Source organism: Panthera uncia (genome assembly GCF_023721935.1).
Source record: "Panthera uncia isolate 11264 chromosome B2 unlocalized genomic scaffold, Puncia_PCG_1.0 HiC_scaffold_24, whole genome shotgun sequence".
In the NCBI taxonomy this organism is placed as follows: Eukaryota; Metazoa; Chordata; class Mammalia; order Carnivora; family Felidae; genus Panthera; species Panthera uncia.
Genome location: NW_026057580.1, coordinates 17063070 through 17135158, shown reverse-complemented (window position 1 = coordinate 17135158; position 72089 = coordinate 17063070).

Genomic DNA, 72089 nt, shown 5'->3' with positions numbered 1-72089 from the left:
TCTTTCAGCTTCCTCTTTCTCCATAACTTTATCTTCTAGTTCACCTATTCTCTCCTCTGCCTCTTCAAGCCGAGCCATCGTGGATTCCATTTTGTTTTGCATTTCGTTTAAAGCGTTTTTCAACTCCTCGTCACTGTTCCTTAGTCCCTCGATCTTTGTGGCAAGAGATTCTCTGCTGTCCTGTATACTGTTTTCAAGCCCAGCGATTAATTTTATGACTATTATTCTAAATTCACTTTCTGTTATATTATTTAAATCCTTTTTGATCAGTTCATTCGCTGTTGTTATTTCCTGGAGATTCTTCTGAGGGGAATTCTTCCGTTTGGTCATTTTGGAGAGTCCCTTGCGTGGTGAGGACCTGCAGGGCACTTCCCCTGTGCTGTGGTGTATAACTGGAGTTGGTGGGCGGGGCCGCAGTCCGACCCGATGTCTGCCCCCAGCCCACCGCTGGGGCCACAGTCAGACTGGTATGTGCCTTCTCTTCCCCTCTCCTAGGGGCGGGATTCACTGTGGGATGGCGTGGCCCGTCTGGGCTACTTGCACACTGCCAGGCTTGTGTTGCTGGGGATCTGGGGTATTAGCTGGGGTGGGTAGGCAAGGTGCACGGGGGGTGGAGGGGCAGGCTTAGCTCGCTTCTCCTTAGGTGATCCACTCCAGGAGGAGCCCTGTGGCAGCGGGAGGGAGTCAGATCCGCTGCCGGAGGTTTGGCTCCGCAGAAGCACAGAGTTGGGTGTTTGCGCGGAGCGAGCAAGTTGCCTGGCGGGAACTGGTTCCCTTTGGGATTTTGGCTGGGGGATGGGCGGGGGAGATGGCGCTGGCGCCTTTGTTCCCCGCCAAGCTGAGCTCTGCCGTCCGGGGGCTCAGCAGCTCTCCCTCCCTTTGTCCTCCAGCCTTCCCGCTTTCCGAGCAGAGCTGTTAACTTATGACCTCCCAGACGCTAAGTCGCGCTTGCTGTCGGAACACAGTCTGTCTGGCCCCTCCGCTTTTGCCAGCCAGACTCGGGGGCTCTGCTTGGCCGGCGAGCCGCCCCTCCGCCCCGGCTCCCTCCCGCCAGTCCGTGGAGCGCGCACAGCCTCGCCGCCCTTCCTACCCTCTTCCGTGGGCCTCTAGTCTGCGCTTGACTCCGGAGACTCCCTTCTGCTAATCCTCTGGCGGTTTTCTAGGTTCTTTAGGCAGGTGTAGGTGGAATCTAAGTGATCGGCAGGACGCGTTGTGAGCCCCGCGTCCTCCTATGCCGCCATCTTCCGGAACCTCCCCTCTTCCTTTCTTTTTTAAATGAACTCAGATTACAAGAATTCTGAAAATGGAAGAAAACAAATCGTCATTTATATATGGAACATAAGCTATAGCTATTAATTAATGTGCCTAGGAATTTATTTAATAAAGCCATTTATCCAACATTATGAGGTTTATACAGTATTCTTGATTCAAAACATGAATTTCCATAATATGAACATATTTGCGTTCTAAGTTCTTGCTAACTTGTTTGAAATTATTTTTCAATATTTTAATATGCTAATTTTAACTTGTACCCTAGGAATGGTTAATTAACCCATGATGTTCTCTAATTTAGAATACAAAATCTGGGGTAGTGTGTTAGATGCTGTTCAAAGTTCAAAGATTCACAAGTGGCTCTTAACCAAAATTTCCAATCATGATTATCTCTTTTAGGCACCAGTAGGTTCATTAATTAGCATAATGGATGAAGAAGTAGTTTTGTTGGCTGAAAAATATTGTACACATAACCTCAATCCTAATAAATAAGGTGTCAGAATCTAGGGGATTCTATATAGTAGCTTATATAGGTTGGAATGGTTCCCTAGGCTTAGGATTCTGACTGGTCCTCTATTCAGCATCCTACAGAGGATTCTTACATGACTGAGTTCTGATGTAAGAGTGTTGCTACTTTAGCCTCTATTATATCTTTCATGCAAGGGGCCTATCCCCATGCCTGGAATGAGAGGTTATTAACATTGCAGTGAATTTGCAGAACAGGTTGTAAGACTATTATACTGTTTAAATTAAAACCCTGTATTCACATGATAATTTGTGATTTTTTCCACTTGTCATAGGTGAATGTCATATTAGAACATCTACATATCTCTTATTACTGGAGGTGATAAATATTTTGATGGGGACTTAATAATATGAAAAACCAAGTTCAATTTTATCAGTTTGCAACATCAAAAGCCCTATCCTGAAATACAGAGAATGCAAATAGATAAGTTACATAAAACACATGGTTTAGTATAAAACATACATTCAAAAGTAAAGGGAAGCCAATATTTTTAATTATTTGAGATTGTTTAAATACCATCATGTACATCTGGTGCCTTTTCCTATTTGAATGTATCCATCGTAAACATGAAAATATATCAAGCTCAGGATGCAGCTAAAGAAAACAAGTTCTGGGTACCGCGGAGGAGCAATGACATCCATAACAGTTTTCTGCCTTGAGTTGTATGTTAAAAAGTTAATATTTTCTAGAACAAGAAGGAATACTTATTTTCTAAGAAAGAGAGATTTTTAAAAATCCTTTCAAAATTCTTTGCTGTCTCTGTACTTGTGCCAGTATACCAGAGAGAGAATAACTGTATATTCCATTCCAGGCACCTGATATCAAGAGAGGAAGATATTCTAACCACATTGCAAATCTCCAGTGACTATGACTTTCCTCTGAGAAAATTGCTTAGTTTTTAGGAGTGAAGTGGTTACTTAAAGCTTCTCTTCTATTCCTCTGCCTACCCTACACGCTTTTAACCATAATTTAACCTCTACCTACTAATAATCTAAATACCTGGAAGATTCCCTTAAGGCATTCATTTTGAGAAATGGGGGAAATACTTGGACAAGAATATTTCCTACAAGTTGACAGGGGACAAGTTTTCTTAAAAAGATAAAAATGCCAAAGTATTATAAAAATAGCCCAAATAATCTATCCCATCCTAATGGGAATAGCCATATTCTTGTGTTATGGAACTAGACAACTGTAATTGAACAAGAGTATAAATGAGTGACTGTTTTTCTCCCGTGCCAGGAATATTTTTGGAGGTATGAATTCTATCAGTAACTTTTCCACTAAGATGGGGCATTTCAAATTTCCCGTTACTACATTTTATTTATTTATTTATTTATTTTTTAATTTTTAATTTTTTTAAATTTATATCCAAATTAGTTAGCATATAGTGAAATAATGATTTCAGGGGTAGATTCCTTAGTTCCCCTTACCCATTTAGCCCACCCCCCCCCCACAACCCCTCCAGTAACCCTCAGTTTGTTCTCCATATTTATGAGTCTCTTCTATTTTGTCCCCCTCCCTGTTTTTATATTATTTTTGTTTCCCTTCCCTTATGTTCATCTGTTTTGTCTCTTAAAGTCCTCACATGAGTGAAGTCATATGATTTTTGTCTTTCTCTGACTGACTAATTTCACTTAGCATAATACCCTCCAGTTCCATCCACATAGTTGCAAATGGCAATATTTCATTCTTTTTGATTGCTGAGTAATACTCCATTGTGTGTGTGTGTGTGTGTGTGTATAGATAGATAGATAGATAGATATCATATCTTTATCCATTCATCAATCGATGGACATTTGGGCTGTTTCCATACTTTGGCTATTGTTGATAGTGCTGCTATAAACACGGGGGTGCATGTGTCCCTCCGAAACAGCACACCTGTATTCCGTGGATAAATGTCTAGTAGTGCAATTGCTGGGTCGTAGGGTAGTTCTATTTTTAGTTTTTTGAGGAACCTCCATACAGTTTTTCAGAGTGGCTGCACCAGCTTGCATTTCCACCAACAATGCAAAAGAGATCCTCTTTCTCTGCATCCTCGCCAACATCTGTTGTTGCCTGAGTTGTTAATGTTAGCCATTCTGACAGGTGTAAGGTGGGATCTCATTGTTTTCAAGATCCATAACGGATGGTAATTATTACATCAACTGTCTCTATCCAGCCCATGTTGATTTTGCCAGCAATTTCAGGATAGATTTGGGGTAGGAGGGTGACTCTAAAGGACAAGGCTCGAGTGTGTGTACGTGTGTGTTTGTATTTGAGAAATGAGGACAGTTGTTTTTGCAATGAACATTTAACATATGTGATTTTTTTATTCCAATATAAAATTATGTTTTAGCTACGTTTACAAATAGAAGCTTTTTTACAGTTATATTGCATTTTAGCAGAAGCTTGCTTTCATGTTAACTCTCGACTTAATATAAAATATATGGTTGATTCATAAAGGGTATTAATAATGTACCTAGCTCATATTGCTTTACCCCTAAGAGTGGCTGTTATAGGTATTGACAGATGTCTCCCTATCTTTCCTCATTAGAAAAATTGTAACAGTTTATCTTATCTTTAGACTAGGTACATCTATCTCACTTTATTTTGCCCCCCTTTTTTTTCCCTGGAAATTATTAAATAGAAATTTATTATTTATTTATTTGTTTATTTATTTATTAATTATTATTATTAAATAGAAATTTCCCTGGAAATTATTAAATAGAAAGCCATTACTACTGTATAAATAAGTTTTATAAATAGATAAGTAGAGAATATTAAGCTGGATGTTCAGAGCATAGAGCTCTACATTCATTCTCTTCTCTCTGTTTTGATGAATATTGAAATAAGAATCATTTCTTATATAAATTACAACATAATAGATGAATAGTCTGTTAAGAGAGTATATTTTAGATGCATAAATACACTACGTTATCTGCATCATATAGAAATCATCTATGACTTATTACTATATCTTACTTTTAAGTGCATTTTGTAGGACCTACACACTGTAATCCCATCTGATTTAGTCAGAAGAACCATGCGTATAAGCATATCCATTTAGAATTGTTATATAGTGTTGTGAAATGCCCTATGATTTGCTGCCGGTCCTTGAAATGTATCAAGAATATAGATGCTATAGCTCTTGAACATATAAATGAATAAAAGATGCTACAATCTGAGATAAAACATTTATTTTCTTTACCTCTAGATTATTAAATAATATATCTGCTCGAATGAAATTCACTTGAGCAATAGCATCATAAATTATACAATACTGGCCACGTACATGATAATTACTCGTATCGATCATATAAGTCTTATGGATTTTGAGAGGCCCAGAGCTAATATTTAGAAGAATTAAGCATCCACCTGACACAGATGGCAAAAGGCCATTGTTAAAAGTCTAGTTAAAGATATTGAAATACCCTTCAAGTCTTCCTTGTGTCAGAGAGGTTTTAAGAAGGAAATCACTTTTAGAATCATGGTCCAATTTGGTGGTTGAATAATATGTATAGTAAATTAGGGCAGCTGAGCCAAAGTTTACATTTAAAATCATGAAAAATTTGAAAACTTTGCTTTAGTTATGAAATAAAGAGAATAGGAATCTATGGAGAGTCATTCATTTCTTCAGTATGTTGTTCCTCACTAAGTTGGGACGTACAAACAGGTTTTCACTTTTTCTCATGCAGAGAAAAGCTGAGTTAACATAAAGAGTTAGATTGTTCAATCAGACTCAGAGATCTTATCCAGTATTAGACTTTACTAATAACTTAAATCATTTAAATAACCAAAAACATAGGCAATGGAAGGCATTTAGGCTTATCAAATCATCAGCCTGTAAACCTTAAATATGTACAATTTTTATCAGCCTCAAAAAGCTGGAAAATTGTATGCAAAGTATACATGTGGAAATTGTATTATATGTAATACATGGATACATTTTAATATATTTGGTATGATGTAGAATGATGTATCAAAAAAAAGATTTGCCTTAATAGCATGATGGCCAGGGAAATATTGTCTTGATTATGTGTCATATTGCAATCTTTCTGTTAAGTCTTATAAATTCCCCCTTTCTTTTTAGGAAAAAACAAATCCAATAACTAATCTTTGAGACTAAGACTGCTAAATATTTGTCATACTAAAAAATTACCTTTTTCATATACCTTCTAGTAAAGGAGATGTTAATGATGGCCATGAACTAATGTAGAAATTAGTACACGTGCCTCACAAAAAGTTTAACTCACAATCTCAGAAGTTTGCCTACCACAGCTTTCTGCTTTTGGAAGAGCCTACCAGTGTAATTCAGAAAGTAATTAAATCAGAAAAAGTAATCTTGTAGTTAATGTAGTCACAGATACCGCTTTGATAATTAAACTGCAGGGGGGATTAAAATTGGGGATTTTCCCATTATAGTTTTATAGAATGCAAAATAAGATATGTTGCATCTAATTTTAAAATTACTCATGAGAAAGATGATTTCATTGGTCCAAGAAAAAATTAATTCTCTTATGTGGGCAATGATCAAAAATAAGTATATGAGGGTGTTTAGTACCACATCATACATGTCATTATACTTACATTGGCTATGTGATTACATTGCACTTTTTTAGAATAATTGTTAGGTAAATATTTTGACACATCTTTCATTGAAAAATTGCTATTGTCTTGAAAATGGGTCTCTGAAAAGAATGTGTATTCAGTAACCCCATTTCTGAATGCACAGCCATGACCTCTTTAGAAATGTATCATTAATTTTGTGCATCAACAAAATTAATCAACACGGCATATGTATTTTAGGGAAGGAATATAGGGAAACATAGATATAATAGAAATAGAAAATCATCTTGGTAGATTCTTCTGGTAGATCTTGTACTATTCATTCTATCTTGCTTATGAAAAGAACCATTTTTATTCAGAATTTATGACAAAACAGGTTAAAACAAACATTACTTTTCCCACTTACCCTATCCAAACAAAGTAAAGATTCCAGTGCTGGGATTCCTTCTCTGATAGAGGGGCCTCTAGGATCTCCTTAATCTGTCCTCCTTCCTCCAGCAATAAGACAGGAGCTAATGATGAGCAAGTACTTTGTGACTATGAGATGATCATGGGGATGGCAGCGCTATACTAAGGGTGGTGGAACAGAAAGACAAAAGGAGTGTAGGACATTGAGGACATTGGGAAGCTACTCATTAGTGCTGGTCATTCTTTGGATTTCACATTATCATATAAAAAGAAATCCTTATTTGGTCAAGATATTGTAAATAAATTCCAGTTGATACCGTGGATCACTGGTGCTATCTGATAAACCCATCAAATACAAAAATATAACAAACTAGAATGACTCATCTTTGAGATGTTGTGGATTCTGAATACATTGGTTATAAATAACTCTGAATATGTTATTTGTATATAAACAGAAATGTTGTCTATGCATTAAAGAACAGCTCCTCCAACAAAATGCTAAAAGTTCTAGAAATGCACGTATATGGGTGTATTCAAATTACTGCGAAAACATAGTAACAAATACATGGGAGTTAACTATAAATATTCGTCTTTGAAGAGCTCTACTTCATATATGGTCATATATGCCTGACTATCTTTTATTTATTTTTTATTTTTTATTTTTTTAATATATGAAAATTATTGTCAAATTGGTTTCCATACAACACCCAGTGCTCATCCCAAAAGATGCCCTCTTCAATACCCATCACCTCCCCTCCCCTCCCTCCCTCCCACCCCCCCATCAGCCCTCAGTTTGTTCTATCTTCGTTTTACAGATAGTATAGATCTCAACCACTGTTTTAGGAAGTCTGATTTATGATAAGGTAGTTGGCAAACCCTCCCTACGTGCAGAGCTCCAGCATCTAAAATGGGGTTTTTCAGTACTCTCCATGTTTGGAAGCATGTGGTGCTACAGGATAAATTTTCCAGTGAATAAATTGTTGTATGATGTTACATAAAATGTCACTGCCTCCTGGAGATGCCTGAGGCATATTTGCAACAGAATCAAAAAGATGAAGGGGCATTTTGATAAGGATTTTTAAATGATTCGTGACTGACTTCTTTTCCATCCTTTTCCTCAAAAACAGCATCTTCAGGTAATTCTTTTCGTGTACCTAAGGCACACCTAAGCCACCATCTGGATCTCAGCTGCTCTGAGAATCTGTTCTGTCATTAACGATGTAAATGCTTGAGTAGTCATGTTCAGAGAATGTTGGCTGTATGCAATGGCAGCTCAGGGCAGGATGCCAGACAGACCAAATAATCAAATGAGTTTTTTGTAGTTTCCATATATCAGACAGTTGGAAGTGAACTGGTTTCACTTGTACGTGCAAAAATTCTCTTTAGTGTTATTTAAACGCACCTTTGTTAAATGGTGGGAAGTTTGCCAATGAAGTCTACGTTTGAGTGAATAAACCAGACGCTAGATTGACATTTATAGAAAGGCATAGTTATATTCGAGCCACTGAAGCAACTTTATCAAAATTACAATTAATAGATTCATCTAAAATCATCGGTACCTAGGATGGTAGTAGCAGTCATGCGATTCGAAATTTAATTGATGTATATAGTAAGTGGTGCATGAAAACAATAAGCTTCTTAGAGGATATTTGGGAGACGTTCAATCTCTGGGGGCTTTGCAGTAGCAAAAACATTACTTTAACATTTTATCATCCACTGCCAGGTGCTTACCTTAAATGCCATCCATATACTTCCTTCTAAGGAATTTCCCAGGGTTTGTCTCTGGTAGCAATATGTCCAGTCAAATAATTAGTTCCATCAGATGCTCTTACGATCCCGGGGGTAGGTCATCCAATTCTTTTTTTTTTTTTTAATTTTTTTTAACGTTTATTTATTTTTGAGACAGAGGGAGACAGAGCATGAATGGGGGAGGGTCAGAGAGAGGGAGACACAGAATCTGAAACAGGCTCCAGGCTCTGAGCTGTCAGCACAGAGCCCGTCGCGGGACTCGAACTCACGGACAGCGAGATCATGACCTGAGCCCAAGTTGGCAGCTCAACCGACTGAGCCACCCAGGCGCCCCAATCCAATTCTTTCAATTCTTGCCAAATGAGATATAGGTGGACAGATATAAAGGAAATCTTTCTGACTCAGGGCCTGCTACTCCCTTTTTTCCTTCTACATGCTTTTTCCTTTGTGGATAAGTGGCTCTGGTTGGAAGGAACATCCTCTTACTGTAAGGAGAGAAGCATGAAGAGAACATGATAAGTATTTGAAGTATAAAAAAGAACATTGTTGCGGTGCCTGTGTGGCTCAGTCCCTTGAGCGTCTGACTCAATTTCTGCTCAGGTCATGATCCCAGGGTTGTGGGATTAAGCCTTGCATTTGGCTCTGTGCTGAGTGTGGTGCCTGCTTAAGATTATCTCTTTTTTTCCTTCTGCCCCTCTCCTGCTCTCTCTCTCTAGCTCTCTCTCTCTCTCTCTTCTTTCTCTCTGTATCCCCCCACCTCTGCTTATGTGCTCTCTCTTCAAAATAAAAAATTAGTCTTTGGCAACAGCACTGAATAGATGTACAAGATATTTACTTCTGATTAGTGAGAAGAAAGAAAACTTATTGTATTTATTTAAGCTCTTGAAATTTATTTCCATACTTGCCATTGAACATACTATCTGATAGCACTATATTGTAACTGTTAATATTTTGTCATTGTATACTTGAGGGCAATATCTTATATTATTCATATTCAGATGTCCAGTACTCAGTGCTTTTCGGGTCGCACTGTAAATAGATAAATAGAAACGGATTGTTGAATGAGTAACCAAACAGATTTTTCGTACACCTTGGGAGCTGAAATCCTCAATACATGGGTATGTTTATCTTCATAGAAAATAAATCTAGATCCAAAAGTTTCTATCCTCACTCAACTAAGGAATTTAAGCAATTAGGACCATTTTTTTCTTTAGGTCAATTCTCTATAAACCTATTAAAATATTTTGAAATCTGATTGACAATGAGGATTGGGAAAACCTCGGTTCATATTCAGGAGCAATTTTTTTGTTAATAAGAAGACACAAAATAAACAATCCCATTGCTCTGCTATTGCTAGAATTTTCAATAATTTTACGTCATCATTTCTTGCTTGGTCTAGGTAAATTAATATCTGGGTGTATATCTGGGGTCAATATGTTACTTCATTAGTATAACACACACTCTCTCTCTTTCTCTTTCTCTCTTTCCTTCACCCTCTCCCTCTTCCTCCCTGTTTTCCTGGCACAATGACTATGAAGGTGCCCTCTCTCAACTTTCAAATGGACTTCAGTTTGTAACAATGATCAATACAATTGTATGTTTCTGACAATATTACTGATTGAATCAGCACAAAGTTGGAAAGACAAACTGTGTCTTCCAAACCCACAACACAAGGAATACAATCAATGTATTTAACATATTTAAAGAGGTGATATGTTAACATGAATGTCAGAAAATAAAACTAATGGAGTGCATACAACACTTTCTAATAAAAGGTATCTAGTCTGGAGGGATGTGAGCAATTCTATCAATACTATAAGATCCTATCTGATTCTTATTGGTATTGATACCCATAATACTTCAAATCTAAACTGCCTTTGATTGTACAATTAAGAAATAAACTTTTATACTCATTGACACAGTATTTTAGGTGTATTTAGACCTAGGGTTTTTTTGTTTTTTTTTTTAATTTTTTTTTCAACGTTTTTTATTTATTTTTGGGACAGAGAGAGAGCATGAACGGGGGAGGGGCAGAGAGAGAGGGAGACACAGAATCGGAAACAGGCTCCAGGCTCCGAGCCATCAGCCCAGAGCCCGACGCGGGGCTCGAACTCACGGACCGCGAGATCGTGACCTGGCTGAAGTCGGACGCTTAACCGACTGTGCCACCCAGGCGCCCCTGAATCACTTTTTAAATAAGAGCCTTTGGTTTTTATACTTGTTTTTTAATCATCTAAAGTGTTTCACTATTGTCTCCTGAGTATAATCTTGAAAATTTTAGTCTGGTATTTCTTAAGGGGCTGCCCTAATATTTTCACTGGGTTCTCTTCTAGTTTACTAACATCCATCCTATAAGTTTTGCTGCTGTTGCTTTTTTTGGTCATATCACAATTTGTCAGAGAGTGAAAATTACACAATGACTGTCACTTTGCAAGCAACAATGATAAAACAACAGAAGTTGTAAGATACTTAAGTAAACTGCAATATAGTGCTGAAGAAACTTTCAAAATTCAGAATAAAACAGACAAGATGGAAAATACTAAATAGATAGCCAGAGACATAAAAGATAAAATGAAATAGAATAATATATTGTATTTATAATCACAGCATTAAAGACAAAAATAGTAGGGAAGGAGAATTGTGTATAAAATGAAATAGAATAATATATTGTATATATAATCACAGCATTAAAAGACAAAAATAGTAGAGAAGGAGAATTGTGTATTTAGCTAATTATTTTTTATGATAATGTAATCATATCCATCAGTCACCTGATGAATGGACAAAAAGACGTGTATGTATATGTGTATATATATATATATATATATATATACACACATATACACACACACACACACACACACATACAGTGGAATATTACTTATCCATAAAAATGAATGAAATCTTTCCATTTCTTTTTTTTTTAATTTTTTTTAATGTTTATTTATTTTTGAGACAGAGAGAGACAGAGCACGAATGGGGGAGGGGCAGAGAGAGAGGGAGACACAGAATCGGAAGCAGGCTCCAGGCTCTGAGCCATCAGCCCAGAGCCTGACGCGGGGCTCGAACTCATGAACCATGAGATTGTGACCTGAGCCGAAGTCGGACGCTCAACCGACTGAGCCACCCAGGCGCCCCAATCTTTCCATTTCTAATGACAGGGATAGAGTTAGTATTATGCTAAGTGAAATAAGTCAGAGAAAGACAAATACTATGAATGTAAGAAACAAAGTAGATGAGCATAGGGGAAAATACAGAGAAGCAAACCAGAAAACAGGCTTTCAACTATAGAGATCAAACTGAGGGTTACTGGAGGGCAGGTGGGCGGGTGGGGATGGGTTAAATAAGTGATGGAGATTAAGGAGGGCATTTGCTGTGATGAATGCTGGGTGTTGTATGTAACTGATGAATTGCTAAAGTCTACACCCGATGCTGATAATACACTGTATACTAACTAACTGGAACTTAAATAAAAAATTGACAAAGAAACAAAAAGGTATAATGTAAAAATAAAGATGTTTATAATACAAACTGAGAGAATTATCTTCAAAAAAGAAAATTCTAATCTTGAAGTACTTTCAAGAAAAAGGAAAAAATCCCCAAATCAGGGCCTAGGTTACAATATATGGTGAGTAAAGAAATTGGTAAATATTTGAGCTAAATTTAATCTAACACTGTCTATATAAAACCATGATTATCAATAATGTGTATGTTAAGTGTTAAGGATAAGGCTAAGATGTATATGTAAATATGTTACATTTGCATGGTAAGAGTTTGTCTTAAACATTAAAAGAAATAGAATTCAAAACAATTGAAATACAAAAAAGAAAAACCGGGAAAGAATTATAAACTTAAAAATGTTTAAAAATGCATGATATGTGAGACAGTACAATAATAAGATGGTAGAAACAGTCCAGATATAGCAATAGTAAAAATAAATATAAATGTAAACTCACCAGGTAGAAGATATTTTCCAACTGGATTTTTAACACTAATCATCACCACCACCAACAAAATAACTTGGGATAATATGTAATGGCACCCTGGAGTAAATGGAAGAGGAAATTTATAGCCATGTCACTGACCAAATATCACACATCATTTGTGTGCTCTGAGGAACCAATGGGGTCAAAAGTCTCAGCACAGCAGTGACCCATCCATATTACCCTGGGAAGCTTTGGTGTGCTCACCTGACTGGTTGGAGATCATCCAACAGCCATGGAAGAAAACAGGAATTCATTGTATATGACATCACTGTTTGATTTTAACACTATTTAAAAAACCTATTTTAGGGGTGCCTGGGTGGCTCAGTTAGTTTGACTTCTGACTTCAGCTCAGGTCATGTTCTCATGTTTTGTGAGTTCACGCCCCACGTTGGGCTCTATGCTGACAGCTCAGAGCGTGGAGCCTGCCTCAAAAATCTATGTATCCCTCTCTCTCTGCCCCTCTCCTTTTGCATTCTCTCTCTCTCTCTCTCTCTCTCTCTCTCTCTCTCTCTCAAAAATAAATAAACATTAAATTAAAAAAAATATTTTGAAGCATTTCATAGGGCCTTACAGTTGGAAGGGTTTGTTGCCATCATCTCTTCCTCTAATTTTAAAAATGAAGAAATTGAGAACCTATGTCCAGCTAGATAATTTTCTTTCCTACTTTCAATGAACTCATAAAAGGTGTGCAGATAATGAATCAAAAATCAAGCACATTCTTTTGTTATCAGACTCAAATCCAAAAAGAAATATAAGGGTGCTAGAGTATATTTTCCCTAAATTATTATGCAAAAGAATTTCAGAAGGGGGTGAGGAAAGGAAGGGGAATGCATACCTAGCTACTTAGAATAATAGAATAATCTCTGAATTATGCCTAGGTGAGGGAAGATGAGGAAGGTAATTAATGAATTCTTTCTTCAAGCTAATGGTATTTACTAAGAAAGAATATGGTGGTATTGTGTTTGATGCAATCAACACAACAAGCCAGTGAAGTAAGTTTGGTTGTTACCATTCCAAAGATTGGGAAACTGAGGCTCAGCTAGGTTAGGTTGATTGTTCATTATTTAGCCATTTATACATTATTTATTTAATACATGCTGAGGATGTAATTCCAACAACAGTTTTCTGACTCAAAGCTGGTGCTGACACCCCAGATGGCACTCCTGCCCAACTCTGCTTACTTTATAACTTTGGGGTTTACTTGACTCCAGTTGTAAGAAAATGCTGTTAGTCTACAGTGCTTGTTAATAGCTAGATTTGGACAGTCTTAATTTTGTGAGATGTGGAAATGTCCTGACATAGAAGATATGCATTTAGGGAATAAAAACGTATCAGAAAAGGGTCTTTCAGGAAAGATGACACACTCAAATGGAGTATCTAATTATAAATAAAGGTTTTAGTAGACTTAAACATTTTTTTTAAAGGGATGAAGAAGCACCTCTGATATAGCAGAAGAGGAGTTAACACCTCCATGACCAACTAGGTAAAGGGACCATATTCCAGAAAGAATTCTATAAGAAAATCATCTAACAGGAGTTCTGACTTTTGATAAGGGAGTATAACCACTATCAACCCATGTCCTACTAAGAGAGGAGCTTGAGGAATTAATACTCTGACCCTACTCTTCTCTTCACCTTTGACTTCTGCCAGAAGCCTCTCAATGGCTGAAGCTAAAATGAATCAGAAGGCAAGGCGGCAGACTATAATGTAGTCCATACTTATCAGCTTCTTGAGTAGAGACCAAGATGGACACATATTAGATGCAACAAGAATCTAAACATTAGCTGAAGGTCAGAAAGAGTTTTCACTGTAATTTGTAATTAGGCCAGGTTTCTTCATCAGGCTCACAACTGTGCTCTTACCTATCACTACTTACTACCCTTAGTGGTTTTAGAAAGGACTGAGGAGAAATTTTTCAGTCCAGGAGAATATTTCTGCAGGAAGAATGTTTTCTTTTAAATGTTCTGTAAATTTAGGACAAAACTCAAATTTATGAATTAATTCCACTCATAAGGCAAACATTAATGCTTAATTTACATAATGAAATATCTGCAAAGTTTAAATCTGTACTACCTAATCATTTTTTTTTCTTTTCTGAGGAAAATAATTAAAAATTAGAAGAGATCTGAGAAGAGGCTGGAGTCTAGTTTATTTGAAGAAGAAAAATGTCTTTTCCTTTCTAAGATACTGAAACATATTATGCATGAAAATAGAAACCATATGATACTTTTTGTCCAATATTTTCTTTTCTGTTATCCTGACCCTGACTGATATCATGATGAAATAACTTACACCTTTAGTAAGTGAATTATTTTCTATGTCTCTTTACGTCTCTTTAGAATTAAAGTATAATTGAGGGAGGGGGAAGAAAATAGAAACTGGACTCAAGAACTTCACCTTCCTTTAAAATTAAAACTTAGGGTACTCAAGCTAGGTTAAATTTTGTCTCACCAGCCTGGTGATTTTACAAAGTTTGAATCTAAATTCCCTGAGACATTCTACGCATTCTTTAGTTTGTCACAGACTTTTCTACTTCTTATTTTCTTGTATCTTGGATTGAACATTTTTTCAAATTTGCCGCTATAAGAATTCTACAAAACATTGAAGGAAGAGTTAATATCTATTCTCAAACTGTTCCAAAAATAGAAATGGAAGAAAAACATCCATACTTATTCTGAGGCCAGCATCACCTTGATTCCAAAACCAGAAAAAAGACATCACTAAAAAGGAAAATTACAGGCCAATATCCCTGATGAACATGGATGCAAAAATTCTCAACGAAATACTAGCAGATCACATCCAACAGTACATTAAAAGATTAATTCACCACAATCAAGTGGGATTTATTCATGAGTTGCAAGGGTAATTTGATATTCACAAATAAATAAAAATGTGATATGCCACTTGAATAAAGGAAATGATAAGAATATGTTCCTGTCAATAGATGCAGAAAAAGCATTTGATAAAGTACAGCATCCATTCTTGATAAAAACCCTCAACAAAGTAGGCTTTCTGTGTGAAAAACCTGAAAGACTCCACCCCAAAACTGCTAGAACTGATACATGAATTCAGCAAAGTCGCAGGATAAAAAAAAATCAAATCAGTTGAATTTCTATACACCAATAATGAAGCAGCAGAAAGAGAAATCAAGGAATCGATACCATTTACATTTGCACCAAAAACCAAGATACCTAGGAATAAACTTAACCAAAGAGGTAAAAGATATTTATGCTGAAAACTATAGAACATTTATGAAAGAGATGGAAGAGGACACAAAGAAATGGAAGCATTCCATGCTCACTAATTGGAACAGCAAATACGGTTAAAATGTCTACACTATCCAAAGCAATCCACACATTCAGTGCAATCCGTACCAAAATAACACCAGCATTTTTCAAAAAGCTAGGACAAACAATCCTAAAATTTATATGGAACAACAAAAGACACAGAATAGTCAAAGCAATCTTGAGGAAAAAGCTGGAAGCATCACAATTCTGGACTTCAAGCTATATTACAAAGCTGTAGTCATCAAGACAGTATGGTGCTGGCACAAACACAGTCACGTAGATCAATGGAACAGAATACAAAACCCAGAAATGGTCTCACAACTATATGATCTTCAACAAAGAATGAGAGAATAACCAATGGAAGAAAGACAGTCTCTTCAACAAATGGTGTTGCAACATGCAGAAGAGTGGAACTGAACCACTTTCTTACACCAAACACAAAAATAAATTCAAAATGGATGAAAGACCTAAATGTGATTTAGGAAATCCTCAAAATCCTAGAAGAGAACACAGGCAGCAGCCTCTTTAACCTCAGCTGTAGCAACTTCTTACTAGATGTGTCTCTGGAGGCAAGGGAAACAAAAGTAGACATGAACTATTGGGATTTCAAGATAAAATCTTCTGCACAACAAAGGAAACAGTCAACAAAACTTGAAGACAACCTTTGGAATGGGGAAATATATTTTCAAATGACATATCCGATAAAAGGTTAGTATCCACAATCTATAAAGAACTTATCAAACTCAACACCCCAAAAATACATAATCCATTTAAGAAGTGGGAAGAGGACATGAATGGACACTTTTCCAAACAAGACATGTAGATGCCTAAAAGTCCCATGAAAAGATGTTCAACATCACTCAGCATCAGGGAAATACAAATCAAAACCACAATGAGATACCACTTCACATCTGTCAGATAGGCTAAAATTAACAACACAAGAAACGAGTGTTGGCAAGGATGTGGATAAAGGGGAACACTTTTACACTATTGATGGGAATGCAAACAGGTATAGCTACTCTGGAAAACAGTATTGAGTTTCCTCAAAAGACTAAAAGTAGAAATTCCCTATGACCCAACAATTGCCCTACCAGGTATTTACCCAAAAGGTACAAAAATACTTATTTGAAGGGGTATGTGCACCCTGATGTTTATAGCAACATTATCAACAATAGACAAATTATGCAAAGATCCCAAATGTCCATTGACTTATGAATGGATAAAAATGATGTGGAATATATACACAATGGAATATTATCCATCAAAAAAGAATGAAATCTTTGCATTTGCAAGGACATGGATGGAGCTAGAGTGTATTATGCTAAGTGAAATAAGTCAGAGAAAGACAAATACCATATGACTTCACTCATATGTGGAATTTAAGAAACAGATGAACAAAGGGGAAGGGAAAAAGAAGAGGGAGGCACACTATAAGAGACTCTTAAATATAAAACACAAACTGAGGGTTGCTGGAGGGGTGATGGGTGATGGGCATTAGGGAGGGTACTTGTGATGAGCACTGGGTGTTACATGAAAGTGATGAAATACTAAATTCTACTCCTGAAACTAATATGCTGCACGTTAACTATTTGATGTTTTCAAATAAAACATTTTTATGTTACATAAAAATAAAAACAAATTTGCCCTATAAGTTTTGAGTCTATATTTTGTGCCATAAACATACTTCTCATTTTAAGGGTTCTCTGATAAAATTTTAAAAGATTTCTAATAGTATCTAAATCTACTAAGGAGAAATAGACACATATCTCATAGGTCCTACCTCTTACAACCAAGTAACCATGGACATCACACATTAACAAGTATTGGATGATTTGAAAAGACAGAAAGTCAGACAGTTCAGGACCTTAAGGCTTGAAGCCTGAGATGGTAGTAAGTTCACTGGTTTTCTTATTGCTCCCATATAACCTAGACAAGTCAATGTGGAACCTCCAGCTTGAAATTGCCAATGGACACTAGAAAAAAAGTCTCAAAGACCCCAAGAAAAACCTGTCCCCTCCGTCAAAGGATCAGGAGAATAATGGCCCAAAACCAAAAAGTCTTGTTGGCAATATCCCCCCATTCCAGCCAAACACAGTGCAGTGGAAAAATTGCACCCCACCATCATAGTTTCAACATGCCTGAGTAGGAACTTTAACTTCTTTCTTATCCTTCTTCCCCACAAGAACATATGCATATGCCTTTGCTAATTTATTCATTTATCTCTCTGATGAAGGTTTTTCAGTTAATAGAAGTTTTACATTAAAAAAATCATTTAGGCCACTTGGAGTTACCATATCTTATGTATTTTTACTCCCTAGGAGGAAAGAACAGTGAAGAACCACTTCAAACTATAGTTATGGGTCTCAATCTAGTCTAATATCTTATTTACTAAACCCTAATTCAATTTAATTCCAAAAGTTGTCGTCTTCCTCAGCACAAACTCTTCTGACTTGTTCTTTCAGTTTCCTCTCTGTAACTGCTATTTATTTCAAGATTTTACTTTGTCTTTTATGTACTTTATTTTTAATCCTTTTAATTATGTTTTTCTAGATTTGAGTATGGTTTTGTGCATGATTTGACAGAGTTTAGCTCTTACAGCTAACTTATTACTCTTTATTTTTGTTTGATTTACCATTTCAGGAAAATAGTATAATTTGTCCTAATATTAATTTGCATACCAATTAAAATACACCAGTAGAACACTGGCAGGTATGGACACTTGAGTCTCTGAGGGTAGAATACTATGCTTAACTCCCACTGCTCCCAAGTGAATGTCACCAATTCCCAGGGGACAGATCTTCTACCAAGGAAGAAACAGCTGGAGGACCCTTGCTACTCAACATTGGCCAGTGTCCCTATGTTTTGATTTACATTGCTCCTTTTAATATGCATTAGGTCCATTTGAGGGTCCTCTATTTTTTTCCTTTTTAAATGCTTTATAAGAAAAATTATTACCTACTGACAATATTTTCTTGAAAAAACTGGTTATTGATTGTTGATGATAATATCAAGCATTTGAGGATTACTTTGTGAATATTTTTCCATATGACTTTTTCTCAGTTTACAATCTGATTCTGGATGGAACTGGAAGGTATTATCCTGAGTGAAATAAGTCAGTCAGAGAAATACAGATACCATATGTTTTCATTCATAGGTGGATCTTGAGAAATTTAACAGAAGACCATGGGGGAGGGGAAGGGGAAAAAAAGTTACAGAGAAGGGGGGAAGGCAAACCATAAGAGACTCTTGGATACTGAGAACAAACTAAGGGTTGATGGGGGTTGGGGGAGAGAGGAAAGTGGGTGATGGGCATGGAGGAGGGCATTTGTTGGGATGAGCACTGGGTGTTGTATGTAAACCAATTTATTAATAAATTATATTAAAAAAATACATGTACTGAGAGAGTATATGGTCCAAGGATTGTTTGAAGTGTTTATGGGTCAGGAAACCCTAAAAATCATGATCTTTGGCTGCTAGATTCACTGGAAGAGAAGGTTAGCCCATATAAATTAGAGAATGATACATGATTATAGTTATTAAGTTTATAAAACTAATATATTTGAGAGATAATATGAGTGATCCTGATATAGAGGGCACTTGTGATGAGCAGTAGCTGTTGTCTGTAAGTGATGAATCACTAAATCTTACTTGTGAAACTAAAATTATACTGTATGTTAACTAACTGGAATTTAAATAAAAACTTTTGGAAGAAAACAAAGTGGAAAAATTGCATTAGTCCATAGAAAGGAGGCTGATTTTCTTTCTTGGGTGGCATTAGTGGAAGAGGCATGATGGAAGAAATAGAAGCTGGCATCCACATATACTAATTCTGACCCTAACTTTTTTGAGGTTTTACAACAGCTTTGAGTTTCTAACTCAGAGGCTTGGACTTTAGGCTTTTACATTTAGGCTTGAACTATGCTATCTGTTCCTAATTCTTAGTCCTGGGCTCCAAGGTACCTCTTTGTGCTTAATTATCTTGAAGGTATTTCCTACAATTCCAAAGGGTGATGGATCTTTCCACATAATGTACTTCATTCACTCATTTGACACACGTTAATTGACCACTTAGAAAATGTTAGACATTGTGATACACAATTGGGTATATAATGAGGCCTTTGGGTAGGTCATAATCTAGCAGAGAAATTTATAATCTAATTCTCTCAACATTTAAATTCTGGCTTCCTTAATTATTAGAAAAGGAATATTCTCACCATCTTTTCTGACATTTTCTCCTGTATGAAAGAGATAATCTGATATGGAGATTAAGGAAAAGCCAATATGTGGAGGCCATGGAAAATTGACTATGTTTATTTATAAGGGGATGGTCATGGGCCAGAAATACACTGGAAGGAAAATTAACAAGAGACTGTCATGAAATTCAGAAGGTTGGTACTCTCTTTTGAAAAACAAAATGTGCAATTACAGTTTTGGATGATAAAATACGTTAGGATAAATTAGTAGCGCTGATTTTAAATGTTTTACTTTTGGGTTGCCTCAGTGGCTCAGTAGGTTAAGCACCCGACTTTGGCTCAGGTCATGATCTCGTAGTTTGTGGGTTTGAGCTCCCCATCTAGCTCTGTGCTGATAGCTCAGAGCCTGGAGCCTGCTTCAGATTCTGTGTCTCCTTCTCTGTCTGCCCCTCCCCCAATCACGCTCTAACTCCATCTCTCTTTCTCAAAAAATGAATAAACATTAAAAAAAATTAAATGCTTTACTTTTAACATTACACTTTAAATAACTAAATTATTTTATTGAGTATTTGCAGGTACATAAAAATTCAAATTAATTTTAAATGAAAATGCTGTTACATTTTAAATTTTTTAAAGTATGTTAAAATCCAGGTTATAGGCCAAATATTCAGCTAAGGTTGAAGAATTATTACTAGCTCTATGAAACATAAAAGGATAAGTGATATTTTTCTCAAGTTTTTTGTTTCAGTGCTAGTTTGTGAACTGTGCAGAAGAAGATTTGGGGGTTCAAAAAACAGTTTTTAGGACTGTTTGTAACTGCTAGCAACACTACTAACAATTGACCTCCAGACATCTCTGTACAGGAGTTCAGGAAGTGATGACCAGGGGACAATGGAATACAGCCCTCTCTGTGTCCCTGGAAAGAAAGCTGTTCTGTGGAACACAATGACCCTGAATTCACTCACCATGAGTTTCCAGTCTGTTAATTTGCTGTACGGAAAATGCTTCTGAGTTAGATTAATGGATATTTTTATATCAGGAATTTGGAACAGATGGCCATGCTGTGAAACTGCTTACACTCAGCCCTACAGACACAGGTTAGACTTGTTGAAGCAACCAGGCTCATCAAGGTGTGAGGAAAGTTATACATAATTCAACTGTTTACAGACCAGAGAGCTTCAGTTCCAAAGCAAAGTTGTAATTTCCCAACCATTGATATGTTATATAAAATTATATGCAATATGTCAGGTAGTATAATATCCATTATGGTACATTAAATGGGGTCAGAAGAAGTAATACTTCTGGAAAACACTGGTTTCGACAAAGTTTAACAGACTGTTCCATTGCAGGACTACTCAGAACATTTGTTCTCATGATTGGCTCTGTGTCTCATAGGAAGAAGCACATCACCAGTCTTTCTCAACAATTGGTAAGCTCAGAATGCTTTTATTTATTTATTTTTTTCAAATGTTTATTTAAGTGCACTCAGAATGCTTTTGAATACATATAATTGATCTTCCACAAATAATCATTTGGAAAACATTGATTCAGATTAATAAGGAGAACATATTTTCTTCATGTATCAGATCAATCCTAAATAGCAATTAATTGTGAGATTAAGTGTGAGATATAGACTGATCTTATAAATTAACACATTTCTTCTTTTGAAGATAAATGGGGAGGCAGGTAAATTCACTTATGAAACATCACAATTAACATATTTTGTGTACATGCCTTCATAGAGTAGGTATTAGCAAATAAAATCTTGAAAAAATGTTGTAACACTAATAATATAAAAAATACTGTTTTGAGTTTTGAATTAAATATAACTGTTGAAATAAGTTATTATCATCTATTAAAATCACAATATATACATCTAGCTTTCTTTTTATATGTTGACTAAGTTGTCTCATTTAATTGTATTAGTGTCTTCTTTTTTAAGTGATAAGGTATGAAAACAAGAAAGTAAAAACAATTTATTATATCTAACAGTGATTTCCAGTTTTCTTGAAATATTATAAATGTATAACTTAGCACAAGCAAGAAATATACATGTTTCCTTCCCAATGACTGACACAACAATCTATGCCATACACATTAGAAAAGAAAGACTCATGAAAAGATGATCAACATCACTAATCATCAAGAAAATGCAAATTAAAACCATCATGAGATCTCACTTTACACCTGTCAGAATGACTAAGATCAAAAACACAAGAAATAACAAGTGTTGGTGAGGATGTGGAGAAAAAAGGAGCACTTGTTGGTGGAATGCAAGTTGGTACAGACACTGTGGAAAAACAGTATGGAGATTTCTCAAAAAATTAAACATAGAACTATCCTACCATCCAAGAATCACACTACTGGGCATTTAATTCCCAAAATACAAAAACATTAATTCAAAGAGATATACATACCCTTATGTTTGCTCCAGCATTATTTATAATACCCAAGATAAGGAAGCAACCCAAGCATCCATTAATATATGAATGGATAAAGCTGTGATGTATACACATACACGCATGCACTGGAATATTAGGCATAAAAAAATAATGAAATATTGCCATTTGCAGCAACATGGATGGACCTAATGCATAATGTTCCATAACTTCACTCATATGTGGAATTTAAGAAACAAATGAACAAATAAAGAGACAAAAAAAACCAGACTCCTGAATACAGAGAACAAACTGGTGGTTGCCAGAGGGGGGAGGGGTGGGGGAAATGGGTAAAACAGATAAAAGAGATTAAGATTACATTTATCTTGATGAACACTGAGAAATGTTGAATCATCAAATTGTACACCTAAAACTAATATAACACTGTATGTTAATTATACTTGAATACAAAATTATTAACTAAATGGAAATATATGCATCATTGAGTAAATGTAGGTTTTCCTTTGTCAGCTACATATAAAATCAGTGTGTTATGTAAAATCACCGCTATTAAGTAACATACAAAATTAAATTTGACAGATGTTAATTACTGATTTTGAGAGATGGGATGATTATGGGTAATTATTACCATGAATTTCAACTTTTATAGAAGAAGCATATATTTGTGCTCTTCATCATAATTTTACTCTAAATTTTAATTACTTTAATTTTTTACTATACCTACATCTCAATTTGGTGAGATAAAAGATAAAGTGTCAAAAAAGATTAAATGCTAATAGTGGCTCATGGTTTCATTCATTTATTCAACAAATATTTCCTGAGCATATATTGTGTGCCAGGTAAATTCTGGACACAGAGCTTGCCCTCCTAATTCCAGTAAGGTAAGAGAGACAGAGTCAATCAAACAACTATGCAAATTAATTATTGTGAGTAAGCTAGATGGAGAGGTTCTTGATTCTGTGACAAATGCTAATAGTGGATTTTAACCCAGCTGCAGAGGTTAAGGAATGCTTCCAGAAGAAGTGTGATATCAACTGAAATCTTTTGGAAAAGTAGAATTTTTCTAAAAGAGGCAAAAAAGTTCTAGGCAAACAGAATAGCATGTACAAACACAAAATTCTAGACAGTTACACAAAGACTACAAGAGATGAAAAACTGTTGAAGTGGACCAGTTACTATGGAAAGATGGAATTGAAGGAGTATGGTGCTGAGAGGGAGCCATATAACAAAAATTGTCGTGTATGTCATTGTGAAGGAAAAGGTGTGCTTCTGCCTGAGATTCACTCCTTGCCTTCCTAGGGCTAGTTCAGTGGTTCAGGTTATGCTAGCTTGGAGTTTGGAAGTGGTGATGGAGATGACAAGTAAATGGATTCGAGAGACAAGAGGTAAAACTGACAAGACAGATTTGATGAATCTGACATGGAAGCAAGGATAGAATAAAATCACTTGACTATTCTATTTTTGAGGCTGGTGGAACTAAATTAATGGGTTGGCTGTTTATTGAGATAGCAAAAGAAAGGATGGCGAGGTTGTGAATAATCAATTGTGGGTCTTCTTTGGAACACATGAATGGAGGTGTCTTTGAGGTGTACAGGAGAAAACATCAATCTGGGTTTGGAGCTGAAATGGGGGCTGTAAGGGAGAAATACCTATTATAGGACCTGTGCGTAGAGAAATATTTAGTGTTATGGGTGTTGATGAGAATGTATGGGGAGGATACCCTGGGAAGAGAAGAGCACCTAGGACTCAGCCTTGAGTAACTTGTAGTTAACACTGGAGAAAATAAGGAAGAATCTGAAGCAAAGAGAGAAAAGGAACAAATAGTGAAGTAGAAGGAAAATCATGAGAGCGTCACCTTATAGAAGTTAAGGGGGATAAAAGGGCCTTTCAAAAAATAAGTGATCACCAGTGTTGAATGCTGTTAAGAAATGCTTTAGGATAAGGACTGACAAAGTTTCTTTAAAATTCCTATACCTGTCAAGCAAACTGGGACTAAAAGTAAAAGGCTAGGAAGAGTTTTTGACACAAATACTCTGAAGGAAATTGGACTTTAAGTTAGTATTTAGCATGTAATAAAAAAGGTTTCTCCCATTCTGCTGATAGGATCATGGTAAAACTAAAATCTGATATTTTCAGAATTATTCTAGCTAGATATTTATTTTACAAGGTGTTTCAGTGATATTTTGTAATTTACTGTTCAATATCTGCTATAAATGTATTTTTAAGGAAACAAATAAGAGCATTTCTACTCCTAATGACTTTGATCAAACTTCAGGCTCAAGTCACTGCCATATGTGGACAGTATAAGTCAATAGAAGCTTCTGTTCTGGATTGTTAAATGTTGAATAATCAAATGGAAATATCTAAAATGGAGACAGATGTTAACAGGAATAAAGTATGGCTAAACATGGACAAGGTTAATTTTGTAGCCAGCTGTAAGAGAAAAATCTTGCAGAACATCTCAGGTGTGAAATTTGAGGTAACTTAGATTCTCAGTCTTCTGAAGAGAAGTTGAAGATGCTTCAGAAATTTTTCTTTTTAAGACATTTCTGACCCTCAAACCTACCTAAATGGTACTACTATAAAATATTCCCTTAGATGGCCAGTTTTGGTTAGGAGGTCACCTAACCCCTGAAATAGAATATCTTTAAGAATTGTAATATAATTATATATTTATATTTGTAGATTTTTTTGCATAACGGAGGGAATTGGGAAAGGAGTCAAACGGCCAGATCAAGACTTAAATAAACCTTTTAAGTTGAAAACCTGGTAACCTGGAACAATCCTTTATCAGCCAGATGATAGCAAATGACCGAATACCAAAACAGAGTGGATAGAAATGGAGGAAGCACGATCCCTCACTAGGTGCCATGCTCACATAATTAATGAAAAATTGTATTTGACAATGCAAATAATAGAATTTGAATGTAAACATTGTGGTCACGAAGAGTATTTTTTTTATATATGAAGTTTATTGTCAAGTTGGTTTCCATACAACACCCAGTGCTTATCCCAAAAGGTGCCCTACTCAATACCCATCACCCACCCTCCCCTGCCTCCCACCCCCCCATTAACCCTCAGTTTGTTCTCAGTTTTTAAGAGTCTCTTATGCTTTGGCTCAGGAAGAGTATTTTGTAGGCAGCTTTATAAAATTAGTAGGAGATAAAAGAATATGGAAGAGGACAGAACAATAGTGTTTGGAATATAATTTTGGTTAGTCAGTACTCATCTTTTAATACTAGCAAGACTCTTTCCTGACCGTAACACTAACATTATACAAGCCTATCCAGTTTCTCTCTAAATCGTAAGTGAATGTGTAAAATAAGCACCAACTGAATCAAACCTAGAAGGTATGATGGTAAGAGGTCAGCTACGTTCTTGATTATGGGAAACAACAAACAGGAAAGTGAAAGTTCTGTAAAGACAGTAAAGTATATGGTATTTGTCTAGTAAGGCTTATCTAAACTTGGGGAGCTTTATACAAGTGGAAGTCCTTACTAGTGTTCTTAACTAGTTAATTGACACAAACATCGTATACTATAGCTGACTTATAGTTTTATGCAATTCAGATGTACCCTCCTTTTTTTTTTTTAAGAATGATTGACATACAATATTGTGTTAATCTTAAGTGTACAACTAGTTGTACTCTCCATTTAGGAGGAATTTTGCCATTAGAAAGAATGAGTAAAGTTATATTTATTTTTGGCAATACAGTTATATGTGTTTCTCTAGTATTTCTTCTTAATAAGTATCTTTCTCAACATGAAACAGCTCTACTTTCCTGAATGTATCATAGACAAATTAAGGCAGGAATAGTTCCAGGGTAGCTGATTAATCAAGGAAGAGGCAGAATGAAGGCCAAACTTTACAATGACTCTCTCTCTCTCTATTTGCTTTCAGTGGTTTCTGATTCAGAGTGGGCTGCAGAAATGTATGATTGCTTAACTCTATGAGGTCTTCACGGAGGTACCATTTTCCTGGTATCTCTGATCCCAGAAAGCTTAAGTATGGCTTCTCATGCAGGTCCTGTGCATGGGTTAGTAGAGTGGGCCTCAAACAGGGAGTATTTGCCTATAAATATAAATATCTGAGCACGTTTTGGTTGTCACAATTTGAGAGGTTTCTACTGGAATTTAATTAAACTAATACAAGAAAATTTTAAAACATTATTAAATATATTATAATTTAATATATCCAATATCTTGTTCAGTTGAAATTATTTTTTCTCTTAATGGAGAAGTTAAGGCTCAAAGAATGGAAGCGACTTGTTTCAGCGCGAGCGTGCATGTATGTGTATGGAAGTGAGGGAGGAGTTGAAGTCTGAACTCAGATTTTTAAGGTGTTGGTTCATGTTAAAAAGTGGCATCAAGTTGAAACCTGATTTTATAAAATTACATGACAGATTATAATTAGAATATTAATTTTGTATAAATGAAATATGTAAAGAATCTAAAACTATTTTCTTTATAAGGGAATAAAACTGGCCTTTTATAGTCCTGTTTGCATTGGTGACTTTCCCTATAAACCCTTTTTATTCACAGACTTTAAAAGCTTAAAAAATCGGAGTATCTCTGTCTGCATTATTTCAGATTTAGTAGGAGAAGATTAGTGGAATTTTTTCCCCGTACTGAAGGAGATCACATTGTCTTTTTTCGCCCATGTTTAAGTGCTGCAGTGGAAAAGACAAAGAAAGAAAAAGAAAAAGAAAAAGAAAAAAGCATTTGCCCTTCATTTTACTCTTCTGGCAGGGACACAGCAGCAGAGCAGATGTCAAGAGTCATATTCAGCATTTTAGGAAGAAAATTTGTCAGTCAGCGGCTAACTGTGGAGAGCAGTGGCAGGGCTTGAAATCTGGCAAAAGCAGTGCTTGGAAATCTACAGTGAATTTGCCCCAACAGACACAAATCAGGAGGTGGGACGTTGGTTACAGGGCAAAAAGGTGGTAGATCCGTCCCAACTGGTCCTAGCCACACTGTCACATGACTTCCAATGAGTTCAACATAATTGTGACGTTTACCTCAAAAGTAGTTCCCCTGTTAAGTGGGAAAAGCAGATCACAGGACATTATAGTCACTTTGTGAATTCATTTTTTATAATTATATATGTATACCTACAGGCATATTTATTCCCAGAGAGAAGGCAGTATATTTCCAGAGAAGGGTAAAGATGAAAACGCTAATCATGGTGTCTGAGAAGAGGGGTGGAAATATAGTGGGTATGATTTCCATTTCCATTTTTTGCCTGTGAGTTGTTTCTGAGTTTTTTTTTTACAGTCAACATTTACTAGGTACACATGGGACATTTTACATTACTATGTAAGTTACTGATGAGCCATGTTATAAAGAGGACACACACCCTGATCCGACATTTGTGTCATGAGAGTCCCAGAAAAGAGAAAGAAAGTGAGGCCAAAAATGTACCCAAAGAAATAATAGCTAAAAACTCTGCAAATTTGGCAAAATATATAAACCTAGAGATTCAGGATGCTGAGTGAACCCAAACAGGAGAAATTCATATAAATTCAGACCAAACCATATCATTGCCAAACTTCTAATGGCAAAGAAAAAAATCTTGAAATCAGTGAGAGAAAAATGGTATCTTGCTTATATATGGGGAAAGCAATATGAATGACAACAGATTTCTCATCAGAAACCATGGAGTCCAGAAGAAAGCATCACAACCTTTCAATTGCTGAAAGAGAACTGTCAACCTGGAATTCTACGTCCAGTGAAAATATCCTTCTGGAATGAATGGAAAATGAGCATATTCCCAGAAGAAAAAAAAGCTAAGAAAATTTGTCAACAGACTACCTTAAAAAGAATGAGTGAGGGAATTTCCTTAAACAAAAAGAAAATTATGAAAGCAGGAATCTTGGAATGGTCAAAAGTGAGGAAAATAATGTAAAGAATAAAAAATATGGATAAACATAATACATTTTACTTTTCTTTTTGAGTTTTCTAAAGATTTTATCACTGTAAGATGTGGTCATTTATTGTAGGTAGGGAAAATATTTAAGACAATGATATGGTAATGGGTAATGAGATCTAAAGGAAGGTGAGTTCAGCATTGTCACTATCTACATAGAAGGTATAAAAATATAAATTGTATTTTTGGGGCACCTGGGTGGCTCACTCAGTTACACATCCAACTTCAGCTCAAGTCATGGTCTCATGGCTTGTGGGTTTGAGCCCTGCCTTGGGCTCTTTGCTGTCAGTGTGGAGCCTCCTTCAGATCCTCTTTCCCCCTGTCTTTGCCCCTCCCCCACTAGGGCTCTCTTTCTTTCTCTCTCTCAAATATAAATAAACATTTAAAAAATATCGCATTTTTATATATGAGTAATGAACATGTAGACAGAAATTAAAAATATGTCATTTACAAGCAGTCAAAAGAATGAAATAGTTTAGTTGTTTTTTAAACAAATTTATGAAACTGTTAATCACAGACTAAACCATTCATTAAAATGTAGCTACAATTCAATAGTTAGTGTGCACACAGTTACGTGTGAGCAATCACCACAGTCAGTGTTAGAACATGTTTATCACCTCACGAAGCAATTCCATACCCTTCAGTTATCAACCCTCTTTTCCTTGCATCCTCAGCTCCCACCCCATCCCTAAACGACCACTAATTTATTATCTGTCTTTGTAGATTTCCCTGTTCTGGATTTTCATATGCAGGGAATCATATAATGTGTGGTCTTTTGTGACTGACTTCTGATGTTTAGCATGACGTTTCATGCTAAAGGTTCATCCTTGTTACATGTATTAGTGTTTTTTCTTTTTAATGTTTGTTTATTTTTGAGAGACAGAGACAAACAAAGCATGAGTCGGGGAGGGACAGAAAGAGCCGGAGACACAGAATCTGAAACAGACACAGCTCTGAGCTGTCAGCACAGAGCCTGATGTGGGGCTCGAACCCATGAACCATGAGATCATAACCTGAGCTGAAGTCTGACGCTTAACCAACTGAGCCACCCAGGCGCCCCTGTTACATGTATTAGTACTTCACTTATTTTTATAACTAAATAAAATCCTACTATATGAATTTAGCACATTTGTTTATCCAGTCATCAGTTGATTATTTGGATTGTTTCCACATTAATATGGATAGTGCTGTTATAAACATTTTTGTAGAGGTTTTTGTGGGGACATGTTTTCATTTCTCTCAGGCATATACCTAGGAGCAGAATTGCTGGATTGGGTCTACTGATGAGTTCGCTGAAGGCACTCCTTAGCTTGATCATTATTTCTTCTTTCATCTCTAATATTTTCAATCAATTCTTTCCTCTAATTTATTTTAATTTCATGAATGCAATTCACATATTTTATTTTTGAAATTAACGTATTTTAATAGCGGTTTTGTTTATGGTCATTTGACTTACTGTTATTCATTTTATAGTTACTTCACATTCTGTTTCATAGTTCCAGTATCTGTGTCACGTCTGAGTCTGCTTCTGTTGATTTCGTTGTCAGATAGCAGTATAATATTTTGTCTTTCTCTTTCTGTATGCCTGTTAATTTTTTATTGAAAATTGGGAATCTTGGCAATGCAAGCTGGTGCAACCACTCTGAAAAACAGTATGGAGGTTCCTCAAAAAACTAAAAATAGAACTACCCTATGACCTAGCAATTGCATTACTATGCATTTATCCTCGGGATACAGGTGTGCTGTTTTGAAGGGACACATGCCCCCCCCCCCATGTTTATAGCAGCACTATCAACAATAGCCAAAGTATGGAAAGAGCCCAAATGTCCATCGATGGATGAATGGATAAAGAAGATGTGGTATATATATACAATGGAGTATTACTTGGCAGTCAAAAAGAATGAAATCTTGCCATTTGCAACTACGTGGATGGAACTGGAGGGTATGATGCTAAGTGAAATTAGCCAGTCAGAGAAAGACAAAAATCATATGACTTCACTCATATGAGGACCTTAAGAGACAAAAAAGATGAACATAAGGGAAGGGAAACAAAAAGAATATAAAAACAGGGAGGGGGACAAAACATCAGAGACTCTTAAATATGGAGAACAAACAGAGGGTTACTGGAGGGGTTGTGGGAGGGGGTATGGGCTAAATGGGTAAGGGGCACTAAGGAATCTGCTCCTGAAATCATTGTTGCACTATATGCTAATTTGAATGTAAATTTAAAAAAAATATACAAAAATATAATTAAAAAATTACAAACAGGAGTGCATAAAGAGACTTTGAAATTAAAAAAAAAAGAAACTTGGGAATCTTATGGGAGACAGAGTCTGAGTTAAATAAGCTTCATTTCTGGAAATGAACATATGTCTTTTTCTTCTACAACTTTAGGGTTTAAATTAATCTAGGCAGGAACTGAGCAGAGTTTGAAGTTTCCGTGGGTACAATCGGTATGGTACAGTTTTCAAATTCCTCTAACAATACGTTGTGTTCAGAGTCGGGCTAATTTGTCGGTGGGTATTTCTTACTATCTGCTCCAACCTCAGCTTTAGGTATTCCCTTTGCCTCAGACAGGTCCTAGTCTGATGCTTTTGCAGCTAACTTTCCTAGCAGAATTGCAGTGGCCATAACTGATGCATGTTTAGTCTGTGGTGAACCTGTGAGAGAGAAGTGTTCTCTGTTCTCACAGCCCTGAGTCTTAGGCAGGCATGTGCCACTAAGCCTTGAGGGTGTGCCCTCAGCGTTCTATCCCTCTTTCAGCAGTACTTCTAGGCCACAGCATATTATTGCCCCTGCACCTGAAGACAAGATATCTTTCTCTCCCCTTCTCCCTATTGCAACAGGTCTTTGCCAGAAACCTAAGAGTGACAGGATTTGTTGCCCTTTCCTCCTCATATTAAAACGTTTGTTCTGGGGCACCTGGGTGGCTCAGTTGGTTAAGCGTCCAACTTCAGCTCAGGTCATGATCTCACACTGAGAGTTCGAGCCCTGCGTCAGGCTCTGTGCTGACAGCTCAGAGCCTGGAGCCTGCTTCAGATTCTGTGTCTCCCTCTCTCTCTGCCCCTCCCTTGCTCATGCTCTGTCTCTCTCCGTCTCAAAAATAAATTAAAATAAATTAAAAAATTAAAAACAAAACAAAAAAAAACACGTTTGTTCTATAGGGAATGCATGTAAGAAAGGTCCACCCAGAGTTTCATTTCCATCCTTCAGCTGTTGATGTTCCTTTCTACCAGGACTATACAGTGGGCCCTTTCTCAGGCTCCTGGCAATCTTTTTTGGTGAGCATCCCTTGGAGTCCAAGGAACAAAAGTTTGCACCCTCTTGGTCTGCTCCATACTTTATCCATAGCCCTCGTTCAGCTTCTATGAATTCATGAGCTATTCTATCTGAAATGCTCGTACTGGTGTTCAGATGTGTATGCTCCAAATGAGCGAGTGCCCAGCTTGTGTTCCATCTTTCCCAGCAGATATCTGTCTTTAGATTTGGGCTACTTGCTTGCCCTGAGACTTCACTCGCCGTTGGCTCAAAAAATGTGATGAACTAGCAGTTTGTTTGGACTTTTTTGTTGCTATAATAAGGATGCTTTTTCTTGCTTTCTACATTTCCAAGTAGAAGTGGGAAGTGTAAGAACACATTGTGATTTGTACACATATACACAGACACATATGTCTGATCTGTGTTCCTATATCTCCCGTGAAATGTGTTTATATATTTATCTCATGAAATATTATATACATATAAATATTATATATATAATGTGTTTCATTATAGCAATGCAAGTAATACTTGTGTGTGTGTGTGTGTGAAGGGCCTCAGATAGTGAATATTTTAGGCTTTGTGGACCATAAGGTCCCAGCAACAATGACACAACCACACAACTCTATTATAGTACAAAAAACAATTATAAAACTTTATGCAATAAAAGTTTATTCACAAAATAGAATATTCTTAAATTTTGCTCCTGGTCTATAGCCTGCCAACCCTGTTTTAGAACCTAGCACAATACCCAAGTCTTTAGTACTGAGAAGAAAGAAGGCAAAATAAAATAGGACTTAAAAGTGGACCAGAAGTGCAGGTCTGGGGAAAGAATTTAAAGGACAGAAACTGAAAAGCAGGATAAAACTGATGTAGTATCACTGAAAAACAAATTTTATTTATCTCTTAATAAGAATTAAGTATTAAATTATTGGAATTTAACTGCACATAAAGCTTCTTGCCTTAATTTTAGCTGATTTATTTTTTACTGCTGCAGGTGCAGGGAAGGGAGAGAGGAGGCAAGACTTAATGAGGAACTTGTCATAGGAATATTAAATTTGCCTACACACCTCTTGGGATATGACTGCCAATATTTGATAAACATGTCCTCGATATCTAAATTCAAATAGTTTAGTAAAGGTAGTTTAGCAAATCCAACCTTCTATGGGTTTTGAAACACCGGGATCCAATTACTGAAACATAGATCCCTGTATCATTAAGGAATCTTAGCAATAATCTTGTGTAACTTCACTCTTAGTAAGCTAAGTATAACTCCCAAAGAAGTCTAAATAATAGCTAGGTTTTCCTGCCTACAGAGGATTTCTGAATAAAATGCAGAACTCCCAATTAAACCTGAATTTTAGGTAATGCAGCATGTTTATAAGAGAAATATGTCCCAAATATTGCTCATACTTATACTTTACATACGTATACTTTAAAAAAGACATTGGTTTTTTTTTCTGAAATTCAAGTTTAACTGATATTCTATAATTTTATTTGCTAAATCTTATAACCTTATGCCCAGAACTTTTCTTATAATTAATGTTACATCTTTAAACTGTAGGTGTAAACACAACATATCCCTCAGTTGTTAACCACAGCTCCTAACCAACCATACTGATTTTTCTACACACTCTACCTCCTTCTTTACTCAAGCATACTTTTTGAAAAGAGAGCCAGATCACCTATGAGGAATCTTCTGGAGAAGTGACTGTTAAAATTTGTACCTCAGACTGTTTGAATTCTGAGGTTGAATCAACACCAGCCATCTGCACTTCAGAAAGCACCAAGGATAATTGTTATGCACAAAAAAAATTGAAGATGATTATATTACAGAGATGCAACAGAGCCTTCGGAATACAATACGTCATTATGAACCTCAGTCCCAAATGGTGATACATCTTTGGCAGTGTTAAGAGGAGGAAAGACAAGGCCAGTGTAGCAGGTGCCTAGGCTGTCTGCAATTCACTTGTCACTTCAGCTGGAACTATTCAGAACAAGTTTCTCTGCCCTGACATCTGGAAGATGGTTTCCAGCACCTCCAGCTGTGACTGCAAATGGATTGACCTTAGCTTGGCCGGCTGCTGTGGACAACCATTATACCCCTAATCAATTCCATGAGTCATAAAACCATTTTAGCCACTGAACAACCAGCCAGCTTTCCTGCCAGCAATGCATCCAACATCCTGCAATCATTTGAGAAGAGAATTCATCAGTCATTCAAGAAACATTGTGTCTTCTTGCTGAGAGCTAAATTGCTGGATAGGATAGAATTGGAAAGCAATACTTCAGCACTCTTGATTGCTCACCTGGTAAAATTTATTTGATGCAATTTATATCATGATCACAGCCTGAAAAACAATTTCTGAAACCCTCATGATGAACTGATTTAAGGAACTTAGATTATAATGATAAAGTTGAGGCTATCTAAGGCCTCATCCCCAATAAAGCATTACTCATAAATCTGAGCATTCCTGAGCGTATATTAGGTGAGTATTTCTAAATTTAAATTCACTGTGGGCCAGAAGTTCCTTACATTTGATAGTGTGGACTTTGCCAGTAAAAGATATCAGGATGGAAAAAATATACAATAGAGAAAGCCTGCATAGTAACCGCAGTCAGGACCGAGAACGTTCAGTATGAAGCTAAGAAACTTCGCTAGTCTGCAGAGCTCATATTGCAAAAATCCACTCTAAATGCAGTTTAAATTTTATATCTGTTTTTTCCCCTCACTTAGAGCCTTTTAATTTAAATGTTGTTTACTTCAAGTCTTGAGCCTGTAAAATTCCATTAAGCATGTTGGCATATAACCTGGATAATGTTTCTTTAGTGTCCTAAGATTTTATGTCTTTGCCTCACAAAATGAATAAGAATATTGGCTTCTTTAGCAGCAAATGAGTATAACATAAAGAGTAAAAATTGTAAACAATCTATGAAAACATTATGCATGTATTCTGCACCAGGTAAAGGAAATAGTTGAAGGAACATTAGTTAGGATGCTTTTCAAGCAAATCGCAAAATAGTGGCTTAAACAATAAGGAAGTTTATTTTCTCACTTGAGATTTGAAAGCAAGGCAGAATTAGAATTCTAATTGAATTAGAATTGCTATAGTGACTTATTCCAATCATCAAGGAGCCAGAGGGTTTTTTGTTTTTGTTTTTTTTTTCTTTCCAGGGTGGCAACATCAGCCGGCTGGTCTCTCTTATATCTTTGCAATTTATAAGGTGGTCAAAAAAACTCAGGAAATCTTATATTCATATAACCATGGCTACAGACACGTACACACAAATGAAGTTGTTTTTCTTTGCTCATCTCCTCTCAGGAGAGAGAATCTTTTCCTCAACTCTCCCAAGGGCCTTTCTCCTTAGTTTCCTCATCCAGAATGACTGTATCACCCTCTGAACTGGAGGACAGGCCCCATTAACCAGAAGTAATTGCTGCACTGGGTGAGGGATTTAGGTAACTGTCAGGAAGGCAACAAACATATAACTACCAAACAGCAGAAGACTTTTTCTTAACTTCAAAGGCTTATAAGTTGCTTAGAGGTGTTAGACATATAATTTAATTTTTTATGAGAAGTTGTGCTAGTTTTTTTTTTAATGTTTATTTATTTTTGAGAAAGAGAGAGAGACAGTGAGACAGAGAGACAGAGTGACAGAGTGTGAGCAGGGGAGGGGCAGAGAGAAAGAGAGAGAGACACAGAATGCAAAGCAGGCTCCAGGCTCTGAGCTGCCAGCCACAGCCAGAAACAGGGGTTGAACTCATGAACCATGAGATCATGACCTGGGCTGGTCAGACACTTAACCGACTGAGCCACCCAGCACCCCTTATGTTTTTGTATGCCTATTTATATTTAAAAATTACTTCAATCATATTATTTCACCTAGCTGTCATACTAACCATGAAAAAATTTATATTACTGCAATTTTCCTGTGTAAGTAAGAAAATTAAGTCACAGAATGAAAAAAAATTAAGCTATTTTTACATATGTAAGATGTTTTTACATATGTCACAGTATAAAAATCTCAGTGCTGATGACTAGAGATAAATAATAATGCGTTTGGAGACAATACACTTTAAATCGGAATAAGAGGAAGCATTTGTTCCATAATATCACCCCTACTGTAAAATAGCCACTATTATAGATAGAAAAAACAAAGAAAGCAGGCCCCAGAGCATAGTGGAAATCAACAAAATGCTAAATTCTGTGGTATTTACTATTAGTGTATATAGTGGGTATATTTTTATTGCGGTATAACTGATACACAACATTATATTAGTTTCAGGTATACAACATAATGATTCAATATTTGTATATATTATGAAATGATCACCATAGTGACTCTAGTTACCATCTGTCATCATACATAATTTTATCTATATCTATCTATCTATCTATCTATATATTTTTTTCTTTCTGGTGATGAGGACTTTTAATGTCTACTCTCTTAGCAACTTTAAATATGCAATACACTATTATTAACTTTAGTCACCATGCTGTATATTATATCCCCATGACTTAATTAGTTTATAACTGGAAGTTATAAAAGTCTAAATAAAAAGTTTGTACCTTTTGACCCCCTTCACTTGCTTCTCCCACTCTCCTACCTCCTGCCCCTGGCAACCACCAATCTGTTTTCTGCATGTATGACTTTGGTTTTGCTGTTGTTGTTTTTAAATTCCACATATAAGTGAGATGCAGTGTCTGTCTTCCTCATCTTTATATTTTATGTGCTTTATTTTTAACTACTGTGTTAGAATTCTTGGATTCCAAGAATACAGTCTTCTTATTTTATATAACATTGTTTCCCTGTTTCTAAAACAGTCTATTGGTGCAAAATGCCCGAATGAACGGATGAGCGAATTAATGAATGTGTTACACATTACAATTAGAAATGCCTATACATCAACTTTAGTTTTCTCATTACTAAGCACAGTGACGAGTACCTCATAAGCTCTTTAAATATTTGTTGAACAACTGGATTACTAATTCAATGAATGCAGACTAAAATAAATTAAAACACAGTGAAATATAATGCATTTAATAAATTCAAAAGTAACATGGAAGAAAAAGAACGTACGTTTTTCTGAATCTTCAGGGAAGAAAATACTTGAACACTGGATTAATTTGCACCATAACCAGAGCTCATTAAAGTGAAAACAACTTTCTCTCTAAAACATTAGGTGTGCCAATCTTCAGACCATTGTAAAATCTTAATTCTGAAAAAGAAATGTCAATGCCACCTTTCGATTTCTCCTCTTGGATATAATTTCCCAAACTTTAGAAAAATATAATGCCTTGGACATTTATAAAAGTTCCTTTTAGACAAATTCCATTGAATAAAATAGACAAAAGGGTCAGCAGAAGGAAGTATGGCCTGTGGGCATATAGTTCCACATTCGGCTCTGGTCCTCTTGAGAGCCCATATGGCATCTCCATACTGGAAATTGAATGTTTTGCAAAGTCTATACATTCCATTTTGACAGAGAACCTCTCCTATTGGGTGTATCCTTTGTTTACTACTCTCTGGCTTTAGAGCTACTTGAAGCTCTAAAAACAAGCCTACAATAGCTTAACATATCATAAGTGGTATTTTATGAGTTTTTGGCTTAATATTGGAAGGTCCTTTTTTTCCATAGTCTTTTTCATGTAGTTCTTGGTATAAGATAGCAAGTGACAGTTTTCAAATTTTGAGGACACCTATCAGTCATTTTTTATTGTTTCTTTTCTGTTTTTAAACATGTTCCTTTTATTTTTGAGTTAAGGAATGTTAGATAAATAATATATATTTACTTCAGTGGTTACTCAGGCAGCTGTGTAGGAAGAGTTCCTGTCCTGTGTTTCTATGTTTCTACTTTCCACGCAGTACAGACTCTTTCCATCTTAAGAAGGGTGGATAAGGAGAAGTCCACCTCTGGTCAGGATTCAGGGCTCAAAGAGGGGTGAGTTTAACCAAGAATCTCTTTTGTGATAAAATGATTAAACATGATGGCATCAAATTACAGCTGTTCACTTTTCACTTGGGACCCTGAGAGATGAGTTCTTTAATCCCTAATGGAAATAAGAAGAAGCAAACAAGCATGATTTCTCAAGGTAGAAAACAAGCTGTAAAATGCTGCACAGTATATTTGGTTTCTGTTTCCTTCACTTACATCTTTTTGGCATGCACTGGCCCAGGCAGGTCATGTGGGATCATGCTCCAGGGACACCCTTGATAACTTCTCACCCCTTTGTCCCTCAAAATGAAGTAAGAAATGGGCCATGGCCAATGGCCATGTCTTATCTGCGAAGGCAGGATTTTTTTAAGGCCATCTGGGGTTTAATGAAATAAATTTCTTTCTCCTGTTGCAAGAGAATTTATCATCATGGCTAAGATCATAAGCACCCAGAGCCACCAATCCCTGTGTTTGAAAATGACTATGTCTGACAGTGTTGTTGCAGAGAGTAAGATAATGTCAGCGACCAATTCTGGCATAGTTGGTCTGGTGAGGCAGGAATTGGGGAGATCTAGTTATGGCAGAGTGTGAGTGGGAAGAGAGCTCATTGTGACTAAAGAGCAATTTGAGTTTCTCATTTAATTCCTCTGAATTTTCTTTACTTTTCTCAGAATTCTTAGTAGACTACTAAGCCACATCAAACTAAATATTAAGTTTAAAATAAGAAAATTCGTGAATACTAACAATAGTGATAACTGTGATTATACGTAACATTTAATTGTGATTTGCATGTTCTAGTCTTTTGACTAGAAAGGAAAATTACCTCTCTAAATCCACGGGTGATGTATAGATTCCAAAAGATCTTATTCAGTGTTTCCAAATAGATCTGCTTTAGCTTTACATCAGCTCCCCCTGCCTCAATTCTCTTTAATATTCTGAAGCCCTACCCCACACCAATAAGCAAAAGCTATCTCAATAATGAACCTCACTTTCCTAGGGAGGAAATGGATATATAGAGTAACTTGGGCTTTCTTCATTAAATTACGTTTATATCCTTGTAGTTTATCCTCCATTTTCCTAACTTGTCAATAAGCAATATCCTAATTTTCTTTAAACCATTGAATGAAATAATAAATGGTTAATCTTATCTTAGATGGAATATATATTTATTTGGAAGAAAAAAAGCTACCGTTCTGAAAATAACAGTGACAATAATAAGAGTATGTACCAGTATAAAATATAGTTTGAGCACTGTGGTAAACAGGAAATAGCAAACCAATGGAGTGAGCTTTGGTTCCACCATGAGTGAGAAAAGTAGTAAACATGTTGAGTATATTTTCTCATTTGTAAGTTGGAGAAATTATGCTCAAGTTTCTAGTGTGATTGTAAAGATTAATTAATTATGATGTATCTTGCAAAGAAGCATGCACACTAGGGGAGCCACTAATCTATCCTTTTCTTCTTTGGCCTCTTATGCCTGCCTTTTGTCTAAAGCTTTGGGTCTTTTATTTAGTTTTATCAACTTTCTATGTGAGATTCCCACTTATTTCACCATGGATATTTAAGATACACTCACCCTAATGCAAACATTCAAACAGACAATGGTCCTTCATCATTTAAAGGCTACCTGAGAAATACCCTCCTAATGAAATTTTCATAAGATGAAATTTTAGGCATAAGCAATGATTAGAAATGTGTTTCTCTAGGTTCCCTATCATTGCCTGACACCCACATATTTAGAAAGAATCTGTATCTATTGTCTGCATTTCTCACCAAAAGAAGGCAGAACATATGATATCTCCAAAGTATATTTCAGGAAACAGTTCTCTGAGTGTCAGCCGTCATCTCTTGTCAGATGACATTTCACTGCAGGGAAAGTTAAAAATTGCTCCTGTGTTGTGGAGACCTGATTGAGAATAGAAGTTTACCTGATACCTAGGAAAGTGTAAGAGTTTTGTAGGAATCAGGTTTACATGCATAACATACTACTTCCACCATATTCCACTGAAGAGAAATTATATATATGGCTGCAGGTTATTAAAAACAGATTGGGAGAGGCAGCTTAGGTATGTACTCAGGAGGGAGAGGAAATGAGATTTTTGAATTTGTATCATTGTTTCTACTCCAAGCATGAGAAACCAGCTGTCAAAATGATATCTGTTAATGTTAAAATTATGTATTTCATTTCGAAGAAGGACAGGGGTCATTCCTTGTTTATCTCACTACCCACAACACCAAGCAAGTCTATCACTCATTACGAGTGTTTGATATTTGATAAATGAATGATATTTGATAAATATTTTATAAATGAATTTGATAAAATGAATTTGATAAATGAACTTAAGATACCCAGAAAAATCTTTGAATGATATTTTTGTTACAATACTATGATAAAGAGAGACTTCTCAGTTTAATTCCAGACAGGTACTTTCATGTTTTTTCATGTTTCACAAGCAGTGTCGACACATACAGGGTGGGAGAAAATAAGGGATAAGACTGCCTTTGGGTTTCCTTTAACTACCCTGGTGAATGGAGATACATCCTTTTTTTTTTTTTTGCATACCCCTTTGATTTTCAGTCTTCTGGTTGGCTCTGCACAAAATACATAAGTGGGTCTGAGAGACAGGTATTTGCCATTTGAAAATTTAAATTGCACAGGAAACTCTATGAAAGTGACAGGAATATGAAAACATGTCTTACCTTCAGTCAATTTAAGGGAACATTCCTGCACCTGCATGTTCATTCCATAATTAGATCCCCTTTACTTAGGTGCAGCTGACATATCCTTGCTGGAAGTACATACAACCCGGTCCTTCCATGTTCTCTGTAGCTACAATAATATGCTTGTTGCACCAGGCAGTTGAATCCTACAACATATAATCAAAGTCACTACATTGGTGCTTTAAAATAAAACAATTAAACATCACAAGTTTTATTTTTTTCTCTTCTTTTCCTCAAAGAGATCAGCAAATATGTCAGGTGTATTGGTTTAATACTCTACAGATCACTTTCTGAGAGACCATCTCTTTAAAAAGGTTAAAGAGATGGAAGCAAATTTTAAATTATGTAGTCCAGTTTAAAGAAAAGAAAACAGATAGTGATAAATTAAGGAACTTGTTCTAGTTTACCCCAAACTTTAGTTGGAAAGCCCAAAACTACAATCAGCTCTTGGGATTCTCAGACCCTTGAGCATTCTTCTGGCATACATATTGATCTGTTGATTCACATTATTAAAAATGACAGAGTTGTTTCCTTTCTGTTCATACAGCCTCCATTTCCACCTAACATTTCACAAAAATTCCCATTAGAAACAGTTTAATTTTAGTTCAATATACTGCATGGCAGGGCTCTCAGCTGTAATGCATACAATCCATGTTATGCCCTCCATGTTGATGACTGATGACGTTTTTCTTGTTGACTGCCTGTATTTTGTTACTTTGTCACTTTCCCAATGTATAACAGTCTTCTCTTTCCTCATTGTTTTCTGCTGGACTTCACTGTCATAAAGTCTCACTTTTGGCTATGTTCTGTTTGATCTATCTTCTGATGCCATATTGTGATTTTCCTGTATTTTCTCAGAGATTTAAAAAAGGTTATCATTGGGGCCTGGGTGACTCAGTCAGTTAAGCATCCCACTCTTTTTTTTTTTTTTTTTCACTGAAAAAGTCAGTTATTTCATTTAGGTTTTGATACTGTACTTCTGGTACTTGGGTGCTAGAGGCCAAAAAAAGGTTACAGATCACCATGAATATTTTGAAGTTTAAAATGAGCTCAAACCTCCATATACTCACTCAACTTAGCATCTTTCTTTCTTTCTTTCTTTCTTTCTTTCTTTCTCTCTCTCTCTCTCTCTCTTTCTTTCTCTCTTTCTTTCTTTCTTTCTTTCTTTCTTTCTTTCTTTCTTTCTTTAACATATTGTCAAATCGGCTGACACACAGTGTGTAAAGTGTGGTTTTGTGTTTTGGAGTAGATTCCCATGGTTCATCACTTACACACAACACCCAGTGCTCATCACAACAAGTGCCCTCCTCAATGCCCATCACCCATTTTCCCCATCCTACTCTTGATTTTGGCTCAGGTCATGATCTCCTGGAGGTTCATGAGATTGAGCCCCACATCGGGCTCTGTGCTAACAGCATGGTGCCTGCTTGGGATTCTCTCTCCCTCTTTCTCTGCCCCTCCTCTGCACATGTGCACACTTTCTTTCTCAAAATAAATAAATAAAAACATTTTTAAAAAGGTTATCATGTAGACTTGTGACTCGAAGTTATATATGGATGAACATTTAATATTTTAGATATAACATAAATGCTCATAGGTAATATTTAAATGTAATATAAATATATAATATGCATATATATAAATACAAACATTTTTATTTTCATATTTCTTATAGTTTATGAACTCTTGATTAAAAATGCTTAGAGATGCAAATTATTTTTATAAGCAGCTTTATCCACCACATTAAATCCATGTAGAATTGTGTGCATGTAAGTTTATTTATAACTTTATTGAAGTGCTAAGCTTAACTGTATGTAGACTAAGTATACATCCAAAAATTGTTATGATTTTTTTTAACTATTCACTATACTTGTCTAAAGAACAATTACTTATTAACAGGTATGTATGATTTTATATCATAACTGGATATTTGACTACGCATTGGCCTGAGGGGTCCTGTGAAAAAGTTCTACTTTTGTTGTTTCTAATTATAACAGCAAACTTTCAAGTGGTTAATATTTTTCAAATGAAGAAATTCAAATTCAGAAGGGTCACACTGTCAGTAAGTGAGTGAATCAGTATTTTAAACTGGGTTCAAAGTTTGGTATTTTTTCTAATATTCCGGAGGGAAATAAAAACGTTAGAAGGGGAAACAAATGATGAGTCCATCACATCATCAGTCATCCAAGACCTATAGACCCACCTTTTATCATCCATGTACATGATGATACACTCATCAGCATGAGTGTGGATAGCTAGTTGGAGTCCGTAAATCTCTAAGCTCACCATACCAGGCTACATGTAATATATATTACCTCCCCAACTTCTATCTGAATCCATCCCATTATGTCTTAAAATAGCAAACTCCTGCAACATTTGAAATGCCTTGCTTTACATAGGTTAAATTTCCACACTTATGGTGTGCAGCAAATTTCCAGTACTAGCAGATTTTATATTAGCAACTTCATTGGAAATCCCCAACCAAGCAATTTCTGCAGGGATAGCCTTCTGATCAACGTAGCCTGCTGGGCTGATGATCTCTGAAGAGCAATGTAATTCATTACTGCCCCTCCCATGGTATGCTGCTCGATTGGGGGAATTCTTATAACTTCTGTCCTATTCAGATATCTGCTGTGCAGAGGCACAGAGGCAGAGTACGGGATGCCACTGACAGTACCCATTTCAGGCAAAGTAAGCTTCCCTGCGGCTTTATTGAATAGGATATATAGCATTTGGCAACACTATAAACCTCTCATCCTTGAGTTGAAAATTAATTCACAAACATTAATTCTTTCAGAAGTGCTGCAATGTATATATTATAGGATGACAGAGTCACGGAATTTGCAAAAAGGAATTAAAAGATATTTAGTCAAACTCCTACTTTTAGAGATGAAGAAATGTGGGCCTAGAGAGATGAAGTGACTTGCTGAATTAATGCCTCTTTTTATAGCTTGAACATATTAAATTAATGCTCCCACACCATAGAATATACATGTACTTAAGCTACAAAGTGCAACTTCTTAGCCTTGTGAAGAAAGTATATTCAATACTATAACAAGCAAGGATCAGGGTGAATTAGAGAGGAGGAGTAGGTTTGTAAAGCGACTTATCAAAGACAGGTACACCTTTAAGCATTTCAAAGTAGGCCAAGATTGCATAAAAATATAACTTACTTTCACTTGCTTCATTTTGAATTTTTGAAGATGGGAAAAGTGATGTAACGGCTTTAGAAAAATAGAATCTAGAAAACTTTCCTCCAATTTTATCTGAAATGCAAACACCACTTTCTTACTCTTAGCATCTTTAGTCAGTCTCTGAATTTATACCAGTTTTCTGGCACTTTAGACTTTGAAAGAAGGAAAAGGGAAAAGAGAAGACAACATTTTAAGGGAAAAGTGGGATCTTGAGAATGACACATGATAATTTCCACCAGATCACAGCAACTTCAACATAGAATTGATTTTAAAGGTGTGCACATTTGACTCATCTGAGAAGCAGACATCAAGATGAATAGACACGTGCAAGAGATATACCATTAAAGATGAAAGAGAGGAAAGAGATGGAAGCAGGGTGATCCTGTAGACTGTGATGCAATCTGACACCAGTGAATGCAGAGCTGGAAGGGAGGAACATTCTCTAGGAGTCTCTTAGAGGGAATTTCGACAAAGCCAATGGGCCATTGCTGAGGCAAAGATACCCTTCAGAAGAGTGCTCTGTCCTGCAGGAATGGGTATGTACTAACATTCCTGTGGTACTCAGTCACTGTTTGGAAGTATCATGAAGGAAGTGTGGCATGACGAAACATTATGAAGGATCCAGAGAGATACAGCTCGGACAATCAGTCTACTTTGCTCTGTCCAGTAGGATATTGGAGTAGCAATTTTCATGGTCACTCTAGTCCATCTCGTGTACCACACAGATAATTTCCATGAACATTCATGTCCAACCTGGTCCTACATGAGTCTTACTTCCCAAGGAGCAGCTTAGAAGAATGAAATTAATGGGATGAACTATAATCCTTGTTACTATAGTTGGTCTTGTGGTCACAACTAGTACTCATCATCAGCATCTACATTCTTTTTTTTTTGTTTTGTTTTACTGTTTAGTTATTTTTGAGAGAGTGTATGGGGGGCGAGGGGCAGAGAGAGAGAATTTCAAGCAGTCTCTGCACTGTCAGTGTAGAGCCTGATGTGGGACTTGAACTCACAAAAGATGAGATCATGACCTGAGCTGAAGTCAAGAATTGGACACTCAGCTGACTGAATCACCCGGGTGTCCCATCAGCCTCTACTTTCTAATCTAAATTTCTTATGTCTACTGCTATCACTTAGCAGGTGCTAGTGGATGCCAGATAATCTAAAGACATGTCTGAGATGTCTGAGTTATAATTCTAGCTTCCTCAAGATAAGGATGGTGCATAAATCTATTACCAGCTATAATGGGGCAAGGAAGTATCGCTATGCAACCAAGCGGATTACCTGAGGCCACTCCTCCTTCTAGACTCCTATGTTTATTCTGTTAATGTATATATTGGATTATGAAGGATGGCATACCATCATGTCAGAATGTGTCCTCTGACCTGGAGTTTCAGTTGTGTCCTTTGAAACTCTAAATTCATAGTTGCAGTACAATGTGAGGCCAATGAATTCTGAGTAGTAGAGTATGTGATAATATCCATGAATCCCATGGTCATGAGTCCACTGCCACACCCACTCTGCTATGCAGTGGATCTCCTATTTCAATGTTCTTTCATTTGAAGTTCTGTGCTTGTGTATCAGACATTTTCTAAGCCCCCAGATAATGGTGCTACGGATTTCTATGGGCAGGAAAGCTAAAAACGTGTTCAGTAACCATCCTTGTGAAAAATAACCACTGGCCCTTTCAGAACATAAGAGGCCCCATATAATTGACTTGTTCTTCAAGTAGCCTGTGATTTGTCCTCTTGAGGAAAGGTGCCATGTCAGTGGCTCTGCATTGGTGTTTGTTGCTTACAGTTTCAGTATACAGAGGGAGCGGTAGCTAGTTCAGCCTTGATTGGATACACTTCCAGGTCCATACATATCTCTCATCTCTTCCACTAGGACCATTCTGCTCATGTGCATATTGTGCCATTTCAGGGTGGCCAATAATGAAGACCGGCTAATGTCAACCCTAATTGATTGACTAATTGATTATTTACTTCCTCCGTTTGGGTGCATACTTTCTGGTGGCTGTTAAAGCGTAATACAAAAGTTTTTCGCACTTTGTGCTTACCCCTTTTGTACATCTTCATGCCACTAGATCTGACTTTCTCATATCTGGTCTCTAGTCATTTTCCTTTTAGGTACCTAACCAGAAGGCCAGGTCATTTGTCACTTCCCAGGAATATGTATATGTGTATGTATGTATGTATGTATGTATGTGTGTATGTGTATGTGTGTGTGAGTGTATCAACTATCTATCTAATCTTTCATCTCCCCCTAGGCTACTTTGGTAAAAGATGAATGCCCAGGTGGACTGCTTCTAGATTTTCCTTTGGAGATATTTATTTTTTACACTATTTCACAAGACAGCCTTAAATGTGGTTATTCTCTAGCTACCAACCACTTTCATCTTGCATCACTGACACTGAGCTAACTCATTGCTAAACTAAGCTTGAGCTTCTTCCTCCACATTCAGCTGGTTATGCAGGACCATCTTCCTTTCCAAATGGTCATAAATGCAACCTGGGAAAGGTTTATTTGGTGTAGTCACTGGGGATGACATGGGAGTTTGGGTTACTTGCTTACGTAGGTTACTTGTATCCTTGGTTTCTGATAGGGTTTGATGACGGATATACCATTTATATTTCAAAATGTATTGCTTCTAGACCAGCAACTTTACAACTTCCAGTAGCTAATTTCTCACCTTCTAGAATGCATTACCTGCGGTGTACAAACTATCTGCTGCCCATTCTATATGATCAAATGATGTAATCAATGTAAGAGTTTGGTGTGCTATTTTGTTGGATCTTTAGGGAATCCAGATGTTTTCAGACTATATTATGACAGAGTGAATGAATAGTAATGCAGCTCTGAGGTTAAACTGTAAATAAGTATTTGTCCATTACACATAAATACATATTGTTTCTGATCTTCTTTTCTCACTGAGATAGAAAACAACATATTCAGCAAATCATTGACTTTGTACTATATAATCAATTCTAGCAACCATACCATGTTCACTGAAACAGCTGGGGTCAGGGTATCTAGTTGGTTGAGTTTATAGTAATCTACAGTCCCTCTCTAGGATCGATACAGTTTCCAAAGGGTTAGACTGATGAATGTAAAAGAGATTTGGTAAAGACCACCACCATCCTTTAGGTATTTAATGGAAGCACTAATTCTACCATTTCCCCTGTGATACAACATTTTTCTGAATTATTATTTTGGTCTTGGAGAAGAAGAAGGTAATTGAGGATGTTCCCTTTTGGCTTTTTATTTCATACTCTTACTCCACAGGTTAGCAATCCAAGGGGTGGATTGCTCTAATTTCCAAGTATAAAAATTTTAACTGTGAGATTCAAGAGTGGTGAAATGACCACTTGGTGGGCCTGTGAATGCAGTGGATACAATGGCATCCACATTTCAGTCAGGATACCCTGACTCCCTTTATTACCTGGCCCTTGCAAACTTCTTCCTATAGGAGAGCCATGATAATGCTTTCAATCTCTGGGTATCACTGTCAACTTAGATTCCATGTCATATTTTCTTCAATATATTTGGAAAATGTAAACAGCAGTAAGTTCTTTAATGGCACAATGAGGGAAATGGTACTTGCCACAGTATTACAGGGTTATCCTCTTAGGGACCTTTCACTTTGTTAGATGACAGGTTCTAGCTCTGAAAATTAGCTCAGGTCTGGGAACTAAGAAAGAAATCATGAATTTTTATTGAGGCAATATCTCTTTCTCCTACTCATTCATTCTTGCCTTTTTCTGGCTGTAGATATTAAGCCATAGCTTTGTTGGCTCTCTATATTTTCCTCGTAGGGACACCATGCACTATTAACCATCTCTGTAAAAACCCTGTGGGCCAAGATTTCTCAGGTGTCCCTCTGACCTTGATGGTTATTATGATAATTGTGTCTTCCTGGTTTCTGGCAGTTAAATGCTACCACCTGGTCTATATATATTCAGGGCTGCTCTATCTCCGTGAATATTAATGAGCCCTGGCCTGGGACTTCTCTGTTATCATCAGCTTTGGCCTGCAGAGGTGAGCCACCACTGAACTTCTTAGTGGCATTGGTACTTTTCTCACCAATGCATTCCTGATAGCCCTGGAAAATGGTATTTCCTATGGGCTCCATGGATTATATTCTCATGGTGTCTTACAGTTTCATATAATATATCCATTCCATCATTCCCACTTCCTTTATCTATTTCTTCATCATCTTTCAGGGAAATTCAGTCATTTTCCCTTAATTCAGGATAGGTCATCGATTTCTCCACACTTATATGATCCTCTTATCACTGAGTTTACCTCATCCTGTGGATTCTTTGCCAGGGTGTTATAATCTATACTCCAATAAAGTACCCCAGGTAAGGAATTCTTATTTATTCTGTGTTATATTCCAGCTCTCTTGAATAAACACCCTAAAATCCAATCCTAGAGATAGTACTCTGATACTTACTGGAACATGCTAGCTGATTTCTGTTGCCCCACTTAGAATATAATCTTTTTTTTCCTCCCTTTTCAGGTGCATTATATCCTCAGCCTGATGATGCTAGGATTTAAACTTAGATTTCTTCATGACAGCCAGGAGAGGTGGTATAGCTTCCAAAAGGGATACCTATTTCATTGTGAGGAAGTATCATCCTCAATGCCCTCTAAAGTGGTAGGGATATGTCGTAGTACCAACTAGGGAAAGATGAGCTCTTTCTGCAAGCCCTAAAGCTTCATGGATACTGCAGGGCCAACATTCTCAGAGAATCTGTCCAGAAATCCCTATTCCTTCTTTCAAGATCTCAGTGCTTTGGATGGACTCTGATTTTAGTATAACATGCTTGGATGATCATTTGAATATCCTTGGAGCTTTGCAAATCTATCAGGTCCTGAGTTTGCTCCTTATCTATGTATGTTCTTCCCCAGAAGCCAATAATAGCTTCTTTTAAGTCCCCCCAAAGGCCCACTTTCTCTCACAGAGTGCTTTTAATTGCTTGTTAATGTCCCTTAGTTTCTCATTATTCCTTTGTAGGTTGTCAATGTAAGTTTGCAATAACTAGTGAACTCTACTGACTTTGTGGAGTTCTCCACCACATACAAACAAGTTTGAAATGATTGAGTCATTAGAATGAGCTAATCATCATTAGTCATTAGATCATTAGTCATTAGAATGAGTAAGTCATCAGCTTCTAATGACTAAACTATCAGGATGGGCATAATAGTGCCCATCCTGCTCAGTCATTGGCTCAGCTCCGCTCATGGAAAGTGTGGTCTCTGTGTCAATATAGCAGTGGAGGGGTGCCAAACCTCTTGATTTCAGTTCCGATTTCAGCTCAGGTCATGATCTCATGCTTCACAGGATCAAGCCCTGCAACAGGTTCTGTGCTGACACATAGAGGCTGCTTGGGATTCTCTCTCCCCTCCTTCTTTGCCCCTCCCTTCACTCACGCTTTCTCTCTCTCTCTCTCTCAAAATAGATAAATAACATTTAAAAGATATACATAGCAGTGGATTCTGAGATGTGGCACCTAGGAAGACAAGTCTACCAGGTCATCTGAGCATGACAGCCACAAAATGTCATCAAGTACGACTTCCCCATATTATGGATGAGAACACTTAGATCAGAGGCTGAAAGACTTGCCTAATGTCAAAAATTCACATAGTACCAGATTGATATTTCTTGCTGTGAATATCCTACAAATTCACAAAACTGTATATCTGTTGTCTAATGGGTATTTACTACTTAGAAATCAAAAAGGTAAATGTTTATGTCTTAATTTGATATTGTTGCATCCTAACTTCTGCTCCTCTTGAAATTGTTATCTAGGATTTCCGGTCTATCCCGTAACCCAAGGGGACACTGAGACTGTTTCTGTTTCTTAAAGGAGAAATAGGAGCTCATCAGGTAGACAACATGGTAATAATATTTTTCTATATAGAATAAACCCGAGCAAAAACCCAGAGACATAGAAACCTAGACTGTTTCTTGTCTGTGGTGGTGAGTAAACAAACTGACACACGATAACATTGTATAGGGCTCAACACACACACACACACACACACACACACACTCACACAAGTGCCATGAAATGGGATATTTGAATAACATCAGAAGAGTGTATGAATGCAAATCCTTGTTATGTGATGTACTATAGTTTTGCCAGATGTTACCACCGGGGAAATTGGGTAAAGGATAGATGGGAATTCTCTGCATTATATCTTATAACTTCATGAGAACTATAGTTATCTTCAGATATTAACTTAAAAGTTGAATGGAAAAGCAAATATTTCCTATTTGAGGGAGGAAGATATGTTTGAATAAATTACAAAGTAGAGTAAATGTGGTATTAGAAAACACAGTTTACATTTCTAAAAATCTTTCATATAAAACTAGTCAAGTCCTGAGGCAGGAAATAGAGGGTAAATTAGCTCTTAAAATTAGTTCCTTTTTTTAAGTTTATTTATTTATTTTGTGAGAAAGGGAGAGGGAGGAAAGGGCAGAGAGAGAGGCAGAAAGAGAATCACAAACCATGAGATCATGGCCTGAGCCAAGATCAAGAGTCAGATGCTTAACCAACTAAGCCACGCAGGTGCCCCTTAAAATCAGTTTCTGAAAAAGAAAAATGTTACAGGGTAGAAAACAGATTCCATGACCAGCTGAGTTTGCGAGCTGACATTCTAAACATCAGATCTATTTAGATCAGAGAAGACAGGTGAAGAGTCAGGTACAAAATTTGTATCCTCTTGGTCATTTTGCCAGTCCAACCATACAAGATACTTTGGAAACCTAATCTATTCCTCATAATGGCATTTACAGATATCAGAGAAATCCCAGGACCTAACAAGCACTGAGGAAATTTTCAGACATTACCAAGATTCCACACAGAACCGAGAGCAATTGAAGAAAGAAATTCAAAATATTGACAGGAGTTCCAGAAGGCAACTAGAGAATATCTTGTGGCTGAACTGAAAAAAAAAAAAAAAAAAGTGAAATTGGTGCTGGATAAATGGCTAGAGAAAAGTAAATAGGAACCTCTTGACTGTGAAATTAAGATAGCCTTGTCCAAATGTGCTAGTATGTATATCTTCTATCACTCAGTGCTTACTAAAAGTGAGCAAATTTAACAAAAAAACAGTTCCTATCTATGCTTTTAAAATTCTGGCCCTGTTTTCAGCTTGTTTGAATGGCTGAAAATTTTGAAATAAGAAATGCTACCAATTAAGATTTGTCTAAAGTGTGGAGTTAATCCAAGTTCTATATCACAAAATATGAAGGCATTGACAATGCTTAACAGGCACCATAAGGTGTCCTATGTTCTTAAAAATCTAAGGTACTGGGTACAAGTTTCTTTTAAGTAGAAATATTTTGTTCCTTCTTTTAGTCATTTAGCTTACATCAAATAGCATTTTTATTTTTATTTTTTATCTTTAACTGTTGTGACAAGAGGCTTATTTACCTCTCATTTATTTGAGAGACAGCTTTCCTCTTGACAGTAATTAGGTAAGCATTGCTGACTCATTCCCAATCAAGACTTTAGTGCTCACTTAAGAGCATTCTTCAAACTGCAGAATCAGGATAACAAGTGCCAATCGTTAGGATTTGAGTGCTTGAAAGAATATCTGCTACCAAGTCAACGGTTGGAACCAGGACAGGTTTCAGGGACCTGTGACCTGTGTAGTCACACAGGCCCCTTACAACAAGGGCCCAACACTTGATTGAATGCTCTGCTCTCGCTGTTTTGAAATTCTTAGTGATTTTTTGAAGAAGAAACCCAGCGTTTTTATTATGCACCTGCCAATTATGAATCTGGTCCCGAATGGACCTGCAATCAGAGGAGGGGAGTAGCTACTCTCTCTAGAAGGGGAAGGGAGAAAGGAGCTTCCTTGATGCACATACCTGGAAACTCGCTCCTAGAGGGTTTGGCACGGAAGTGACTTGAGGGCTGACTTATCTTTCACTGCTGGGGATTCAGTGCGTGGGTCTCTGACAGGCCTTTTCATAACACATCTGGAACATTTTGTTTATCAAGAGACAGTTTACCCAGATTGGGGGGGGGGGAAACAAAACAAAACAAAACAGGAAAGGGAATGTGGCAAACCAAATCTGAGTTCAGTGTTGTCAAAGATAGAAAGTTGGGGGAAGCCACTTTCTCTTATGGTTATGGCTCATTCTATCACCCATAATGGAATCACTAAAAATCTTGAAGAGTAAATTTGGTATTAGAAAACACTTCCCATTTATAAAAATATTTCATACAAAGCTAGTCAAGTCCTGAGGCAGGAAATAGAGGATAAATTATCTCTTAAAATCGGTTTCTTTTTTAAAGTTTATTTATTTGAGAGGGAGAGAGAGAGAGAGAGAGAGAGGGAAAGAGACAGAGAGAGAGAGAGAAGGGGATGGGCAGAGAAAGAGAGAAAGAAAGAGAATCAAGATTTTTAGTGATTCCATTATGGGTGATAGAATGAGCCAGAAACTCAAAAGTTAGCAAACTTTTGTCTGGACATATGTTTTTGTCCTTTAAATTGTAAATACTCATTGTGTTCTTAGATGTTGGAATTGCTTTGTTACTGTTGTGTTGAGCATTTTGTGTCTGTGCTCATAAGGGATGTTGGCTTGTAGCTTTCTTGTTTTATCTTCACCTGGTGTTTTGGTATCACCAAATGTTGGCCTCATAAAATGAGTTGAGGATTGTTTTCTCCTATCCAGGCCTGGACATTTTATTTTGGAAATTTTAAAATTGATACTTCAATTTCTTTACCTGTTGTTATTCTTTCAGAAGTTTCATTTCTTTTGAGTTAGTTCTAGTAATTACTGTCTTTCTAGGGACTTTTCTAATTAATGTAAATTGTATGTGTATAGTACCTTTATAATTTTCTTAAAAACATTTTAAAAGTTTATTTATTAATTTTGAGAGAGAAAGCACATGCAGTGGAAGGGCACAGAGAGGAGGAGAGAAAAATCCCAAGCAGGCTCCATGTTCTCAGCACTGAGACACAGGGCTCGGACTCACGAACCATGAGATCATGGTCTGAGCTAAAATCAAGAGTTGGACACTTAACTGACTGAACTACCCAGGCATCCTTACCCCACCCTGCTCATATTTTTTTTTTAAGATCTGAAAGTTCAGTAGTAATATTTCCTTTTTCGTTCTTAATTTTAATACTTTGAGTCTTCTCTATTTTCTTCTTGACAGTCTAGCTCAACATTTGCCAATCTTTGAAAGAACCAACCTTTGCTTTTGTTGATTTTCTCCATTGTTTTTCTGTTTTCTCATTCATTCATTTCCATTCTAATCTTTATTAATTTTTCCTTTGCTTGCTTGTGGTTTAATTTGCCATTCCTTTGTTCAATTTCCTTAATGTAGAAGATTAAGTTATCTATTTTATGTTCTTTTTTCCTAAGATAGGCAATTAAGACTCTAAGAAGAAAGGACAAGTGCCAAGGCATTGATTTGTGGGGGAAAACGATATTCTAACAGCTGAAAGAGGTTGTAGGGGCTTAACTAGAAAATGGACTGGGGAGAGAAATTGAGGAACAATAAGATTTTCAGTTTTAAAATATCATCCTGGTTTGCCTTGTATAGAATGGATTCAAAGGAGGCAGAAATCAAAGAGGTGAAAACTATTAGCTAACAATTAGAATAGTCCAAGCAAGGGAAGAAAGTAGGTGAAACTGAGGGAGGAGGAGTTAAGATAAAAAGACAGTTTTCAGAGCTATTTAGAAGGTAATATCAATACCAAATAAAAGAGTATTGGTTATGATGGTTAGGAACTAGGAGTGATCAGGTTTAATGCTAGATTTTTGACTTGCACAGTTCTGCAAATTCTAGTTTCAGTCGTTAAGAATGTAACCCTGGGGGTGCCTAGGTGGCTCAGCCAATTAAGCATCCGATTTTGACTCACGTCATGATCTCACAGTTCGTGAGTTCAAGCCCTGCACGGGGCTCTGCACTGACTGTGGAACCTGCTTGGGATTCCATCTCCGTCTCTCTGTGCTCCCCACCTGACCTACTCATGTGCTCTCTCTCTCAAAAATAAATAAACTTTTAAAAAATGTAACCCTGGATAAGAAATATTTTTGAGGGAAGATAGTAAATTTAATTTCAGATATGCTGAATCAAGTGCCCTTTAAGGCATGTCAGTAAGGTATGTTAGGAAAGTAGTTTGATGAAAGTGTAGACTCAGAAAAAAACACGTATAAATTTGAAAAAGTTACCTGCATTCATATTGTACTTTAAGACAATGGTATGGATTAGAGCAAAAAGATCCATAGAGGATTCTGAATCAGAAGAGGAAGTAGTTGGGGGAGATGTTTGAAGAGCTTGAAATTTAAAGGTCAGGCATAGGATGGTGAACCCATCGAGATGACTAAGAATAGGCCACAAGGACACTGAAATTCTGTTAATTTTTTTTTCTAAATTAGAGGTACTTAACAGTGTTGAGTGAATTACTCAGGTTTTTTTTTTTTAATTTTTAATTTAATTTTATTTTTAAATTCACATCTGAATTAGTTAGCATATAGTGCAACAATGATTTCAGGGGTAGATTTCTTAATTCCCCTTACCCATTTAGCCCACCCTCCCTCCCACAACCCCCCCAGTAACCCTCTGTTTGTTCTCCATATTTATGAGTCTCTTATGTTTTGTCCCCCTCCCTGTTTTTATATTATTTTTGTTTCCCTTCCCTTATGTTCACCTGTTTTGTTTCTTAAAGTCCTGATATGAGTGAAGTCATATGATATTTGTCTTTCTCTAATTTCACTTAGCATAATACCCTCTAGTTCCATCCACGTAGTTGCAAATGGCAAGATTTCATTCTTTTTGATTGTGGAGTAATACACATTGTGTGTGTGTGTGTGTGTGTGTGTGTGTGTGTGTGTGTATACACCACATTTTCTTTATCCATTCACCCATCGATGGACATTTGGGCTCTTTTCATACTTTGGCTATTGTTGATAATGCTGCTATAAAGATTGGGGTGCATGTATCCTTTTGAAACAGCATACCTGTATCTCTTGGATAAATACCTAGTAGTGCAATTGCTGGGTCATAGAGTAGTTCTACTTTTAGTTTTTTGAGGAACCTCCATACTGTTTTCCAGAGTGGCTGCACCAGCTTGCATTGCAACCAACAATGCAAAATTCTTTTTCTCCGCATCCTCGCCAACATCTGTTGTTGCCTGAGTTGTTAATGTTAGCCATTCTGACAGGTGTAAGGTATCCTTTCTTGATAAAACCCCCCAAGAAAGTAGGGATAGAAAGATCATACCTTGAGATCATAAAAGCCATATATGAATGAACCAACGCAATATCATCCTCAATGTGGAAAAACTGAGAGCTTTACCCCTAAAGTCAGGAACAAGACAGGGATGTCCACTCTTGCCACTGTTATTCAACATAGTATTGGAAGTCTTAGCCTCTGCAATCAGACAACACAAAGAAATAAAAGACATCCAAATTGGCCAGGAAGAAGTCAAACGTTCACTCTTCACAGATAACATTATACTCTATATGGAAAACCCTAAAGATTCCAACAAAAAACTGCTAGAACTGATTCATGAATTCAGCAAAGTTGCAGGATATAAAATCAACGCACAGAAATTGGTTGCATTCCTATTCACCAACAGTGAAGCAACAGAAAGAGAAATCAAGGAATCGATCCCATTTACAATTGCACCAAAACCCACAAAATACCTAGGAATAAATCTAACCAAAGAGGTGAAAAATCTATACACCAAAAACTATACAAAGCTTATAAAAGAAATTGAAGAAGATACACACACACAAAAAAAATGGAAAAAGATTCCATGCTCCTGGATAGAAAGAACAAATATTGTTAAAATGTCAATACTACCAAATTACTCGGTTTTTTAATGCCTTTGTCTTGGGCCCATCTGAGTGGGATCCATTATTCTCTGACCCAGTAGTCTAGCGATATTATGTTTTCTGTACTGATAGATGGATTATCCAGCCTCACATGCAATATTATTAATGGGCTTTTGGGAATGTTTCCCCACACGCAAAAATAAAGGTTGCTTTTCTCCCAAATTTCAAGTTAGAACATCCGTCAACATGCAAAAACTCATAGGCACCATCTCCATTTAACCAGCAACTATTTACAGTTGATTCTTGAACAATATGCGAGTTAGAGGCACTGAACCCCACACAGTCAAAATTTGCCTATGACTTTTGATTCCCCCCAAACCTAACTACTAATAGCTTACTGTTGAAGCCTTACTGATAACAGTTGATTAACACATATTTTGCATAAGTATTATATATTGTATTCTTATAATAAAATAAGGTTAAATGTTATTAAGAAAATTATAAGGGACAGAAATACATTTACAGTATTTTGCAGTAAAGAATCTCCCTATAAGTGGGCTTGTAAAGTTCAAAGTTGGTGTTGTTTGAGTCCAGTGTGTTTATAACGTAGGTTGCAATGTGTTTATACGGCACTTTACTGAGATTAGGTTATAATCAAGTAGGGAAGCGAATTTAAATGATGGCTTCTGAAAGGGAGTAAGGCAGGCTCAAACACACACACACACACACACACACACACACACACACACACGAATGCAGCCTTTTCTTTATAACTTCAGTGTCATCTTTCAGTTTTTTTATCCAGCATTACAGATGATTGACATAATTTTGAACTTTGGGCTTTTAAAACCTCATGCCACATCTCTCTTCATTTATAAGGCACTCATGGATTTGGTAATTATTCCTTTTTTAAAATTTTTTGTCCAAGTAATGGCATTGTTATTAAATAAATCTAAGTGGATTAAAAAGTAACTTATTAGGTATACTTACTAACCATTCTATTTATTATATATTTCTAAGCTTTTAAAACTTTTGCAGAAAATTATACTATTTTTTATATCAAGTTAGTATAGTAAGTTCTAATGTGAATCTAATCTTTTTCAAGGGGCAGGGAGGGAGCAGATTCTTGATTGATCCTGTGAAATATAATGTATCTGCTCTCTCTACCTCAATTACTCTTAAATATATCCCTATTAACATAAAGTTTGTGATGGTAAGTGATTCATGAATAGATTTTTCTTCTAATTCTGAATAAATATCTTCATTTAGTTTTTCTATGTCATTAATATTCAAATGACAGTTGTAATAAAATTCTGTCTAGATCAAGGGCATTTCCTTACAAATAGATCAATATTGCAAAGCTCATATTATATCCTATCATCTGACTTTAGACTATGAAAAATAAATACTGTTTGCCATGATTTTTAGGACCACCTCTACATCTCACCTTGCCTCTGTTTTTTGTCTCCTAAACTCCCTTAAGGTTGACAATTTCTTATGTAACTGTCCTCTCAGAGACTTTTGTAAATATCATTGCGACACTTTTTCTAGACTGAGAAAAATGCCTTGGGTGGCTGCCTAGCCTGGTCTCATTAATATGCATCCGCATTGCCCTCCTGTGACAGACAGCAGAGAAAATACAGAGACAGGAGGGTGGGGAATTAAATTATGTGAATTTTCCTCTAGTGACAAGGTGATGAATCAAATAACTATACCGATCTCTGAATATCTATTTTTATTCCTCATTCCAGGAATTTCCCTACCAGGTAAGGCAAACAACCAAAAAAAATCTAGAAAATTCATTCACATTGAGATCAGTTGACAGTCTTTCACAGAGTGTATATGAAATTTACCCTTGACTTCTGAAGAAGGGTATTTTTAGAGAAGAAAAGTGTCAAGGGCTTACTTAAACATTGTTTTTGTTCAACATTGAAAAAGAGAAATGAAAACTTTTATTGATTGTAAACTTTGGCTATTACCCTTTGTTTTACCCTTACCCTATATATTTGTTTTCATTCTTTATCATTAGTTCTTCCTGGAAATGAATATAATGTGAAACTATTAATTTCCTTATAACTTACTTGTTTTTAGGATTTTTGGTTTTCATATCATAGGGCTGTTGAGTTTGGGAAGAAAATTAGAAGAGTTATATGGATGGATTTGCCAGGGTAAATAGAAGAGTAGTAATAGAAGTGAGATGACTATATTTCATTTCTATTGTGATTATATAGGACATATTCAGAAATTATGCTTGAATAATACTTTGTTGCTCCAAGCAATTGATTATAGATCCATACCTGAGGAAAGATAGAAGAAGAGGAGACTGATTCAAAGCACAGGGATTAGAGGGTCACTCACAAGAATCAGGTATTTTCTTTGTACCTATACATTTCAATTTTTTTAATACATCCATCCATTCATTATCAACCTATCAATAATCTCTCTATCGCTTATATAGTGGAATCCATTATTCAGAAGCTAAGGAATAACATTTAAAATAAATTAATGCAGAACTTCTCTTGTGTCAAGATAAAGCCTCAGGCTCCCTGAGTCCTAGCCTCACCTTTATACCCTGCTTCTCTGACATCCCTTCTTTTCAGAAAAGACCATGGAGATGTACACAGTGCTCAGCATGAAGACTATTGCCCAGAGTTATTTCTGTAATATGGAAGCCCATTTTGACTTTTCCCGTATGTATTCAGAGTTAGATATCACAAAATTATGAAGGAGGCCGAGAGAATTGACTTTCTTTCCTTTCTGGTTACATCTCTTCTTTCCTGGCCACTTCTTTCTTTTCTTAATGCTTAGAAATTCTCTACAGCCTATAGTTGATAAGATCTGCCGTCTTCCACTCCTAGTATATATCATGCTGAAATTTGCCCATTCTTATTCATGCCACATGCTTCATATGAATGACTACTGTCTTAATTTGCTGTATAGAGGAAAGAAATCTTATTGTATGAAATAATTATTTCATTATTATTCATTATTCAAATGATTACTGTCTTGTTTTATTTTCTAGAACAGTTGCCTCTTAAAAATAGATGCAAGTCCTGAGTCTTCCCTTGTAAAATTTGCATGAGATTGCAAATTGTATTTTAGCTCACAGCATTGTTTCAGATATATTGAAAATCTGACTACACAGGTGTTTGCCAACTTTTCCTGCTAATATGTGCAGCTCCGATTCTACTTGGCCATGTATGCTAAGGGGGCCCAGTATAATGTTGGTGTACTACATATATTCAACAAATACTCATTGAATTTTATCAAACAGAGCTGGGAAATCTAGGATCCTGCAGCGCAGGTACAAAAAAGGGCGGGGGCTCTCAGAATTTGCAGGTGAGATGGGATAAGAGGAATGCATGAAATAGACATACATTAAGAGGGAAGAGGAGACAAGATCTGGAACTTGTTTACAGCACTACATTTCACTGGTATAGTACAATGTCATTACCTTAGAAATGGGTCTATGTGAATCTTACAGATTTGTGGAATTTTCTGTAAATCTTGTGAAAGTTACAGAACTTTTTTTTAAATTTTATATATAAAATATGCAAGTTACACTGTGGGCAATGTATGGACATTTCTGGGACTTCATGATGCCTGTCAATCCAACTCAATGGATCTATAAACCATGTTAAAAGTCCCTATTGTATTGCAATCTGAAATAGGGCCTAGAGATGTGGTTACTGTGAAAACAAAATTCTCTCTGATTATTTTCCAGATTAAGGAATGGACTTCTGCTCCTAAAGAAACCACAGTGGTCCTATGGAAAATAGGCTGTGATTTCTATAACTTAGCACCAATTAGAGTTGATGGAGATAATTTCTATGTGTTGGCTGTGTGGTTGTAGTATACTGACAGATAATGCTGCTAAATTAGTTCTTTTTGATTTATATAGAAAATGCAAACTGATAGAGATTCACCTGACAGCTAACTTGCATAATGATGACCTAAGATTTTACACTTATATTAATGAGTATCAGCTATTCAAATAAGCTCTGGGAACTGACAAGATGCAACTTGAAAGCTGCAGCTTGTTAAGAAAAAAACAAACAAACAAAAAAAACAATGCAGTGAAGTGATCCTCATTGTTCCTAATTCAACTCTCTCAAAAAGAGAAAGTTTACTCTATGAATGCTGTTGTCCAAGGGCAAAGAGTTCACCATGACCCAATTTTACTCAATATCTAGCCAGTCCTGCATGCTCAAGCAGCAGACAGCTACATTAAGCCATAGAGCTCTAGCCCAATCATAACTAATAGTTATACTGTTGCTAAAAATCCAAGCCCTACTCAAAAAGTTGAAGTTGGTTATATTTAGATATTTGAGCAACAAATTTGGAATTTCACTGAACCAGTTTCCAAAGAGGCAGCTCATCATATATGCACCTCATGTTTAAGATTTAATACTGATTTATTTGCAGAATATAGACAATTTATAGACAGGACCAAATAACCTCAGCAATCCCAGAAAAAAAAAATCTTGAGAGAACTTAAAGCAGTAAGGTCTATCTAGTTCAACACAGCAAGTATCTTTTTCTTACCTAAATTCCACTGGAAAGTACGGAAGAGTCTCTCCTAGTACACACCAATTTTACTTCCCTGACCTCACTGCTAAAAGGTGTAATATAGACAGAGTAGTAATGTACACTTTAAATTGTTAGATGAATGACAGTTTTGTCAACTGTCATATATTTCATTTAAAAATTCAAATCATGCAGGGATGGCATTAAAAAACAAATAGATTATTAATGGTATATTTTGATATTCACTATGTGTATCCTGGAAGTTGACTTTTTTGAGTACTGACTTTTAAAATCTTTAAATAATCTTTTTTTTCCTTCCCTATTAGTGCCCACCCAATTGTTAAATACTAGGGGGAAATCTTTGTGTCTTTATGTAAAGTAGGCTGCAGTTATCATCATTTAAAGTAATATGATAGGAGTATAATTATTGAAATGGAAAAAAAATGTTCAATGTGTGTTACTAAATGACCAAAAAATGCATTTAAAACAATGTGTTTGTTATTTCCATCTATATAGAAAAACAAGATAAATCAAAACATAAAACCATCTACACACACATGACACAAACACATACACAAAACTCTGGAAGTAAATGCAACAAAAACATCGTTGGTTCACTTTGGGTAGAAAGATTAAGGTTAACTTTTTCAAATTTCTTTTCTTTCTACACTTTTTTTTAAGAATTGCAAAATTACATCATAGTTCTTAACAAAAGGAAACATTCTTTTTCCCATCACCTTCACCATCATACCTACCCTATCTTCGACATCTCAAGTCTTCAAGTATGTAGCGCTAGGTAGCTTTGTAATAGAAGCTTTTTGCATTTGAAAGACCTTGAAAACTGGAAAGGCTTGGAAGTTTATTTTATTTATTTATTTTTTTATTTGAGAGAGAGCGGGGTAGAGGGGCAGAGGCAGAGAATCCTAAGCAGGCTTCACACTCAGCATGAAGCCTGACGTGGGGCTCAATCTCCGAACCCTGGGATCATGACCTGAGCTGAAATCAAGAGTCAGATAGATGTTCAACCAACTGAGTCATCCAGGTGCCCCAAGGCTTGAAAGTTTAAGTTACATTTCCTCTCAGGATATACAACTCACACTATGTAATTTTTAAGTGCAGTTTTAAAAAGTATAATATATGCACATAAATAAAAGAATATACCATAAATAATAAATTACCACAAAGTGAATACTTCTGTATAGCTACCATTCATTTCAGGAAATAGACCATTACAAGCATCTTGGAAGTCCTCTTTCTGAAATCCAGTTATAACGAACCCAAAAGATAATCACTATCCTGACTTCTAGCGCCATAGAATCATACATAAAGCATATAATACTAGATACGTTTCATGTCTGTGGCATCTTTAGCTCAATAATATGTTTATGAAATCCATATTATTGTGTGTAGTATGCTTTATTTATTCTCATTGCTTTACAATATCCCATTGTATAAATATGTTTCACTTTCCTCATTATAATATTGATGAATATTTTCTCCTTTTTTTAACTTCTTGTTTCTTTCTTAACAGACTCATCAATTTCACATATATGTATAGTTATATACATATGGGTATATATAAGGGTGAAATTATATCATCATACAGTGTGCATATGTTCAGATTTATTAAATACTCTCAAACATTTTTAGAAGTGATAACACAACATATACTAGTTGTAGTGTCTGAAAGTTTCTATTGCCCCATGTTCTCTCCAACACTTTGTTATTAATCTATTATTTTTATTAATTTTAGCCATTTGTCATGTCATTATTTTATTTTCTTAGTTAACTTACTATTTATAGTTCTTTATTTTATTACTTTAGAAATTGCTTTATGGTTTATTGCTTTATGTGTTATAGCCATGTATCCTTAACTCACCAGTCTACATTCCTGTGTTAGTATACCACTTCAGCCATGATAACCTCACACAGTAGACTTCCATTCTTCCACTCTTTACTTTTATGCATTTGTTGGCATATATTTTACTTTTATGCAAGTTATAAACTCCAAACTACATTGGTATTATTTTTGTTTAAAAGTCAACTATCTTTCAAAGAAATTTTAATAATAGAAAATATTCTCACACTTTTTACATAGTTACCATTTCTGGTACTTGTCATCCCATTGTGTAGATATGTATTTCCATCTAATGTAATTTTTCTGCCTGAAGGACTTCCTATTACATTTCTTGTAGTATGGGTCAGCTAGTGACAGATTCTTTCATCTATTATATGTCTGAAGAAGTCCTTATCTTACCTTTGTTTGAAAGATATTTTCACAGGGTATAGAATCCTATATTGTCAGCTATTTTCTTTTCTTCCCAGTGCTTTAATAATGTTCAATATTCTCCTCAATTGCATTGTTTTCAGTGAAAAATATGCCAAACATTTTTTTTTAAACCTCTGCAGGTCCATGTGTTTTTCCTTTGGATACTTTCTACTTTTACTGGTTTTGAGAAATTTGATTTTGATATGCCATAATTTTTGTCATATTTCTTATGTTTCAAATTTTTGGGGGGCTTTTAGATCTGAAGAGTTATATTTTTTAATCAAATTTGGAAAATTTTTTGTTTTTCCTCTTCAAATATTTTCTGTATTTTAACCTTGCTCTCCTCTCCTTTAAGGCCTCCGATTACATGTATGTTGCTATTTAACATTATTTCCCAATTCATTGATGCCCTATCCACTTTTTAAATATTTTATTTTCTAAACGTGTCTTTATATAGTTTTAATGACTATTATCTTCAATTTGCTAATATTTTCCTCTGCAGTGTTTAATTTTCCATTAATCCCATCTAGTGTGTTTACATCTTAGACACTGTAATTTTTTTTAAACAAATGAATTTTTTTTAAGTTTATTTATTTTGAGAGAGACAGAGAGAGTATGAGCAGGGGAGGAGCAGAGAGAGAGAGAGAGAGAGGGAGGGAGAGAGAGAATCTTAAGCAAGCTCCGCACTGCCAGTGCAGAGCCTGACACCGGGCTAAACCCCACAAAACCCGAGATCATGACCTGAGCTGAAGTCAAGAGTTGGACACTCAACTGACGGAGCCACCCAGGCACCGTAGACAGTGTGATTTTTATCTCTAGGAGTTTCATTTGTCTTTCATATCTATGATTAACTCTTTGATTGCATGATAGGCAGTTATAGCTTTTAATTCTAGCATAATAATAACAACTTTTAATTCTAACTACTAATTCTAACATCTATGCCAGTTGAGGTTAATTTTTAGGAATTTATTTTGCTCTCCATGAAGTGTCATGTTTTATTTACACACCTGGTAATTTTTCAATGGAATGTAGACATTGTGAGTTTTATCTTTGTTGAGTGCTGTGTATATTTGTATTCATGTAAGTATTCTTGAGCTTTGTTATGAACTACAGTTCTCCATAAATTTTATCTGTTTGGGTTTTGTTTTTATTAAGTGGCAAGAGAGAAGCTTTGCTCAATCTAAGGCTAATTATTCCCCACTTCTGAGACAACACTTTTCTACATACTCTAATACTTTGTGAATCTTGAGGTTTTCCAGTTTGGATGATGGGAATGGGGGCTATTGTTAGCCCTGCACAAGTACCGGGCTCTATTATTTTCATTCAAAAAATTTAATGGAGGTGAAATTCCCCATAACAGAATTAACTATTATAAAGTATACAATTCAGGGGCATTTAGCATATTCACAATGTTGTGCAACCACCTCTATAAAACTGCAAAACATTTTTGTTACTTTACCAAAAAGTCTGAAAATACTCACCATTTCCTCATTCCTCAGACCCTGGTAAGAATCAATGCACTCGTCTCAATACATTTACCTATTCTTGATATTTCATATAAATGAGAATATGTGACATTTTGGGTCTAGCCTCATTCATTTAACACAATGTTTTTGAGGTTTGTTCACACTGTAGTGTGTATCATGCTACATCATCTATTTCCATCCTTTGTACGGCCAAATAATATTCCATTGTATGTATATGCCACATTTTGTTTATCTGTTTATAAATTAAAGACATTGGGTTGTTTCCACCTTTTGGCAATTGTGAATAGTACTAACATGAAATATTTGTTGGAATATTAGCTTTCAGTTATTTGGGAAATAAATATAGGAGTAGAATTGCTAGGTCACATGATAATTATATACTTAACTTTTTGAGGAAAAGCTGAATTGTTTTCCATTGTATATTCCCACCATCGATGTATGAAGGTTCTAATTTCTCTACACTCTCACCAACACTTAAAATTTTCTCTTTATTTTTTCTTATAGCTATTCTAGTAGGTTGAAGTGGTACCACATCGTGGTTTTGATTTGTATTTCCCCAATTACTAATGATGTTGGAGAATCTTCTGATGTTTTTCTTGGGCGCATGTATATCTTCTTTGGAAAAAATGTTTATTCAAGGTTCTTAGCCCATTTTATAATTTAATTGTTTATATTTTGTCATTGAGTTGGAAGTATTCTTTGTATATTCTGGAGAGTAGATGCTTTTCAGATATGTGATTTACTACAATCATAATATGGTTTATATTTTTTAAACATTTTTTAATGTTCGTTTTTGAGATAAAGAGAGACAGAATACGAGTGAGGGAGAGGCAGAGAAAGAGGGAGACACAGAATCCTAAGCAGGCTCCAGGCTATGAGCTGTCTTCACAGAGCCTGATGCAGGTCTCGAACTCCCGAACTGCAAGATCATCACCTGAGCTGAAGTTGGATGCTTAACTGACTGAGCCATCCAGGTGCCCCTATGGTTTTTTGTTTTAAAATATTTGTTTTAACTAACTTGACAGCAAGTTTTCTCCCATAGCAGTTAACAAATTTTATTGTACGGAAATAAATAATTTAACCATTGCATACATAAAGACTATGTGACCAAAATGACCTGAGTCTTAAAGTTTTACAAATAAAGCAATGAAACTAATATCTTTAACAATGTATCAAATCAGTATCCAAGGAAAGTATGTCTGGACAGTTAAATAAATAACAGTTCTTGGACAAAAATGGACATAGTTGATCACCTGACATGTTTGATAAATAAGCACAATGTAAAAATGGAAGAAACAAGGGTAAAGAAAAGTACAGAGTGGATTTGTCAACACGGATAAAAGGTAAAATTGTTCTCTATGTTCCTAAAATCATGTCCACTTTCTTACATTTATAATATTTTAACTTAGGGGCACCTGGGTGGCTCAGTTGGTTGAGCGTCAGACTTTGGCTCAGGTCACGATCTCGCGGTTTGTGAGTTCAAGCCCCACATCAGGCTCACCGCTGTCAATGCACAGCCCACTTCAGATCCTCTGTTCTCCCCTGCTTGTGCTCTCCCTAAAATAAATAAAACATTAAAAAAACAAGAACATAATCTTTTAATTTAAACACTGGGGCATCTGGATATCTTCTGGACAAATGTCTATTCATATCTTCTGCCCATTTCTTCACTGGATTAATTGTTTTTTTGGGTGTTGAGTTTGGTAAGTTTTTTATAGATTTTGGATACTAACCCTTTATCCAGTATGTCATTTGCAATTATCTTTTCCCATTCTGTAGGTTGCCTTTTAGTTTTGTTGATTGTTTCCTTTGCAGTGCAGAAGCTTTTTATCTTGATGAGGTCCCAACAGTTCATTTTTGCTTTTAATTCCCTTGCCTTTGGATGTGTGTTGAGCAAGAAATTGTGGCTGAGGTCAAAGACGTTGTTGCCTGATTTCTCCTCTTGGGTTTTGATGGTTTCGTGTATCACATTTAGGTCTTTCATCCATTTTGAGTTTATTTTTGTGTATGGTGTAAGAAAGTGGTCTAGTTTCATTCTTCTGTGTGTTCCTGCCCAGTTCTCCCAGCATGATTTGCTAAAGAGACTGTCTCTTTTCCATTGGATACTCTTTTCTTCTTTGTCAAAGATTAGTTGGTCATACATTTGTGGGTCCAATTCTGGGTTCTCTATTACATTGGTCTATGGGTCTGTTTTTGTGCAGTACCATAGTATCTTGATGATTACAGCTTTGTAGTAGAGGCTAAAGTCTGGGATTGTGATGCCTCCTGCTTTGGTTTTCTTTTTCAATATTACTTTGGCTATTCAGGGTCTTTTGTGTTTGTTCTAGCTTTGAGAAGAATGTCATTGACTGGGTTGAATGTAAGTGATGAACCATGGGAATCTACCCTCAAAACCAAGAAAACACTTCACTTTACACACTGTATGTTAGCCAATCTGACAATAAATTATATTAAAAAAAACAACACTGGGGTACCATAACATGCACAGTATCACCAACAGGGTTTCAGGCCTCAAATATTAGCAAGTTAGATAGAATTATTTTAGCACTATATTTCCTATCATAGTCAAGCATGTAAGTGCTTAAGCTTGGGGAAATATATCAAGCTATATAAAAGAAGATTTTCAAGAAACGTTTAATCCTCTAATCATTTTTTCCTGAAGATGATTTTAAAGTCACCATGTAATGTTGTATTAGGAAGCTTGATGCTTTTCTTGGTCTTCACTACAGGGTTAAATTTCTCCCTTAGTATATTTTCAGAGTATTTTAAAAGATACATTGCCTTCCTATTTGGAACATTTTGACATACAATTACAAATTTTCTGTAGGTCACTTTGTCCTTCTTACTTCTGTCTTTCATTCTAGTCACAGGAGATAGCTATCCAGACCAGCCCCATAAACTATGATAATAGTACCCTGGGCATATCCTGTATCATATAATGTACAGCTCAAGCAAATCACTTATTGCTTTTATAGAATCAAGAAGAGAGAAAATACATTTCCATTACCCCATAAAATTGTCCAGACAATTTAATATTTTTGGCAAGCCTAACACATACCGTAGGGTTGAGCTAGGAAGTATTAGCCAATAAAAAAATGAGTAACAGGAGATGGTTTTAAATTCATTGATATACTACTGCCTGTGGGACTTAACAAAAGTAAAGATTGGAGAATAAAAACGTGTTCGTTTGTGGCCTAAATAACAGATTATATCCTAACGCCTATATTTCTTTCTACCACTGTTATAAAAAATCCCCTAGGACTGCCATTTTATGAATAGACAGAAAAAGACAGGATAGAAATTTTTACTCAGTAGAAGAAATTCAGAATGATGAACCAATGTGCTTCATGGTTAAATGCTGTATTAACCTGGCTGGTGAGGTGACAGCATTATATGTGAATGTAGACTGATTTTACAGTCACTTAAAGTATTGGTTTTAGTACTGGTTTTACTATCATTTAATTCTTACAACTTTGTAATCTTCATGTTATAACTGAGGAAATTGAAGCTACTAGTGATTTGATGATATATTCTTATGCTTAATTGGTGATTCTTACAATTAATTAGAACCAGAATTCTTGGTTGCACATGATTAAAATGCCTTATCAAATTCATGTCAGATAAATAAATGTTAACTGATCACCTACAAGATAGAGAGCATTGTGCCAGGTTCTTAGGGGATAAATGAAAACAACAAGACTTGTATGATCTTAGATTTGTGAAATTCGAACCCATGATCCTTCCAGGTATTGTAGCTGTAGATCATATTCAAGTACCATGTCCCTATTCTAACTCCTTGGACAAAAGGTTCAATATCTCTGAACCTAATTTCCTCATCTGGGCAATGGAGATGATACTATGCATATTTCAGAAGCCTTTTAAAGACCAGAGATAATGTTTATAAAAATGTACAAAAAAGGAGAGAGAGGGAAAGGGGGGGGAGAGGGAGAGGGAGAAATTAACTATAGAGAATAAACTGACAGTTACCAGAGGGAAAGGGATTGGGAAGATGTTTAATAGGTGATGGAGATTAAGGAATGCACTTGTCGTAATGAGCACTGGGTGTTTTATGGAAGTACTGAGTCACTAAATCGTACATCTGAAACTAATATAACACTCTGTGTTAACTATACAAAATTAGAATAAAATAAATAAAACACGTTCTAAAGCCTCATGAAAGAGGTTTTTAAGGATGCTAGCATTGTATATGAATTACTGCAGTGTTACTTCTTTTAAAGACGTGTTTACAACACTGTTGAATGGAGTGACTCTAGAGTCACATGAATAAAAGATGCTTCTAATAATTATACAATTTTTAACATTGGAACATGTTTCTCCAATAAAGAAATATTTTCACACACACACACAAAAGTACCACACATAGGGCACCTGGATGGCTCAGTAGGTTAAGTGTCCAACTTTGGCTCAGGTCATGATCTCCCTCTCCCTCTCCTTCTCTTCCTCCCTCAAAAAATAGATAAACATTAAAAGAAGTACCACAAAATACGTGGCCAAGAGCAGCTCTTAAATATGTATTAATTTATATCATTATTGGTGAAATAAGACAAGAAAAAAAATTAGGACAAAGCCTGATAGAATTAAGGAAATGCCTTTTAAAATGTAATATACAACTTTTAGCATACAACCTTTATGCTACATGTGCTTTCAATGGCTTTGAGAATCTCAAATTAGAAGGAAACACATTTTCTAATCTTACTACCTATTTCAACTTTCTTGTGTCCTTTTAGGAAAAGTTTCTCTCTCTCTCTCTCTCTCTCTCTCTCTCTCTCTGAGGTTTCTTCTGTGTCTCACATTATTCCCCACAAGTTGGTTGTAAAACAAACAAACAAAAACTTAAAATATTGCTCTATGCATCATAAAATCTACCAGTGTTCATGGTAAGGATTTATCAAATTACATAGTATATACATCTGATTTTTGTACTGTGATTGGCATCTAATTCAGTCATATTTTTACTCCTGTTTAGAAGGATTAAAAAAGAAAAAGGCTATGCTTTCACTACTGCCACTTTGCCTCCCAAATCATTGTTAAGTTTTATATTAGGACATTTTTTGCAATATAAAGACAATCTAAATCCATTATTCATTTATTACTTGGCATAATTTTTAAAAATGCATTTTTCCAAATTCTCATTTTACTGCTGCTGCTTTCTCCCCCTGTAAATAGCATGGAGGCAGCAGAGTGAGTGGCTGGTGGTTGGTCGAAGGAAGTGTGCATCTTCGTCTCATGGGTCCACTGTCCCTCATGTTATAATATGTCTTTCTATTGTAGCTTGACTTTAGTTACATATATTGATTGATTCAAGGGCCATGACTAGCAGTTTTCCTGAATTATTAAAACTTGGAGTGAACATTATTGGAAGATTATTAACAAAGCGTACGGAAAATAGGTATGTAGATAAAAACATGATTTCTGCTTTTCAAACCAAACTCTTCTTGATAAAGTGCTAAATACAAATTAGAGAAGAGTAGTAAATGAAAAGGATGGACTAACATAATGAGCATCAATTTTTAGCTCAAGAATACAAATTATTATCTATGAAAATAATCTATTTCAACTCAAAATCTCTATCATTAATTACATTTCCAGAATTCTAAGAATCGTGCATAATATAGAATATTTTCACATTTGTAGAATCAATTAATCTTTCTAAAAGAATGCATCATTATAATCATTCCAATTAAAAATATTCAAGGATTCTGAAAACCTATATGCCAACAAATGGGACAACCTAGAAGAAATGGGTAAATTCCTAGAATAATATAACCTACCAAAACTAAAGCAGGAAGAAATAGAAAATTTGAACAGACAAGTTACCTGCAAATAAATTGAATCAGTAATGAAAAAACTCCCAACAAACAAAAGTCCAGGACCAGATGGCATCAAAGGTGAATGTTAAACATTTAAACATTTAGAGAAGAATTAATACCTATTCTTCTCAAAGTATTCCAAATAAAGAAGGAAAACTTCCAAATTCATTCTAAGAGGCCAGCATCTCCCTGATACCAAAACCAGATAAAGAAACCACGTGCGTGCATGCACACACACAGACACACACAAAACTACCAGCCAATATCTCTCATGAATATAGAAGCAAAAATTCTCAACAAAATATTAGCCAACTGAATACAACAATACATTAAAAAATCTACACCCAGATCAAGTGGGATTTATTCTTGGGATGCAAGTGTGGTTCAATATTTGCAAAACAATCAATATGATACACCACATCAATAAGAGAAAGGGTAAGAACCATATGATCATTTAAGTAGATGCAGAAAAAGCATCTGACAAAGTACAACATCTATTTATGAAAAAAAAAAAAAAAAACCTCTGCAAAGTAGGTCGAGAGGGAACATACCTCAACATAATAAAATGACTTATATGAAAAACCCAGAGCAAACATCATACTCAATGGGCAAAAACTGAAAGCTTTTTCCCTAAGTTTAGAAGCAAGGCAAGAATGCCCATTCTAACTACTTTTATTCAAGATAGTACTGAAAGTCCTAGCCACAGCAATTAGACAACAAAAAGAAATAAAAGACATCCAAAATGTTTAGGAAGCAGTAAAACTCTATTTTTAGATGACATGATACTATATATTGAAAACCCTAAAGACTCTACAAAATACTGCTATATCTGATACACAAATTCAATAAAATCACGGCATACAAAACCACGGCACACAAATCTGTTCCATTTCTATAAACTAATAATGAAACAGCAGAAATTGAAATTAAGAAAATAATCCCATTTACAATTGTACCCAAAACAATAAAATATCTAAGGATAAAACTAACCAAAGAGGTGAAAAACCTGTACTCTGAAAACCATAAAACATTGATGAAAGAATCACCAGACGATGGAAAAAAAAAATGGAAAGACATTTCACGCTCATGGATTGCAAGAACAAATATTGTCTATACTACCCAAAGCAATCTATAGATTTAATACCATCTCATCAAAATACCAACAGCATTCTTCACAGAACTAGAACAAACATTCTAAAATTTGTGTGGAACTACAAAAGACCTTGAATAACCAAAGCAATCTTAAAATAGAAAAAAAAAAAACCACTAGAAGTATATCACAATTCCAGATTTCAAAATTATATTACAAAGCAGCAGTAACTAAAACAGTATGACACTGGCATAAAAATAGACAAATATATCAATGGAATAGAATAGAAAATCCAGAAATAGACTCATAATTATATGGTCAGTTAATCTTCAACAAAGGAGGAATAAATATCCAGTGGGAAAAAAGACCGTCTCTTCAACAAATACCATTGGGGAAACTGGACAGCAACATGCAAAAGAATGAAACTGGGCTACTTTCTTTAACTACATACAAAAACAAACTTCAAACCTCAAACATTAAAGACCTCAATATGAGACCTAAAACTACAAAAATCCTTGAAGAGACCATAGGCAGTGGTATCTCTGACATCAACCATAGCAACATTTTTCTAATCTGTCTCCTAAGGCAAGGGAAATAAAAAAGCAAACATAAAGTATCGAGAATACATCAAAATAAAGGGTTTCTGCACAGGGAAGGAAACCATCAACAAAACTAAAAGGCAACCTACTGAATGGGAAAGATATTTGCAAATGACATATCTGATAAAAATTTAGTATCCAGAACATATAAAGAATTGATACAACTCAACACCCAAAAATTAATCCAATTTAGAAAGGGGCAGAAGACATGAGCAGACATTTCTTCAAAGAAGACATCCAGATGTTCAACAGACATATGAAAAGATGCTCAACATCACTGATCATTGGGGAACTGCAAATCAAAACCACAATGAGATATCACCCACACCTGTTAGAATGGCTACAGTCAAACACATAAGAAACAAGTGTTGGTGAGGACATGGAGAAAAAGGAACTCTAGTGTATTGTTGGTGGGAATGCAAACTGCTGCAGCCAGTATAGAAAACAGTATGGAGGTTCCTCCAAAATATTAAAAACAGAACTACCCTACTATACAGGAATCTCATTTCTGGGTAATTGCCTCCAAAATACAAAAACACTAATTCAAAGGGATACATGCACCACAATGTTTATAGCAGCATTATCTACAATAGTCAAATGATGGACACAGCCTAAGTGTCCACTGACTGATGAATGGATAAAGAATATATGATGTGTATATTATATACGTGTGTGTGTGTGTGTGTGTGTGTGTGTGTGTGTGTATCCCCCACTACCTGGAAGTAAAATTAAACTTGAAAAAAAATGTAGACTATATATATAATAGAATATTATCCAGCCATAAAAAGAAATCTTGCTATTTTCAGCAACATGGATAGAGCGATCTCACTTATATGTGGAATTTAAGAAACAAAACAGAAGAACATATGAAAAAGAGAGATACAAAGAAACAGACTCTTTTTATTTTTTAAAATTTATTTAAATCCATCTGGGTTAACATATAGTGTAATAATGGTTTCAGGAGTAGAATTTAGTGATTCATCACTTACCTATAACACCCAGAGCTCATCCCAACAAATGCCTTCCTTAATGCCCATCACCCATGTAGCCCATCCCCCCACCCAACACCCCTC